Source organism: Oncorhynchus gorbuscha, unplaced genomic scaffold, assembly GCF_021184085.1.
Source record: "Oncorhynchus gorbuscha isolate QuinsamMale2020 ecotype Even-year unplaced genomic scaffold, OgorEven_v1.0 Un_scaffold_866, whole genome shotgun sequence".
Classification (NCBI taxonomy): domain Eukaryota; kingdom Metazoa; phylum Chordata; class Actinopteri; order Salmoniformes; family Salmonidae; genus Oncorhynchus; species Oncorhynchus gorbuscha.
In genome coordinates this window covers 188,814-248,813 of record NW_025745850.1, presented here as the reverse complement: position 1 = coordinate 248,813, position 60,000 = coordinate 188,814, and the positions used below count along the sequence as shown (strand labels likewise).

The 60,000-nt window shown below is 47.2% G+C and overlaps 2 protein-coding genes and 2 pseudogenes across 2 annotated transcripts; 1 reads left to right on the top strand and 3 right to left on the bottom strand.

Moving 5' to 3' along the window:
• The window catches only part of LOC124020612, a 44,245-nt pseudogene extending 40,601 nt beyond the window's left edge, over positions 1-3,644 (bottom strand).
• Positions 3,645-7,596: 3,952 nt separating this feature from the next.
• Positions 7,597-9,066, bottom strand: LOC124020617 (putative uncharacterized protein ENSP00000383309). Its single transcript, XM_046335852.1, has 3 exons — positions 8,955-9,066; positions 8,542-8,647; positions 7,597-8,454 (listed from the first exon to the last, which is right to left on the bottom strand). The coding sequence occupies exon 3, from the start codon at positions 8,422-8,424 to the stop codon at positions 7,597-7,599; it is 828 nt and encodes a 275-aa protein (XP_046191808.1). The 5' UTR covers positions 8,425-8,454; positions 8,542-8,647; positions 8,955-9,066.
• Positions 9,067-13,062: 3,996 nt separating this feature from the next.
• Positions 13,063-31,084, top strand: LOC124020619 (annotated as a pseudogene).
• Positions 31,085-39,370: 8,286 nt separating this feature from the next.
• On the bottom strand, positions 39,371-57,409 carry LOC124020615 (propionyl-CoA carboxylase alpha chain, mitochondrial-like). Its single transcript, XM_046335851.1, has 9 exons — positions 57,300-57,409; positions 57,120-57,195; positions 56,151-56,364; positions 54,630-54,655; positions 54,555-54,598; positions 52,286-52,438; positions 45,321-45,461; positions 41,706-41,783; positions 39,371-40,010 (listed from the first exon to the last, which is right to left on the bottom strand). Exons 1-9 carry the CDS (start codon positions 57,387-57,389, stop codon positions 39,942-39,944), a joined length of 891 nt encoding a protein of 296 aa, XP_046191807.1. The 5' UTR covers positions 57,390-57,409; the 3' UTR covers positions 39,371-39,941.
• Between the last annotated feature and the right edge of the window lie 2,591 nt (positions 57,410-60,000).

Below are 60,000 nucleotides of genomic sequence, written 5' to 3'. Positions count from 1 at the left end.
GTGTGTGTGGTGTTGGCTGTGTGTGTGGTGTTGGTGGCTGTGTGTGGTGTTGGTGGCTGTGTGTGTGTGTGTGTGGTGTTGGCTGTGTGTGTGTGTGGTGTTGGCTGTGTGTGTGTGTGGTGTTGGCTGTGTGTGTGTGTGGTGTTGGCTGTGTGTGTGTGTGGTGTTGGCTGTGTGTGTGTGTGTGTGGTGTTGGCTGTGTGTGTGTGTGTGTGTGTGGTGTTGGCTGTGTGTGTGTGTGTGTTGGCTGTGTGTGTGTGTGGTGTTGGCTGTGTGTGTGTGGTGTTGGCTGTGTGTGTGTGGTGTTGGCTGTGTGTGTGTGTGGTGTTGGCTGTGTGTGTGTGGTGTTGGCTGTGTGTGTGTGGTGTTGGCTGTGTGTGTGTGGTGTTGGCTGTGTGTGTGTGGTGTTGGCTGTGTGTGTGTGGTGTTGGCTGTGTGTGGTGTGTGTGTGTGTGGTGTTGGCTGTGTGTGTGGTGTGTGTGTGTGTGTGTGGTGTGTGTGTGTGTGGGGTGTGTGTGTGTGTGTGTGTGTGTGTGTGTGTGTGTGTGTGTGTGTGTGTGTGTGTGTGTGTGTGTGTGTGTGTGTGTGTGTGTGTGTGTGTGTGTGTGTGTGTGTGTGTGTGTGTGTGTGTGTGTGTGTGTGGTGTTGGTTGTGAGTGTGGTGGGTGTGTGTGTGTGTGTGTGTGGTGTTGGTTGTGAGTGTGGTGTGTGTGTGTGGTGTTGGTTGTGAGTGTGGTGTGTGTGTGTGGTGTTGGTTGTGAGTGTGGTGTGTGTGTGTGTGGTGTTGGCTGTGTGTGTGGTGTGGTGTTGGTTGTGTGGGTGTGGTGTGTGTATGTGTAACTCACAGCAGCTGAGACTATCTGAGCAGAGATGCCTTTCAAGATGCTGTGTCGGAGCACAGAGCCATGGACTGTAGTGCTGAGCTCCACTGTCTTCCTCTTCCTACACGCACACACCACACACACACACAACCAACACCACACCCACACAACCAAGACCACACCACACACACACAACCAACACACCACACACACACAACCAACACACCACACACACACAACACACACACACACACCACATGGATTGACTGTGAAGTTAGAATCTCAGTTGTGACGACAAATGTCAGTTAACTGTACCTGTAATGCATAATGTAACCTGCTGAATACAGCCCATCACAGAAGGGTCTCAAAACCTGCCCATTAGGAGGTCAAGGGTTAAGGTTACATTTAGTGTTAGAGAAAATAGGATGTTGGATTTTGGGAATCAATTCTTTGGTCCCCACAAGGATAGTGATACAAAACTGTGTGTGTGTGCGTGCGTGCGTGCGTGCACACATTTTACCATACCTGCAAGTACCAGAAGTCCTCACTAGAATAGCAAACCAACTAAAATTCAGAGAAGTGAGGACATTTTGCCAGTCCTAACTTGTAAAAAGGCTATTTTAGGCTTAGAGGTTAGGTATAAGGTTAGGATTAGAATTAAGGGTTAGGCTTAGGGAAACATCATTTTCAATGGGAATCAATTGATGGTCCCCATAAAGCCCTCACAATTATAGTAAGACATAGCTGTGTGTGTGTGTGTGTGTGTGTGTGTGTGTGTGTGTGTGTGTGTGTGTGTGTGTGTGTGTGTGTGTGTGTGTGTGTGTGTGTGTGTGTGTGTGTGTGTGTGTGTGTGTGTGTGTTACCGTTTGAGGTGTGTGCGGTCACCGCTGTCGGAGCTGGCCAGTGAGGAGGTCTCACAGGAGTGGCGTCAATGTTCTCTGTGTTCAGCAGACACGTGTCCTCCAGGATGAAGGGCTCCTCCTCATCCTCAGGCTAAAACAGGAGACGGAAGTATGACAACTGTTAGCCCAGATATGATGTAGGGCTGGCTACCCCAGATATGATGTAGGACTGGCTACCCCAGATATGATGTAGGACTGGCTACCCCAGATATGATGTAGGACTGGCTACCCCAGATATGATGTAGGACTGGCTACCCCAGATATGATGTAGGGCTGGCTACCCCAGATATGATGTAGGGCTGGCTACCCCAGATATGATGTAGGGCAGGCTACCCCAGATATGATGTAGGGCTGGCTACCCCAGATATGATGTAGGGCAGGCTACCCCAGATATGATGTAGGGCTGGCTACCCCAGATATGATGTAGGACTGGCTACCCCAGATATGATGTAGGGCTGGCTACCCCAGATATGATGTAGGACTGGCTACCCCAGATATGATGTAGGACTGGCTACCCCAGATATGATGTAGGACTGGCTACCCCAGATATGATGTAGGGCTGGCTACCCCAGATATGATGTAGGACTGGCTACCCCAGATATGATGTAGGGCAGGCTACCCCAGATATGATGTAGGACTGGCTACCCCAGATATGATGTAGGGCTGGCTACCCCAGATATGATGTAGGGCTGGCTACCCCAGATATGATGTAGGACTGGCTACCCCAGATATGATGTAGGGCAGGCTACCCCAGATATGATGTAGGACTGGCTACCCCAGATATGATGTAGGGCAGGCTACCCCAGATATGATGTAGGACTGGCTACCCCAGATATGATGTAGGACTGGCTACCCCAGATATGATGTAGGACTGGCTACCCCAGATATGATGTAGGACTGGCTACCCCAGATATGATGTAGGACTGGCTACCCCAGATATGATGTAGGACTGGCTACCCCAGATATGATGTAGGACTGGCTACCCCAGATATGATGTAGGGCAGGCTACCCCAGATATGATGTAGGACTGGCTACCCCAGATATGATGTAGGGCAGGCTACCCCAGATATGATGTAGGACTGGCTACCCCAGATATGATGTAGGGCAGGCTACCCCAGATATGATGTAGGACTGGCTACCCCAGATATGATGTAGGGCAGGCTACCCCAGATATGATGTAGGACTGGCTACCCCAATGTGTTGACTTCCTTACACAACATTGTTCTGTAAGAAGTCGGGGAGCTAGAAGCTGTCAGATTCCTGCAGCATTTGAAATGGAATATGTGTAGTTACTGAAAGATGAAAGCCAGTTACCTCATTCAGGATGCTCTCCAATGTAGGCGGGGTGTCAACTTGGGGAATGTCAAACTCTTTATCGTCGATCTGGGGAGAATAGATAAGGTATGCAATATGTGTTCAGCACAATGAAGTCTATCGAGCTCCGTGGTCGCTCTAGTCAGACATCTCATTATATTACTATTCTAACTAATTCTATGGTTCTAGCGATCTTTAATCGGATATTAAACGTATAGCAGAGACATGGCTGTGCTAAGCCAAAGAAAAGACAACAAAGTAGCCCGCTACCAAGCTACATATTTGACAACCAGCACAATAAGACTAATTCTAGCTACAACTTTAATTGCACAAACAAACTCTCATATTTAGCACATCTATCCCCCCCAAAATGCTCGGTTTAGCTATCTATCAAGAAGATATAAGCGCGACAGTCGCACTCACCGTATCTATTTCCATTAAATTGAGCTGGGATGACGCAGAAACCAAACTGCGTGTATCTGGTGATTCTGACATTGTCAGAGGCTAAATATATTAATATAGATACACAACGAAACAATAGCTACATTATTTGCAAGTTAGCGGTATCACATCTCTCCGATTCCACTCTTCCTTGTTGTACCGGAAGAATGGTGTGTCACGTGATAAGTCACGGCTCGAGGGGGTGTATTCAGTGTTCGGAACGTTTGGCAAGGTTCGACAACATTTTGTCTTGAGCGAATAATACCAACAAAAAGTGTGAATTTTGTATAATAGTTCACCATTTTTTTAGAGTGAAATGAATTACTTCAGTATTGCCAGCTAGCTTCCCATCTCTATTTCCCAGATATGTTTCACTCTCTCTGGCATTCCAGGAGTCCTCGGCCCGTATTCATAATCTCAAATCTAGGATCAGGTGAAAACTGATCCTCGATCAGCACTCCCGAATCTGAAACCATTTAGGAATATGGGCTCTTTGGATGATGTTAATGTGCGGTGGAGGGTTGGAGATTCTGTTAAATGCAATTGCAACTTTTAACCAGCAGGGGGAGTCCGAAACACAGCCTACATAGGCCAACTAACGACAACATGGTGTTGAAATTATCAAGAGTAGCTAAATGCTGCCTCGTTGTGTCTTATTTCAGTAATACAGGCGAAAGTGATGAGTGTGACCAATCTTTTGAGTGTGATCACAAATAAAAGTCTGTGGTTTGAGATTTTCTTTGATAAAAAACATCTTATCATCTTCAAATGTTCTAGAAGTAGTGCGCAAAATAATGACATTCTCATTGTTGTTGACAGAGTTGGGGAGTAACTGATTACAAAAAACTGCAACTGTCATCAGTTCCGTAACCAGCTAAAATATTGTAATGAGATTACAGATACTTTAGATACAGCTTTCTGATTTCTCAAGGTCATTCAAATCAGCATCGAAAAAAAGGAGCAAGTTTAAGTTTATTCCACCTGAGTGAGTCTGATGACAAGTCAGAGACCACTATGACACACCACATAATGACCACCATTCAGAGACCACTATGACACACCACATGATGACCACCATTCAGAGACCACTATGACACACCACATGATGACCACCATTCAGAGACCACTATGACACACCACATGATGACCACCATTCAGAGACCACCACCACATGATGACCACCATTCAGAGACCACTATGACACACCACATGATGACCACCATTCAGAGACCACTATGATGACACACCAAATGATGACCACCAATCAGAGACCACTATGATGACACACCAAATGATGACCACCAATCAAGAGACCACTATGATGACACACCAAATGATGACCACCAATCAGAGACCACTCTGATGACACACCAAATGATGACCACCAATCAGAGACCACTCTGATGACACACCAAATGATGACCACCAATCAGAGACCACTATGATGCACACCAAAAGATGACCACCAATCAGAGACCAATATGATGACACACCAAATGATGACCACCAATCAGAGACCACTATGATGCACAACAAATTATGACCACCAATCAGAGACCACTATGATGACACACCAAATGATGACCACCAATCAGAGACCACTATGATGACACACCAAATGATGACCACCAATCAGAGACCACTATGATGACACACCAAATGATGACCACCAATCAGAGACCACTCTGATGACACACCAAATGATGACCACCAATCAGAGACCACTATGATGACACACCAAATACGTTTGATGAATCTTTATAAATCTTCTTCTAATGGGGAAATGAATCCAAAAGTATCTGAAAGTAATCAGATTACACGACTGAGTTTTGGTAATCCAAAAGTTACATTACTAATTACAGTGTTGGACAGGTGACTAGTAACTGTAATAGATTACATTTAGAAAGTAACCTACACAACCCTGGTTGTTGATGCCGGTGTCTGACGACCGAATGCTCAGCCTAAATCAATATCAAATCAAATCAAATTTATTTATATAGCCCTTCGTACATCAGCTGATATCTCAAAGTGCTGTACAGAAACCCAGCCTAAAACCCCAAACAGCAAACAATGCAGGTGTAAAAGCACGGTGGCTAGGAAAAACTCCCTAGAAAGGCCAAAACCTAGGAAGAAACCTAGAGAGGAACCGGGCTATGTGGGGTGGCCAGTCCTCTTCTGGCTGTGCCGGGTAGAGATTATAACAGAACATGACCAAGATGTTCAAATGTTCATAAATGACCAGCATGGTCAAATAATAATAAGGCAGAACAGTTGAAACTGGAGCAGCAGCACAGTCAGGTGGACTGGGGACAGCAAGGAGCCATCATGTCAGGTAGTCCTGGGGCACGGTCCTAGGGCTCAGGTCCTCCGAGAGAGAGAAAGAAAGAGAGAATTAGAGAGAGCATATGTGGGGTGGCCAGTCCTCTTCTGGCTGTGCCGGGTGGAGATTATAACAGAACGTGGCCAAGATGTTCAAATGTTCATAAATGACCAGCATGGTTGAATAATAGTAAGGCAGAACAGTTGAAACTGGAGCAGGAGCATGGCCAGGTGGACTGGGGACAGCAAGGAGTCCTCATGTCAGGTAGTCCTGGGACATGGTCCTAGGGCCCAGGCCAGTTGAAACTGGAGCAGCAGCATGGCCAGGTGGACTGGGGACAGCAAGGAGTCATCATGTCAGGTAGTCCTGGGGCATGGTTCTAGGGCTCAGGTCCTCCGAGAAGAGAGAAAGAAAGAGAGAAGGAGAGAATTAGAGAACGCACACTTAGATTTACACAGGACACCGAATAGGACAGGAGAAGTACTCCAGATAAACAAACTGACCCTAGCCCCCGACACATAAACTACTGCAGCATAAATACTGGAGGCTGAGACAGGAGGGGTCAGGAGACACTGTGGCCCCATCCGAGGACACCCCCGGACAGGGCCAAACAGGAAGGATATAACCCCACCCACTTTGCCAAAGCACAGCCCCCACACCACTAGAGGGAAATCTTCAACCACCAACTTACCATCCTGAGACAAGGCCAGTATAGCCCACAAAGATCTCCGACACGGTACAACCCAAGGGGGGGGGGAACCCAGACAGGCCGACCACAACAGTGAATCAACCCACCCAGGTGACGCACCCCCCCCAGGGACGGCACGAGAGAGCCCCAGTAAGCCAGTGACTCAGCCCCTGTAATAGGGTTAGAGGCAGAGAATCCCAGTGGAAAGAGGGGAACCGGCCAGGCAGAGACAGCAAGGGCGGTTCGTTGCTCCAGAGCCTTTCCGTTCACCTTCCCACTCCTGGGCCAGACTACACTCAATCATATGACCCACTGAAGAGATGAGTCTTCAGTAAAGACTTAAAGGTTGAGACCGAGTTTGTGTCTCTGACATGGGTAGGCAGACCGTTCCATAAAAATGGAGCTCTATAGGAGAAAGCCCTGCCTCCAGCTGTTTGCTTAGAAATTCTAGGGACAATTAGGAGGCCTGCGTCTTGTGACCGTAGCGTACGTATAGGTATGTACGGCAGGACCAAATCAGAGAGGTAGGTAGGAGCAAGCCCATGTAATGCTTTGTAGGTTAGCAGTAAAACCTTGAAATCAGCCCTTGCTTTGACAGGAAGCCAGTGTAGAGAGGCTAGCACTGGAGTAATAGGATCAAATTTTTTGGTTCTAGTCAGGATTCTAGCAGCCGTATTTAGCACTAACTGAAGTTTATTTAGTGCTTTATCCGGGTAGCCGGAAAATAGGGCATTGCAGTAGTCTAACCTAGAAAGTTGTGCATTGATCCTGAGTGTGCGGAGACTCCTTTTCATTTAAATGTGTCTTTTGCACAAATCAATGACAGGCCCCTGCAAAAAAATGTTGTGTTTGACTCTAAATGTCGACAACAACTACATTTAAGCCTAACCTTACGCGTTTCCAAAACACTGATTTCCCGAAAATCGTTTTGGTAAGGAAAGCAAAAATCCAAGTAAGCGTTTCATTGGACAGTGTATACCATGTGTATCCTTGCACAGATGACTAATACAACTTGACATTGAAAGGCTTTACTTGAAACATCTAATGAGGCTGTCACAGAGGTCCGTCAGACACATAGGTACAAAGGAAGATTTGGTCTGGTAGCCCGGAGCTATACTGGTACATCTCTGTTCCTCACAATCCTGGATGCAGGTTGGATTTTATGCTTTACTTTCACAGATCCAGCTTTAAACTTCTTGTTCTTGCTGCTTTTCTCAGTCTTTTGCACATCGGGCACAGACTCAGGACTCCAAACGGACTCTATGGGATGCTTTGGATCCATCACAGACCTCGAGGTGTATATCTGTCTGGACAGGCTCTGTTTCGGTAAACTGGGTATCTGTGTCTGCATAGACCTCTGTCTGGACAGGCTCTGTTTCGGTAAACTGGGTATCTGTGTCTGCATAGACCTCTGTCTGGACAGGCTCTGTTTCGGTAAACTGGGTGTCTGTGGCTGCATAGACCTCTGTCTGGACAGGCTCTGTTTTGATAAACTGGGTGTCTGTGGCTGCATAGACCTCTGTCTGGACAGGCTCTGTTTTGATAAACTGGGTGTCTGTGGCTGCATAGACCTCTGTCTGGACAGGCTCTGTTTCGATAAACTGGGTATCTGTGTCTGCATAGACCTCTGTCTGGACAGGCTCTGTTTCGATAAACTGGGTGCCTGTGTCTGCATAGACTTCTGTCTGGACAGTTCTGGTGGCGAGAGCAGCACGCTGATCTTGCTGGACCCCAGAATCGGCTGTTCGAAGCACCAGCCACAGCACCAGCTGAATATGACAGCTAGAGTCAGGGTGATGACGATGGTGCAGAAGATGAATACGACGAGGAAGCCACCAATGCTCCACATGTCGTGGAAGCCCTCATCGGACAGCTTGGAGAAGAGCCTCTCATAGAGGTAGGTCCAGTCCTTGGAGATGTTTCTTGCCATGGCTGCCATCTTGGCTCTGGCTCCAGTGTCTTCATTCACCTGTACGGTCATTGAGGTCAATGTCAATTCTCTAATAACCATAGCAATGTGGAAGATACCATTCTGTAAAACATAAATGACACTTACCTCTTGATCACCAGCTGTTACTCTGATAGAGAAGAACACAGTTCTATACTATGTGTGAAGCTTCTGGACTACTACATCATTGACGTCCATTTCAGATCCACTTTATCTGTATTTATTCAGAAATAAGAAGAATATATTGTTGCACGGACAGGTAATCTCTGAATGAACAGTAATTCTTTATCATTTCCATCCAGAAAACGAATAATAGCTTCCATCATAACGAAGCAAAGTGCCACTGTTAGTACCAATGAACAAACTGGACAGAGGACCTCAGCTAGCTAGCCAGCTAGCTTTAGCTAGCTTGTTAGCTACTACTGTCAAGTTGCAATAATTGAGCCATGACGAAGTGTGTTAACTTAGAGGCAACTTTCATTATCATAAAATTCCTTCGTGAGAGCGTTACTTCAACTTACCAAAAGTGTTAGTAGGACGTTGGCAAACTATATGGCTTTTATTTGAACCGGAGGATCAGCGGTCACATCGGAAATTATTGGTAGCCATGGTAACGTCGTCATCAACGTTCGCCACGTGCTTAAACTAAATTGCTCCAAGCCAAGCGCCTAGGAATTCTATGTAGAAAGCATGTATCTTCTTCCTAATGTTAGCTAGCCTACTTTATAACTAACTATTCGTTGAGTTACTTTTAAATTTGCATGAGGAAATTCGAGATGGTATATACCTACAGGCTTGTGGTAGAAATGTTGGGGTGAGCAAGTGAAATAGTTTTTTTTTTTTGAAAAGTTATCCAATATTTAATTGCTCTAGCCTAAGCTCATATTCAGTTGCCCCAAGAAAAAGGAATACAGGAAAAGTTAGTACTGTAACTATGGTTACTACATAAACAATTATAATGCTTTTCACAAGTAAAGAGGCCTGATCACTGTATCATTCATGTGCTCTTTTTATACCAACCCTGGTCATTAGGCTCTGGCTGCAAGCTAGTGTTTCATGCTAGACGCTGTGATACCAGCAACACTAATTGGCAGAGATGGAATTCCTCAGGGGCCTGATTCATCTCCTAGTTCCCAGCACGGAGAGGGGCTTATTTAGGGGTCACACACGCACAGAGGCAGGCACACAGACACGCACGCACTCACACACACACACATACACACAGTCAAAATGCTACTGTACTACTGTTGTCTTATACTGCATCAATTTCCTTCATATAGGGCTAAGTACAGTATAGTTTGGGTAATCTAAGTACAGTACAGTACAGTACAGTACAGTACAGTAGAGTACAGTACAGTACAGTACAGTATAGTTTGGGTAATCTAAGTACAGTACAGTACAGTACAGTACAGTAGAGTACAGTACAGTACAGTATAGTACAGTATAGTATAGTTTGGGTAATCTAGGATATTGTGCCTGCCAGCCTGTCACTTCTCTAGACTTAACCCCCACTGTAAGACAATACATCAGACAGAAAACAGTAGTCCCTCTAGCAGTGTAAGCTTTACTGAGAGGATGTACCGTGTGTGTGTGTGTGTGTGTGTGTGTGTGTGTGTGTGTGTGTGTGTGTGTGTGTGTGTGTGTGTGTGTGTGTGTGTGTGTGTGTGTGTGTGTGTGTGTGTGTGTGTGTGTGTGTGTGTGTGTGTGTGTGTGTGTGTGTGTGTGTGTGTGTGTGTGTGTGTGTGTGTGTGTGTGTGTGTGTGTGTGTGTTTTAGCAGAGGATCTGCAGGAAATATGGGATAATCCCCTTTTTAAGATAACTTTCCTTGAGAATAATGTGTTTCTTTCTCTAAAGCCCCAATTGTTACCACAGAATCCTCAGAAATATATACATAAACCACGCATCAGTGGGGGAGAGAGATTCAGCATTCAGCACCACAGACAGCTCAGAGAGAGAAAAGGAGATGGCACATTAGTCTGACATTGATTAAAATTACATTGTTTACAAACAATGGAGTTAAACAAGCTTATATTTTGGGTTCTGATGGGGTACGACAGTTGAACTAAGCTCAATTAAAAGTTACATTCTTCAAGAAACAATGGGTGTATAATATGTCATTAATTTAGAAGTCTAAAGTACCAATCACAGATTTCCCCTTTAAAATACCTTGTTTTTATTATCAGAAAGATAGAGATACTGACAGGCTACATTACAGTAGGTGAGGGACACTCATATTCCATCACAGAGCAGGAAGTCACACTGACAGTAGCCTACACCCCGAGGTCAGATTGTGTGATGTAACAATGACTTGTGTCACATGACAGATAGGATGACCCTCACACCTCACTGGGCACTGCAAGCAGTGTCAAACATACAGTATTGATAAAGAATCATAATTGTTCTGCATTGACAAGAGAGAAAGAGAGCATGTGAGAGAGAATGAGAGATGAGAGAGAGAGAGAGAGAGAGAGAGAGAGAGAGAGAGAGAGAGAGAGAGAGAGAGAGAGAGAGAGAGAGAGAGAGAGAGAGAGAGAGAGAGAGAGAGAGAGAGAGAGAGAGCATGCAGAGCAGAATTAGGCCGATACCCACTAATTATCAAAATCCAGAAAAGAGCCGTTAAATTCTACAACCACCTAAAAGGAAGCGATTCACAAACCTTCCATAACAAAGCCATCACCTACAGAGAGATGAACCTGGAGAAGAGTCCCCTAAGCAAGCTGGTCCTGGGGCTCTGTTCACAAACACAAACACACCCTACAGAGCCCCAGGACAACAGCACAATTAGACCCAACCAAATCATGAGAAAACAAAAAGATAATTACTTAACACATTGGAAAGAATTAACAAAAAAACAGAGCAAACTAGAATGCTATTTGGCCCTACACAGAGAGTACACAGCGGCAGAATACCTGACCACTGTGACTGACCCAAAATTAAGGAAAGCTTTGACTATGTACAGACTCAGTGAGCATAGCCTTGCTATTGAGAAAGGCCGCCGTAGGCAGACATGGCTCTCAAGAGAAGACAGGCTATGTGCTCACTGCCCACAAAATGAGGTGGAAACTGAGCTGCACTTCCTAACCTCCTGCCCAATGTATGACCATATTAGAGAGACATATTTCCCCCAGATTACACAGATCCACAAAGAATTCGAAAACAAATCCAATTTTGAAAAACTCCCATATCTTTTGGGTGAAATTCCACAGTGTGACATCACAGCAGCAAGATTTGTGACCTGTTGCCACGATAAAAGGGCAACCAGTGAAGAACAAACACCATTATAAATACAACCCATATTTATGCTTATTAATTTTATCTTGTGTCCTTTAACTATTTGTACATTGTATATATATATATATATATATAATATGACATTTGTAATGTCTTTACTGTTTTTAAACTTCTGTATGTGTAATGTTTACTGTTAATATTTGTTGTTTTTCACTTTATATATTCACTTTGTATGTTGTCTACCTCACTTGCTTTGGCAATGTTAACACATGTTTCCCATGCCAATAAAGCCCTTGAATTGAATTGAATTGAATTGAGAGAGAGAGCATGTGAGAGAGAATGAGAGAGATGAGAGAACACGGGCGATTAAGAGAAGTTTCTTGAACAGTGTAAATAGTTTGGGGTTAATGCTAGTGGTGGTGGGAAGTCCTACAATAGTGTGACATATTTCCCTGGGCCTGGGGGAAACTGCAGCAGCTAGTGGGCCACTCCTCTGATTGCATCCCAAATGGCACCTTTTCCTTATATAGCTCATAGGGCTCTGGTCAAAAGTAGTGCACTATGTAGGGAATAGGGTGTCATTTGGGCCACGGCTCACTTGTCTCTTCGGACACATGTTGAAGAGAAAGGAGATGGAGAGAATTCAACTCTACTGGTGTGTGTGTGTGTGTGTGTGTGTGTGTGTGTGTGTGTGTGTGTGTGTGTGTGTGTGTGTGTGTGTGTGTGTGTGTGTGTGTGTGTGTGTGTGTGTGTGTGTGTGTGTGTGTGTGTGTGTGTGTGTGTGTGTGTGTGTGTGTGTGTGTGTGTGTGTGTGTGCTGTCGCTTACTGCCAGGGTTCAGCAGGTTCAGGGAAGGCTGTAGTGTGGCACTAAGCACACTAGGCAGACCAGAATATATAAATGCCTAGTGTATAGGAGATAGTCTGCTGTGCATTATTCAACAGCCACAGCCCATATAGCATGATAAGGCACCTCCAATTGAGACCTATACATACATATTTTGTATTTGTTTAAGCAACTTGTTTGCTAAATGTGAACAGCCTACCTTCCCCAATAGATTTTTTTTTAGATATACCATTTTCGTTGTTGGACATAAAAGACTGTAAAATCACCAGAAAATAATTTCAAATATTTTTTTATTTTATTTATGAAATCTGTTCCCAAGTCTTCTCACACGCAAATAATGGGATGTGTGATCTTATCCCAATGTAATCATGGTTTGACATTATTCTGTTTTTGTCAAATACTATATCTGTTTGGGATTCTTGTTTAATCTATTATTTAATCTCATTCATCCCAAATGTTATCTTGTTGCTATCCGAGATGAGACGAGCCAGCCCATGCTCGCCCCCTTTCTTGCATCACGCTGGTGTTCCAGACGGGCCCGCGCCTGGGAGCTGTCCCATCCTTAATGGTGCTGAACCCGCCGCGAGAAAAGAACCATCGATTCGAATGGATTTCAAAAGCACAGAGACAAGGGCCACATCAACCACTTCTCTCCGGTTTCGCTGCTCCTGTCGACCCAAAGGCATGACAACAACCGTTTTGGGGTGAATTAAAGCACGGTTATGTCGTTAAAATATGTGGATTACCCGCTTGTAAAGAGGATGCTCCGTGTGAGAGAAAATGACGGTAGGAGGCTAGGCTCTGTGGAAGCGAAGCCCAGGGCATGTTCGTGACATCCCTAAATGATCTTGTAGGCTTTTGTTGTGGGAATAGCCTCAACCTCATCAGACAGACCGTTGAATTGACAGACAACGAACGCAAACTACCGTGGAAACTACATTAGACCGAGGACATAACCTTTAAAGCATCCATCAGGATCGAGTATAGAGAAAGGACGATTTAAACAGGGCTCGACTGGTCAACGGGGTGGAGGGTGGCGGTTATATCAAGGACCACTGGCCACATAGCGACTGTTATCACAACATGTAATGGGACATTGTTGGTAGAAGGGCCGTAAAGAAACAAAGCTGTTGGATTAATGGAACCAGATAGGCTACAACACAGGATTGATAAAGGACAACGGGAGAGTAGGCTTGATAATAAGAATGAAAAGATCGCAATAGTATAGTCTTGTTCCCAAGATCCGGTTTGTGATGCCATTGGAATGAAATGGGAAGATGCTCAGCTATGTGCCTGCCCGTTTTCTCTAAGGTATATGAGACGTGTAAAGTCTATTTGTTTGATATGTAGTCAGGGTTTTCCTGTAACCCGAGCAATTACTTTAGTTACAGGCATAAGCGAGCTCCAAGGCTAGTGCACGAGAGGGTTATCTGACAAGGCTGAGAAATGATGTGTGGTGGTGGTGGTGGTGGTGCGCGCGCACCAACTCATTCGATTTATTCCGTCTGATTCGAGTTTAGAATTCAGAACCAAATTGAAAATAGCTGTTGAGAGAAAGAATGTCATTCAACCCAACTGGAAAATACACAACAGAGGAGACTCCTCTTTCTGATCATCCCCAACGAAATAACAGTAAGCTTTTCCTTTTCTCTTCATGTGCTCTGCACGTTTCTGAATAGAAATCTACATCTGTATCCTCCTATAGAAACAGACACATGTTGTTGTCTCTCGGGGTGGTTGTATGGTGCTGGGGATTGTTGAGCCGGAGACCGATGCTGCTCCGCCGCCAGGGCATGTCCAAAGGCCGCTGTTGCGTTTTGTTCAGTGACCTGAAGGTTTTCTTACTCAGACCGCCGGTCCCGGCTCCGCCACCGGTGATCATCCCCATGAACGGACAATACACGGACAGCAATGGGTCCGGCATCGGCATTGATGTTGCCATCGACAACAGCAACTCTGCAGCGAGTGCACCTTCACCAGAGGCGGAAGGTTATGCTACCCCTGGCCCACCGACAGGAGAGCCTCCTTCTGCCGGGACAAACGAGCCCAAAGCGACAGAGGAATGTCAGCATGCTACGGGACAGACTGGACCCCTGGACTATGGCAGCTCCGAGGAGGACTGCTCCAAAGAGAAGTGTGAGGAGAGATTCTCCCAGAACAGTCACACAGACAGTGGTGTTAGGACTCCCCAGTGCAGGATATGTTTCCAGGGTCCAGAACAGGTGAGTGGCCTTACAGGTAGACAATAGACTGTAGACATATAGGTAGACCTTTGGTCAGACATTGACTGTATATGACTAATTGTTGCTAACAAGGATGTTTTTCAAAGTGTTTCAAAAACAATGGAGCAGAAGGGCTGAAAAATTATCTCTCTCTCTTTCTTTCTCCTTCCCTCTCAACACTGTGCATGTTGTGGATCCCAAGCACCCAGGAGCAATTATATGCTTGAGAACAGAAATAATGATTTTCTAACTTACTCACTTCCCATGGCTATGTAAAAGGTAGGAGTACTAGAATTCACAGAGCAAGCCCTGTCTTAGAAGAGATAGGAACAGAACATAACAGAGGAAGCCCTGTCTTAGAAGAGATAGGAACAGAACATAACAGAGGAAGCCCTGTCTTAGAAGAGATAGGAACAGAACATAACAGAGGAAGCACTGTCTTAGAAGACATAGGAACAGAACATAACAGAGGAAGCCCTGTCTTAGAAGAGATAGGAACAGAACATAACAGAGGAAGCCCTGTCTTAGAAGAGATAGGAACAGAACATGACAGAGGAAGCCCTGTCTTAGAAGACATAGGAACAGAACATAACAGAGGAAGCCCTGTCTTAGAAGAGATAGGAACAGAACATGACAGAGGAAGCCCTGTCTTAGACAGAAGAGATAGGAACAGAACATGACAGAGGAAGCCCTGTCTTAGACAGAAGAGATAGGGACAGAACATGACAGAGGAAGCCCTGTCTTAGACAGAAGAGATAGGGACAGAACATGACAGAGGAAGCCCTGTCTTAGACAGAAGAGATAGGGACAGAACATGACAGATGAAGCCCTGTCTTAGACAGAAGAGATAGGGACAGAACATGACAGAGGAAGCCCTGTCTTAGACAGAAGAGATAGGGACAGAACATGACAGAGGAAGCCCTGTCTTAGACAGAAGAGATAGGGACAGAACATGACAGAGGAAGCCCTGTCTTAGACAGAAGAGATAGGGACAGAACATGACAGAGGAAGCCCTGTCTTTGACAGAAGAGATAGGGACAGAACATGACAGAGGAAGCCCTGTCTTAGACAGAAGAGATAGGGACATAACATGACAGAGGAAGCCCTGTCTTAGAAGAGATGGGAACAGAACATGACAGAGGAAGCCCTGTCTTAGAAGAGATAGGAACAGAACATGACAGAGGAAGCCCTGTCTTAGAAGAGATAGGAACAGAACATGACAGAGGAAGCCCTGTCGTAGAAGAGATAGGAACAGAACATGACAGAGGAAGCCCTGTCGTAGAAGAGATGGGAACAGAACATGACAGAGGAAGCCCTGTCTTAGAAGAGATAGGAACAGAACATGACAGAGGAAGCCCTGTCGTAGAAGAGATAGGAACAGAACATGACAGAGGAAGCCCTGTCTTAGAAGAGATAGGAACAGAACATGACAGAGGAAGCCCTGTCTTAGAAGAGATAGGAACAGAACATGACAGAGGAAGCCCTGTCTTAGAAGAGATAGGAACAGAACATGACAGAGGAAGCCCTGTCTTAGAAGAGATGGGAACAGAACATGACAGAGGAAGCCCTGTCTTAGACAGAAGAGATAGGAACAGAACATAACAGAGGAAGCCCTGACTTAGACAGAAGAGATAGGGACAGAACATGACAGAGGACGCTCTGTCTTAGACAGAAGAGATAGGGACAGAACATGACAGAGGAAGCCCTGTCTTAGACAGAAGAGATAGGGACAGAACATGACAGAGGAAGCCCTGTCTTAGACAGAAGAGATAGGGACATAACATGACAGAGGAAGCCCTGTCTTAGACAGAAGAGATAGGGACAGAACATGACAGAGGAAGATCTGGGGAAGTAGTGGATTCAAGTAACACAGGGTACATCTCAATAGTCTAAAGGGGATTCCTCTCCTAAAATCTCCAGTTCCAGGTGTTTGCTTTCCACCTGTCCTGGTCTATGATATCATCAGATGGAGCCAAGGAGAGGGAAAGGAAAGGACACCACTTTAGAATATTGAGATCCGGCCAGGGAGTGTAGCTAGGGCTACATTGCCTTGGATTACCTGACTCAGAAGAACTCCCATTTGCAAAGTATCCGGCCCACACAGACAATTCAGTGTGAAGGTGGGTTGATGATTGAATAGGTGCTGGTGCATCAGGGCCAACATGGTGAATGTACTGCACGTACCGTTCACATCCTGATCCTCTCACCTCTAAGGAAGTCAATGGGGTTGCTCCTCCTCCTCCTGCTGCTCCTCCTAATCCTCCTCCTCCTGCTCCTCCTCCTAATCCTCCTCCTCCCGCTCCTCCTCCTCCTAATCCTCCTCCCGCTCCTCCCGCTCCTCCTCCTCCTCCTCCCCCCTCCTCCTCCCTCCTCCTCCCCCCCCCTCCTCCCTCCTCCTCCTCCTCCTTCTCCTGCTCCTCCTCCCCCTCCTCCTCCTCCTGCTCCTCCTGCTCCTCCTCCCCCTCCTCCTCCTCCTGCTAATCCTGCTCCTCCTCCCAATCCTCCTCCTTCTCCTGCTCCCCCCCTCCTCCTCCTTCTCCTCCTCCTCCTCCTCCTCCTCCTGCTCCTGCTCCTCCTCCTCCTCCTCCTCCTCCTCCTCCTCCTCCTCCTCCTCCAATTTGTGGCCTTGTCCTGTGCATCAACTAGCCCAGGGGTATTCAACCCAGGGTCCGTGGTTTTGCAGGGGGTCCGTGAAAATATCTATATATTTTTTAAAGGGATTTACATTTTTAGCTCCCCTGCTCAGACTTTGCATGCATCAACCAATGGCTGGGTGCCACGTCATCGACAGTGCTGTAGGGCACGTGTTGCTGTAACATCTGATGCGATTAGCTGATAGTTAAATATCTATCCAGGCGTTGTTAGAGCCGGCATGCGTCAGCAACGCCTGGGCAGAGCAGCGTGGCCATAAGCTTTGAAAAAGCACCACGGATGCCGCTGGCTGCTGGTAAGCTTTCTTGACAGATTTTGGCCAACACATGGCTCACCTTTGTTTAACCAGCGAAACAGCTGCTATTAGCTATTCATGTTTGGAGTGACCTGCCTAGCTAATAGGTAGAGTTCCACTTCCTCTTCCTGTTATAATGTGGGAGGTCAAAATCATATAAAACCATCTACCAAACCTATTAATTTCAAAATGTTGATGACTGAACCTTGTCATTCACCTGATGATAAGACAAGTCGTGAACATATATCTTTTTTGCTAACATATGATGGAGGTCCCTGGTTCACCGGTTTGTCTGGGCGGAGGTCCCTGGTTCACCGGTTTGTCTGGGTGGGGGTCCATGGTTCACCGGTTTGTCTGGGTGGGGGTCCATGGTTCACCGGTTTGTCTGGGTGGAGGTTCCTGGTTCACCGGTTTGCTTGGGCGGGGGTCCCTGGTTCACCAGTTTGTTTGGGTGGAGGTCCATGGTTCACCGGTTTGTCTGGGCGGAGGTCCCTGGTTCACCAGTTTGTTTGGGTGGAGGTCCATGGTTCACCGGTTTGTCTGGGCGGAGGTCCCTGGTTCACCGGTTTGTCTGGGTGGAGGTCCCTGGTTCACCAGTTTGTTTGGGTGGAGGTCCATGGTTCACCGGTTTGTCTGGGCGGAGGTCCCTGGTTCACCGGTTTGCCTGGGCGGAGGTCCCTGGTTCACCGGTTTGTCTGGGCGGAGGTCCCTGGTTCACCGGTTTGTCTGGGTGGAGGTCCATGGTTCACCGGTTTGTCTGGGCGGAGGTCCCTGGTTCACCGGTTTGTCTGGGTGGAGGTCCCTGGTTCACCGGTTTGTCTGGGCGGAGGTCCCTGGTTCACCGGTTTGTCTGGGTGGAGGTCCATGGTTCACCGGTTTGTCTGGGTGGAGGTCCATGGTTCACCGGTTTGTCTGGGTGGAGGTCCATGGTTCACCGGTTTGTTTGGGCGGAGGTCCATGGTTCACCGGTTTGTCTGGGCGGAGGTCCCTGGTTCACCGGTTTGCCTGGGCGGAGGTCCCTGGTTCACCGGTTTGTCTGGGCGGAGGTCCCTGGTTCACCGGTTTGTCTGGGTGGAGGTCCATGGTTCACCGGTTTGTCTGGGCGGAGGTCCCTGGTTCACGGTTTGTCTGGGTGGAGGTCCCTGGTTCACCGGTTTGTCTGGGCGGAGGTCCCTGGTTCACCGGTTTGTCTGGGTGGAGGTCCATGGTTCACCGGTTTGTCTGGGTGGAGGTCCATGGTTCACCGGTTTGTCTGGGTGGAGGTCCATGGTTCACCGGTTTGTCTGGGTGGAGGTCCATGGTTCACCGGTTTGTCTGGGTGGAGGTCCATGGTTCACCGGTTTGCCTGGGTGGAGGTCCCTGGTTCACCGGTTTGCCTGGGTGGAGGTCCATGGTTCACCGGTTTGCCTGGGTGGAGGTCCCTGGTTCACCGGTTTGCCTGGGTGGAGGTCCCTGGTTCACCGGTTTGCCTGGGTGGAGGTCCATGGTTCACCGGTTTGCTTGGGTGGAGGTCCCTGGTTCACCGGTTTGCTTGGGTGGAGGTCCCTGGGTCGCCGGTTTGCTTGGGTGGAGGTCCCTGGGTCGCCGGTTTGCTTGGGTGGAGGTCCCTGGGTCGCCGGTTTGCTTGGGTGGAGGTCCCTGGGTCGCCGGTTTGCCTGGGCGGAGGTCCATGGTTCACCGGTTTGCTTGGGTGGAGGTCCCTGGGTCGCCGGTTTGCCTGGGCGGAGGTCCATGGTTCACCGGTTTGCTTGGACGGGGGTTCCTGGGTCGCCGGTTTGCCTGGGCGGGGGTCCATGGTTCACCGGTTTGCCCGGGCGGAGGTTCCTGGGTCGCCGGTTCGCCTGGGCGGGGGTCCATGGTTCACCGGTTTGCTTGGGTGGAGGTCCCTGGGTCGCCGGTTTACCTGGGCGGGGGTCCATGGTTCACCCCGGTTTGTCTGGGCGGGGTGCCTGGGTTGCCGGTTTGCCTGAGCGGGGGTCCATGGTTCACCTGTTTGTCTGGGCGGGGGTTCCTGGGTTGCCGGTTTGCTTGGGTGGAGGTCACTGGGTCGCCGGTTTGCCTGGGCGGGGGTCCATGGTTCACCGGTTTGTCTGGGTGGGGGTGCCTGGGTTGCCGGTTTGCCTGAGCGGGGGTCCATGGTTCACCGGTTTGCTTGGGTGGAGGTCCCTGGTTCGCCGGTTTGCTTGGGTGGAGGTCCCTGGTTCACCGGTTTGCCTGGGCGGGGGTCCATGGTTCACCGGTTTGCTTGGGTGGAGGTCCCTGGGTCGCCGGTTTGCCTGGGTGGAGGTCCATGGTTCACCGGTTTGCCCGGGCGGAGGTTCCTGGGTCGCCGGTTCGCCTGGGCGGGGGTCCATGGTTCACCGGTTTGCTTGGGTGGAGGTCCCTGGGTCGCCGGTTTGCCTGGGCGGGGGTCCATGGTTCACCGGTTTGTCTGGGCGGGGGTGCCTGGGTTGCCGGTTTGCCTGAGCGGGGGTCCATGGTTCACCTGTTTGTCTGGGCGGGGGTTCCTGGGTTGCCGGTTTGCCTGGGCGGGGGGTCTCTAGGTCGCCAGTTTGCCTGGGTGGGGGTCCCTGGTTCACCGGTTTGCTTGGGCGGGGGTTCCTGGGTCGCCGGTTTGTCTGGGCGGGGGTTCCTGGGTCACCGGTTTGCCTGGGTGGGGGGTCTCTGGGTCGCCAGTTTGCCTGGGCGGGGGTCCTTGCGTAACAAAGAGTTGAAGACCCCTGAATTTGCCCCATCTTCACCCAGTCTTTCACTGATGAAGACATATCCTCATGGTCTGTCTCTGTGTTGACATTTAGGGAGACACTAGTCTAGTGTCTGATGATGCCCGTTGGAGAACATTAGAGAGCATCTCTCTCCCTCTGCTCCAAATTACATCACATTATAGAACACTACTGCCTGGAGTGGTAGTTGCAGTAAGCCTGTCTCTGGGTGGCAGGCTGCTGAAAGCTGTTTGGCGCTGAGGATAAATGAATATGTGTCCCAAATGGCACCCTAGTTGCTATCTAATGCACTACTTTAGACCAGGGCCCATAAGGTGGCCCCTAGGGTGCCATTTGAGCTGCCTCCTCAGTATAAAGAGTGTGTTAAAGCTTTGGCTCAGTCTGGGAGCAGGAGGAGGAAATAAAACACATTCAGGAGAACCAGTGATGCTGTCGGTCAATCTGAAAGGTCTCCTATTCATTCATACTCTCTCCTCCCTCCTCTCTCTCTCATCCCTCCTCTCTCTCTCATCCCTCCTCTCTCTCATCCCTCCTCTCTCTCCTCCCCCCTCTCTCCTCCCTCCTCTCTCTCTCTCCTCCTCCCCCTCTCTCTCTCCCTCCCCCCTCTCTCTCCTCCCCTCCCCCTCTCTCTCCTCCTCCCCCTCTCCTCCCCACCCTCTCCCCCCTTTCTCCCTCTCCCCCTCTCTCCCTCTCTCCCCCTCTCTCCCCCTCTCTCTCCTCCCCACCCTCTCCCTCCTCCCCCTCTCTCCTCTCTCTCTCCTCCCTCCTCTCTCCTCCCTCCTCTCTCCCTCTCTCTCCTCCCCCTCTCTAGCTCCTCCCCTCTCTCTCTCTCTCCCCCTCTCTCTCTCTCCCCTCTATCTCTCCCCCTCTCTCTCCTCCCCCCTCTCTAGCTCCTCCCCTCTCTCTCTCTCCCCCTCTCTCTCTCTCCCCACTCTCCTCCCCCTCTCTAGCTCCTCCCCTCTCTCTCTCTCTCTCTCTCTCTCTCTCTCTCTCTCTCTCTCTCTCTCTCTCTCCTCCTCCCCCCCCTCTCTCTCTCCTCCTCACCCTCTCTCTCTCTCCTCCTCACCCTCTCTCTCTCCTCCCCCCTCCCCCCCTCTCTCCTCCTCCGCCTCTCTCCTCCTCCCCCTCTCTCTCTCTCCTCCTCACCCTCTCTCTCTCTCCTCCTCACCCTCTCTCTCTCCTCCCCCCTCCCCCCTCTCTCCTCCTCCGCCTCTCTCTGTCCTCCCCACCCTCTCCCCCCTCTCTCCCTCTCCCCCCTCTCTCCCTCTCTCCCCCTCTCTCCCCCTCTCTCTCCTCCCCACCCTCTCCCTCCTCTCTCTCCTCCCTCTCTCTCCTCCCCACCCTCTCCCTCTCTCTCCCCCTCTCTCTCTCCCTCTCTCTCCTCCTCCTCCCCCCTCTCTCACTCAGCCTAGTCTAATATGTTATTGAATGTAAACCCTATTTCAGACACTTGTTGAACCTACTCTGCTAGTCTGACTCCTGTCACAGACAGTACAGGACAGTTGGTTCCCCGGGCGGTTTAGGTTGAATTAGGTTGGATAACCAACGTACCAGTTCAGACCTCTTTTCAACTCACGTTGTTGTAGCCTAACTACCAGACAGCAGGCTGCACTGGGTACACATACATTTATCTGCCAGCCAGGATCAGCTTTTCTATGTCTTTATTGTGTGGTATCCACCTGTTTGTATTACATAGATAGTGTGAAATTGAGTCTAGATAATTGCCTGTCTTTCTCTGAAGAAAGGAACAGGAGAGATGTCATTATAGATGTTTGGCTTTAGAAAAGTGCTCTTCTGGGTGTTTGTGTTAACAACTGAAACATGAAAGCGAGAGAATGACATTCTTGAAAGGCTGTTTCCGCCCTCTCTGTGTCTCTCTGTGTGTCTCTCTGTGTGTCTCTCTGTGTCTCGCTCTGTGTCTCTGTGTGTCTCTCTGTGTGTCTCTCTGTGTGTCTCTCTGTGTGTCGCTCTGTGTCTCTCTGTGTCTCGCTCTGTGTCTCTCTGTGTCTCGCTCTGTGTCTCTCTGTGTGTCTCGCTCTGTGTCTCTCTGTGTCTCTCTGTGTGTCTCTCTGTGTCTCTCTGTGTGTCTCTGTGTGTCTCTCTGTGTGTCTCTCTGTGTCTCTCTGTGTCTCGCTCTGTGTCTCGCTCTGTGTCTCTCTGTGTGTCTCTCTGTGTCTCTCTGTGTCTCTCTGTGTGTCTCTGTGTGTCTCTCTGTGTGTCTCTCTGTGTGTCTCTCTGTGTCTCTCTGTGTCTCTCTGTGTCTCTCTGTGTGTCTCTCTGTGTCTGTCTTTGTCTCTCTGTGTGTCTCTCTCTGTGTCTCGCTCTGTGTCTCTCTCTGTGTGTCTCTCTGTGTGTCTCTCTCTCTGTGTCTCTGTGTCTCTCTCTCTCTGTGTCTCGCTCTGTGTCTCTCTCTGTGTCTCTCTCTGTGTCTCTCCCTGTGTCTCTCCCTGTGTCTCTCTCCCTGTGTCTCTCTCCCTGTGTCTCTCTCCCTGTGTCTCTCTCTCCCTGTGTCTCTCTCTCTGTGTCTCTCTCTCCCTGTGTCTCTCTCCCTGTGTCTCTCTCTCCCTGTGTCTCTCTCCCTGTGTCTCCATGTGTCTCCCTGTGTCTCTCTCTCTCTGTGTCTCGCTCTGTGTCTCTCTCTGTGTCTCCCTGTGTCTCCCTGTGTCTCTCTCTCTGTGTCTCTCTCTCCCTGTGTCTCTCTCCCTGTGTCTCTCTCCCTGTGTGTCTCTCCCTGTGGCCTGGTCATGATAACCATGGTAACTGTGAGATGTCTGGAACCAGAGAGGATGTGGCCTGGTCATGATAACCATGGTAACTGTGAGATGTCTGGAACCAGAGAGGATGTGGCCTGGTCATGATAACCATGGTAACTGTGAGATGTCTGGAACCAGAGAGGATGTGGCCTGGTCATGATAACCATGGTAACTGTGAGATGTCTGGAACCAGAGAGGATGTGGCCTGGTCATGATAACCATGGTAACTGTGAGATGTCTGGAACCAGAGAGGATGTGGCCTGGTCATGATAACCATGGTAACTGTGAGATGTCTGGAACCAGAGAGGATGTGGCCTGGTCATGATAACCATGGTAACTGTGAGATGTCTGGAACCAGAGAGGATGTGGCCTGGTCATGATAACCATGGTAACTGTGAGATGTCTGGAACCAGAGAGGATGTGGCCTGGTCATGATAACCATGGTAACTGTGAGATGTCTGGAACCAGAGAGGATGTGGCCTGGTCATGATAACCATGGTAACTGTGAGATGTCTGGAACCAGAGAGGATGTGGCCTGGTCATGATAACCATGGTAACTGTGAGATGTCTGGAACCAGAGAGGATGTGGCCTGGTCATGATAACCATGGTAACTGTGAAATGTCTGGAACCAGAGAGGATGTGGCCTGGTCATGATAACCATGGTAACTGTGAGATGTCTGGAACCAGAGAGGATGTGGCCTGGTCATGATAACCATGGTAACTGTGAGATGTCTGGAACCAGAGAGGATGTGGCCTGGTCATGATAACCATGGTAACTGTGAGATGTCTGGAACCAGAGAGGATGTGGCCTGGTCATGATAACCATGGTAACTGTGAGATGTCTGGAACCAGAGAGGATGTGGCCTGGTCATGATAACCATGGTAACTGTGAGATGTCTGGAACCAGAGAGGATGTGGCCTGGTCATGATAACCATGGTAACTGTGAGATGTCTGGAACCAGAGAGGATGTGGCCTGGTCATGATAACCATGGTAACTGTGAGATGTCTGGAACCAGAGAGGATGTGGCCTGGTCATGATAACCATGGTAACTGTGAGATGTCTGGAACCAGAGAGGATGTGGCCTGGTCATGATAACCATGGTAACTGTGAGATGTCTGGAACCAGAGAGGATGTGGCCTGGTCATGATAACCATGGTAACTGTGAGATGTCTGGAACCAGAGAGGATGTGGCCTGGTCATGATAACCATGGTAACTGTGAGATGTCTGGAACCAGAGAGGATGTGGCCTGGTCATGATAACCATGGTAACTGTGAGATGTCTGGAACCAGAGAGGATGTGGCCTGGTCATGATAACCATGGTAACTGTGAGATGTCTGGAACCAGAGAGGATGTGGCCTAGTCATGATAACCATGGTAACTGTGAGATGTCTGGAACCAGAGAGGATGTGGCCTGGTCATGATAACCATGGTAACTGTGAGATGTCTGGAACCAGAGAGGATGTGGCCTGGTCATGATAACCATGGTAACTGTGAGATGTCTGGAACCAGAGAGGATGTGGCCTGGTCATGATAACCATGGTAACTGTGAGATGTCTGGAACCAGAGAGGATGTGGCCTGGTCATGATAACCATGGTAACTGTGAGATGTCTGGAACCAGAGAGGATGTGGCCTGGTCATGATAACCATGGTAACTGTGAGATGTCTGGAACCAGAGAGGATGTGGCCTGGTCATGATAACCATGGTAACTGTGAGATGTCTGGAACCAGAGAGGATGTGGCCTGGTCATGATAACCATGGTAGCTGTGAGATGTCTGGAACCAGAGGATGTGGCCTGGTCATGATAACCATGGTAACTGTGAGATGTCTGGAACCAGAGAGGATGTGGCCTGGTCATGATAACCATGGTAACTGTGAGATGTCTGGAACCAGATGGAGGATGTGGAACCTGGTCATGATAACCATGGTAACTGTGAGATGTCTGGAACCAGAGAGGATGTGGCCTGGTCATGATAACCATGGTAACTGTGAGATGTCTGGAACCAGAGAGGATGTGGCCTGGTCATGATAACCATGGTAACTGTGAGATGTCTGGAACCAGAGAGGATGTGGCCTGGTCATGATAACCATGGTAACTGTGAGATGTCTGGAACCAGAGAGGATGTGGCCTGGTCATGATAACCATGGTAACTGTGAGATGTCTGGAACCAGGAGGATGTGGCCTGGTCATGATAACCATGGTAACTGTGAGATGTCTGGAACCAGAGAGGATGTGGCCTGGTCATGATAACCATGGTAACTGTGAGATGTCTGGAACCAGAGAGGATGTGGCCTGGTCATGATAACCATGGTAACTGTGAGATGTCTGGAACCAGAGAGGATGTGGCCTGGTCATGATAACCATGGTAACTGTGAGATGTCTGGAACCAGAGAGGATGTGGCCTGGTCATGATAACCATGGTAACTGTGAGATGTCTGGAACCAGAGAGGATGTGGCCTGGTCATGATAACCATGGTAACTGTGAGATGTCTGGAACCAGAGAGGTTGTGGCCTGGTCATGATAACCATGGTAACTGTGAGATGTCTGGAACCAGAGAGGATGTGGCCTGGTCATGATAACCATGGTAACTGTGAGATGTCTGGAACCAGAGAGGATGTGGCCTGGTCATGATAACCATGGTAACTGTGAGATGTCTGGAACCAGAGAGGATGTGGCCTGGTCATGATAACCATGGTAACTGTGAGATGTCTGGAACCAGAGAGGATGTGGCCTGGTCATGATAACCATGGTAACTGTGAGATGTCTGGAACCAGAGAGGATGTGGCCTGGTCATGATAACCATGGTAGCTGTGAGATGTCTGGAACCAGAGAGGATGTGGCCTGGTCATGATAACCATGGTAGCTGTGAGATGTCTGGAACCAGAGAGGATGTGGCCTGGTCATGATAACCATGGTAGCTGTGAGATGTCTGGAACCAGAGAGGATGTGGCCTGGTCATGATAACCATGGTAGCTGTGAGATGTCTGGAACCAGAGAGGATGTGGCCTGGTCATGATAACCATGGTAACTGTGAGATGTCTGGAACCAGCGAGGATGTGGCCTGGTCATGATAACCATGGTAACTGTGAGATGTCTGGAACCAGAGAGGATGTGGCCTGGTCATGATAACCATGGTAACTGTGAGATGTCTGGAACCAGAGAGGATGTGGCCTGGTCATGATAACCATGGTAACTGTGAAATGTCTGGAACCAGAGAGGATGTGGCCTGGTCATGATAACCATGGTAACTGTGAGATGTCTGGAACCAGAGAGGATGTGGCCTGGTCATGATAACCATGGTAACTGTGAGATGTCTGGAACCAGAGAGGTTGTGGCCTGGTCATGATAACCATGGTAACTGTGAAATGTCTGGAACCAGAGAGGATGTGGCCTGGTCATGATAACCATGGTAACTGTGAGATGTTTGGAACCAGAGAGGATGTGGCCTGGTCATGATAACCATGGTAACTGTGAGATGTCTGGAACCAGAGAGGATGTGGCCTGGTCATGATAACCATGGTAACTGTGAGATGTCTGGAACCAGAGAGGATGTGGCCTGGTCATGATAACCATGGTAACTGTGAGATGTCTGGAACCAGAGAGGATGTGGCCTGGTCATGATAACCATGGTAACTGTGAGATATCTGGAACCAGAGAGGATGTGGCCTGGTCATGATAACCATGGTAACTGTGAGATGTCTGGAACCAGGGAGGATGTGGCCTGGTCATGATAACCATGGTAACTGTGAGATGTCTGGAACCAGAGAGGATGTGGCCTGGTCATGATAACCATGGTAACTGTGAGATGTCTGGAACCAGGGAGGATGTGGCCTGGTCATGATAACCATGGTAACTGTGAGATGTCTGGAACCAGAGAGGATGTGGCCTGGTCATGATAACCATGGTAACTGTGAGATGTCTGGAACCAGAGAGGATGTGGCCTGGTCATGATAACCATGGTAACTGTGAGATGTCTGGAACCAGAGAGGATGTGGCCTGGTCATGATAACCATGGTAACTGTGAGATGTTTGGAACCAGAGAGGATGTGGCCTGGTCATGATAACCATGGTAACTGTGAGATGTCTGGAACCAGAGAGGATGTGGCCTGGTCATGGTAACCATGGTAACTGTGAGATGTCTGGAACCAGAGAGGATGTGGCCTGGTCATGATAACCATGGTAACTGTGAGATGTCTGGAACCAGAGAGGATGTGGCCTGGTCATGATAACCATGGTAACTGTGAGATGTCTGGAACCAGAGAGGATGTGGCCTGGTCATGATAACCATGGTAACTGTGAGATGTCTGGAACCAGGGAGGATGTGGCCTGGTCATGATAACCATGGTAACTGTGAGATGTCTGGAACCAGAGAGGATGTGGCCTGGTCATGATAACCATGGTAACTGTGAGATGTCTGGAACCAGAGAGGATATGGCCTGGTCATGATAACCATGGTAACTGTGAGATGTCTGGAACCAGAGAGGATATGGCCTGGTCATGATAACCATGGTAGCTGTGAGATGTCTGGAACCAGAGAGGATGTGGCCTGGTCATGATAACCATGGTAACTGTGAGATGTCTGGAACCAGAGAGGATGTGGCCTGGTCATGATAACCATGGTAGCTGTGAGATGTCTGGAACCAGAATAAATATATTATATTGGTAATGCTGATGATAAAAATACGCTTTTTAATGAGTGTCACACACTAACGTGTCATCTCACTCTCTCTCACTTTCTCTCACTGAGCTGATAAATCTCTATCACTCTCTCTGAGAGGATTATAAATGACAAGTTCACGGTAGAACACACTGATGTGAGAATCACACTCGCTCACACACACGCACTACACACACAAACTTTCACACATAACAAGATACGAGCGTTAAGGATTCATCTCTGCGGAGGTCTCTGTTCAAACAGATTACATGAGCTTTGGGAGGTAAGGAAGCAGAAACCTCAGCCCTGTCTATCTGTCTGGAGGAAACACGCTGTAGAATCCACACTGTGACAGATACAGAGTCAGTGGGGACATGTAGGTACAGAACTGAAGGGCACGTTACTGGTAACTCTAGAGACAAGGCTCCAGATCGACCATTCTCCAGAGCTGTGGGTGCACAGGACATGTAGGTACAGAACTGAAGGGCACGTTACTGGTAACTCTAGAGACAAGGCTCCAGATCGACCATTCTCCAGAGCTGTGGGTGCACAGGACATGTAGGTACAGAACTGAAGGGCACGTTACTGGTAACTCTAGAGACAAGGCTCCAGATCGACCATTCTCCAGAGCTGTGGGTGCACAGGACATGTAGGTACAGAACTGAAGGGCACATTACTGGTAACTCTAGAGACAAGGCTCCAGATCGACCATTCTCCAGAGCTGTGGGTGCACAGGACATGTAGGTACAGAACTGAAGGGCACGTTACTGGTAACTCTAGAGACAAGGCTCCAGATCGACCATTCTCCAGATCTGTGGGTGCACAGGACATGTAGGTACAGAACTGAAGGGCACGTTACTGGTAACTCTAGAGACAAGGCTCCATCCAGATCGACCGTTCTCCAGAGCTGTGGGTGCATAGGACATGGCTCCTCATTCCCTACATTGTGCACTACTCCTGCTCTGGCTAAAAGTGATGCATTATATAGAGAATATGGTGCCAGATTAACCCTGTGGCAGCACCAATTATGTATATAAACCCTGGACTGCTGATGCTATGTATTGGCCAATGAGAGGCTTTGAAGCCATGTGTCGGCCATATTGGTGCTCCCAGTAGGAACAGTCCATAAGAATGAATGGAATTCTACAGTATTTCAATTAAATGTTCAAGGACAAAATGACATGTATAAAAATATTTTTTGTTTTAGTGTGGACAGTAACATTAGTAATGTAACAAATATATACTTTAAGGAAAATGTTTTTATATATATGTTTATCTCACATAATATCATTTAAAAGTCTGCATTAAGGCTGTGATAGAATAAATATAGCTAAAAGTAATGGAGACATTAATACATGCATTTCTTTAGCTTACAAAATATTTTTGACACCGGTGTCGGAGTGTCGAGATGGAGGGGCGATGGCTTCAATACAGCGCCCCCTATCAGTCATCCAGCGTATATGTAAATCATCGGTCAGCATCCTGGCCGACACTCAGCTGGCTCACTGTAAGACAAAACCAATAGCAGCATTTTCCTTTGTGTCCCACAGGGGGAGCTGCTGAGCCCGTGTCGCTGCAGTGGGTCTGTCCGCTGCACCCATGAGCCCTGCCTCATCAAGTGGATCAGTGAGAGGGGCTCCTGGAGCTGTGAGCTCTGCTACTACAAGTACCACGTGGTAGCCATCAGCACCAATAACCCGCTCCAGGTAGGGACAGCTGTGAGCTCTGCTACTACAAGTACCACGTGGTAGCCATCAGCACCAATAACCCGCTCCAGGTAGGGACAGCTGTGATGGGACTCGCCTGCTCTTAGACTTGAGTCAGGGGGAGGGTTTTAGAGGATGAAGAGGAGAGCTCTAATTGGGTGTATATCACACAGCACTGCAGAGCGAGAGGGTTAATACTAGTGTATAGTGTGTATGAATAGTGTGGGATGATGATGTACTCTCTCTTCCTCCCTCTCTCTCCCCTTCCCTCCTTCTTTCCCCGTCCCTCCTCCTCCCTCTCTCTCTCTCTTCCTCTCTCCCCCTCCCTCTCTCTGTCCCCCCTCCCTCCTTCTCTCCCCCTCCCTCTCCCTCTCCCTCCTCTCCTCCTCTCTCGCCCTCCCCCCAGTGGCAGGCCATCTCTCTGACAGTGATAGAGAAGGTCCAGATAGCAGCGGCCGTGCTGGGCAGCCTGTTCCTCATGTCCTCCATCTCCTGGCTGGTGTGGTCGTCCCTCAGCCCCTCGGCCAAGTGGCAGCGCCAGGACCTGCTCTTCCAGATCTGCTACGCCATGTACGGATTCATGGACCTCGTCTGCATCGGTGAGGCCGGCACACAGAGGAACTCCTCCTCCTCCTCCTCTTCTTCTTCCTTGGTTGATTTATTGGGGGGAAAAGATAGACAACCCAGGGGATTCTACTTGTTTGCAACGTGGTCCCCTATGGAATACACCTCCCTCCTCCTTCATTCCCTCTTCTCCAATCAGGACACTTGAGGTGGGACATATATGACTCCCCAGACAGAGCTCTGGAGGACTCACTGTGTGATTAACCAACACTACCAACATGTTGGATTCAGGATGTATTCATGTGTAACTGACACCCTCCCCTCTTCTTCTCTCTCGTTAAAGCGCTGATCGTCCATGAAGGCCCCTCAGTGTTCAGGATCTTTAACCGCTGGCAGGCAGTGAACCAGCAGTGGAAGGTGCTGAACTACGACAAGATCAAAGACACTGAGGACCACCAGAGATCCAGGCTGGCCCAGGCACCTGGCCCTGCCCAACCCCAGGACGAGTGCTCCTACCGGGGCAGAGCCGGGGGATGACATGGTCTCCCCCTCCACCTCCTCCCTCATGGCCGCGGTGGCCGCCTCCGCGCCTGGCTACACCGGGGCCACAGCCGCAACCGCCAGCCTGACGACGGTGACGACGCAGGACTCAATGTCGGAGCAGGGGCCACCATCCCTGCCAGACCACCACTGTGCGTACAACATCCTCCACCTGCTCACCCAGCACCTCTGGACAACGCAGCAGGAGCCCCACCCCACTCAAGTCCATCCCCAGCCTCCGCAGCCCAGCAACAGCAGCCGGGAGCTGGTCATGAGAGTCACTACGGTCTGAGGCTTCAACTGAGGCCTAACTTTGTTATGTTACAACAACCAACATAAGAGAGAGAGGGGTGTGTGGCCTCTTTTTGGGAGTTTGAATGGAGGATTGGGAGACGTTGCTGCTGCTTCACAGAGACTTACATGAAGTTACTCAATGCTGCCTGGGACAGAAAGATGAAGGAGCGAGGGGGAGAGTGTGGGTAAGGGAGAGAGTGTGGGTGAGGGAGAGAGTGTGGGTGAGGGAGAGAGTGTGGGTGAGGGGTAGAGTGTGGGTGAGAGGTAGAGTGTGGGTGAGGGGTAGAGTGTGGGTGAGGGGAGAGTGTGGGTGAGGGGAGAGTGTGGGTGAGGGGGAGTGTGGGTGAGGGGGAGTGTGGGTGGGGGGAGAGTGTGGGTGAGGGGAGTGTGGGTGAGGGGTAGAGTGTGGGTGAGGGGTAGAGTGTGGGTGAGGGTAGAGTGTGGGTGAGGGGTAGAGTGTGGGTGAGTGGGGAGTGTGGGTGAGGGAGAGAGTGTGGGTGAGGGTTAGAGTGTGGGTGAGGGTTAGAGTGTGGTTGAAGGTTAGAGTGTGGGTGAGGGGTAGAGTGTGGGTGAGGGGGAGTGTGAGTGAGGATGGACAGGGGGTGAGGATGGACAGGGGGTGAGGATGGAGAGGGCAAGAGAGAGGGAGAGATCTGCCAGTTTCCTGTGTTTTGACAGCCTTGATGTAATAAAACGAGATTTCCAGATCTGTGTGTGGTGGTCTGATGTAGCAGGAAGGATGTGTGAGGCAGAGCCATTTCTCTCATATATATATATATATATATATATATATATATATATATATATATATAAATAACTCTGCTTACAGGGAGCTGTGATAGTAGATCACATCAGATCAGTGTCGTCTATGTAGCCTGGAGCAACACTCCTGTCAGGAAGCTGCAGTCCTCACAGTCAGGATAAATAGACCTTTCTCATTACTATGATGACAGACAGGAGCACAGTTCAGAACAGTGACAGTCCATAACACTAATACCTTCTTACATTAGCTGTTCACAATGACAATTCAGTCTGAATCACAAATGGCACCCTATTCCCGACATAGTGCACTACTTTAGACCAGAACCTGATGGGCCCTGGTCAAAACTAGTGGACTGCACAGGGAATAGGTTGCTATTTGGGATGCAGACAAGTTTCAATACAAAACAAGCCGTGAAGAGCTTGAATAGTACGCCACTGACCCGAGGTTAGTTTGGAGTGGCCTACAGTATGTGGTAACGCATTAACAGTTGAATTATTCATATTGGAATAGGATTCCTTCCTGTCAACTCTGAGACATGGCAGAGGCATAACAGACAGCTTTACATCTTCCCAGAGTCATTTATTAACAGCTTTACATCTTCCCAGAGTCATTTATTAACAGCTTTACATCTTCCCAGAGTCATTTATTAACAGCTTTACATCTTCCCAGAGTCATTTATTAACAGCTTTACATCTTCCCAGAGTCATTTATTAACAGCTTTACATCTTCCCAGAGTCATTTATTAACAGCTTTACATCTTCCCAGAGTCATTTATTAACAGCTTTACATCTTCCCAGAGTCATTTATTAACAGCTTTACATCTTCCCAGAGTCATTTATTAACAGCTTTACATCTTCCCAGAGTCAATTATAAACAGCTTTACATCTTCCCAGAGTCATTTATAAACAGCTTTACATCTTCCCAGAGTCAATTATAAACAGCTTTACATCTTCCCAGAGTCATTTATTAACAGCTTTACATCTTCCCAGAGTCATTTATTAACAGCTTTACGTCTTCCCAGAGTCATTTATTAACAGCTTTACATCTTCCCAGAGTCATTTATTAACAGCTTTACATCTTCCCAGAGTCATTTATAAACAGCTTTACATCTTCCCAGAGTCATTTATAAACAGCTTTACATCTTCCCAGAGTCAATTATAAACAGCTTTACATCTTCCCAGAGTCATTTATTAACAGCTTTACATCTTCCCAGAATCATTTATTAACAGCTTTACGTCTTCCCAGAGTCATTTATAAACAGCTTTACATCTTCCCAGAATCATTTATTAACAGCTTTACGTCTTCCCAGAGTCATTTATAAACAGCTTTACGTCTTCCCAGAGTCATTTATAAACAGCTTTACGTCTTCCCAGAGTCATTTATAAACAGCTTTACGTCTTCCCAGAGTCATTTATAAACAGCTTTAAGTCTTCCCAGAGTCATTTATAAACAGCTTTACATCTTCCCAGAGTCATTTATAAACAGCTTCACATCTTCCCAGAGTCATTTATTAACAGCTTTACATCTTCCCAGAGTCATTTATTAACAGCTTTACATCTTCCCAGAGTGATTTATTAACAGCTTTACATCTTCCCAGAGTGATTTATTAACAGCTTTACATCTTCCCAGAGTGATTTATTAACAGCTTTACATCTTTGATTTATTAACAGCTTTACATCTTCCCAGAGTCATTTATTAACAGCTTTACGTCTTTAGTCATTTATAAACAGCTTTACGTCTTCCCAGAGTCATTTATCTTTACGTCTTCCCAGAGTCATTTATAAACAGCTTTACGTCTTCCCAGAGTCATTTATAAACAGCTTTAAGTCTTCCCAGAGTCATTTATAAACAGCTTTACATCTTCCCAGAGTCATTTATAAACAATCTTCCCAGAGTCATTTATTACATCTTCCCAGAGTCATTTATTAACAGCTTTACATCTTCCCAGAGTGATTTATTAACAGCTTTACATCTTCCCAGAGTGATTTATTAACAGCTTTACATCTTCCCAGAGTGATTTATTAACAGCTTTACATCTTCCCAGAGTGATTTATTAACAGCTTTACATCTTCCCAGAGTCATTTATTAACAGCTTTACATCTTCCCAGAGTCATTTATAAACAGCTTTACATCTTCCCAGAGTCATTTATTAACAGCTTTACATATTCCCAGAGTCATTTATAAACAGCTTTACATCTTCCCAGAGTCATTTATAAACAGCTTTACATCTTCCCAGAGTCATTTAATTATAAACAGCTTTACATCTTCCCAGAGTCATTTATAAAGAGCTTTACATCTTCCCAGAGTCATTTATAAACAGCTTTACGTCTTCCCAGAGTCATTTATAAACAGCTTTACATCTTCCCAGAGTCATTTATAAACAGCTTTACATCTTCCCAGAGTCATTTAAACAGCTTTACATCTTCCCAGAGTCATTTATAAACAGCTTTACATCAGCAAGTAGCCTGAGTGAAAACTGAAGAGTAGCAAGTAGCCTGAGTGTTGTTGGAGTGAAAACTGAAGAGCAGCAGAGGGTGTTGTTGGAGTGAAAACTGAAGAGCAGCAGAGGGTGTTGTTGGAGTGAAAACTGAAGAGCAGCAGAGGGTGTTGTTGGAGTGAAAACTGAAGAGCAGCAGAGGGTGTTGTTGGAGTGAAAACTGAAGAGCAGCAGAGGGTGTTGTTAGGGTGTAAACTGAAGAGCAGCGGAGGGTGTTGTTAGGGTGTAAACTGAAGAGCAGCAGAGGGTGTTGTTAGGGTGTAAACTGAAGAGCAGCGGAGGGTGTTGTTAGGGTGTAAACTGAAGAGCAGCAGGTGGTGTTGTTGGAGTGAAAACTGAAGAGCAGCAGAGGGTGTTGTTGGGGTGTAAACTGAAGAGCAGCAGAGGGTGTTGTTAGGGTGTAAACTGAAGAGTAGCAGAGGGTGTTAGGGTGTAAACTGAAGAGTAGCAGAGGGTGTTGTTAGGGTGTAAACTGAAGAGCAGCAGAGGGTGTTGTTGGAGTGAAAACTGAAGAGCAGCAGAGGGTGTTGTTTGGATGTAAACTGAAGAGCAGCAGAGGGTGTTGTTGGAGTGAAAACTGAAGAGCAGCAGGTGGTGTTGTTGGAGTGAAAACTGAAGAGCAGCAGGTGGTGTTGTTGGAGTGAAAACTGAAGAGCAGCAGAGGGTGTTGTTTGAATGGAACATAACGAGTGAAGAGACTGATTTTCAGATGCTTCATGATGTTTTGGTTCTGAGTGAAGTACCTCAAATCAAAACAGTGTGCATCTGGTAACCATGACGATGACCCCCCAGCACCTACCTGACCCCTGAGTTAAGCCAACCAGTGCTCTGTGAAAAGGACACCACATGCCTTCAGTCACTGAATACATTGTTCCATGGGGACATATTTTGTTTATGATTAGTATAAATATGTTAAAGAAAACTGTTGATATGTAAAACAATGAATTTTATTCTGTGGTTCAGCTTGGGTACATCTGAGTCAGACCGTGTCGTTCAACATCGTTCCAATCATCTCTCTTTAATTACAAAATGAGCTCCGAACAACAAGTAGAAACAGATCATGATTTAGAGGTGTAGGTCTACATTCCTTAAAGCCTGGCGTCTCATTCAGAGCTCTGCTGTACTGCGAGTCCTGATCTTTGAACTTCGACACCAAGCAGCCAATCTACTCCTTATATGGTGGACTATTTTGGGCCAGGGCCGTCTCAAGCTGTTCTGCCTTCAACAGGAGGTCATCAGTAGCCTGAGTCCCAGATCTGTTTAGTCAACTACACATGATGCCTATAGGAGTTGGCTTTACAGCACAAAACAGATCTGGGACTCAGGCTATCAGGAATCAGATAGAATACACATTCTACACTCTAAAGACATCAAGTCTCTACAGGCGATATATAATAGGTAGGCTTTCCTCTAGAGGAACCCCTGGGTAATAATGATGTCACAGTGTGTGGGGAGAGATCGATATGTCCAGCCCCTCTACCAGTCCCCACAGTACGTCCAACCCCTCTACCAGTCCCTACAGTACGTCCAACCCCTCTACCAGTCCCCACAGTACGTCCAACCCCTCTACCAGTCCCCACAGTACGTCCAGTCCCTCTACCAGTCCCCACAGTACGTCCAGTCCCTCTACCAGTCCCCACAGTACGTCCAACCCCTCTACCAGTCCCCACAGTACGTCCAGCCCCTCTACCAGTCCCCACAGTACGTCCAGCCCCTCTACCAGTCCCCACAGTACGTCCAGCCCCTCTACCAGTCCCCACAGTATGTCCAACCCCTCTACCAGTCCCTATAGTATGTCCAACCCCTCTACCAGTCCCTACAGTACGTCCAACCCCTCTACCAGTCCCCACAGTATGTCCAACCCCTCTACCAGTCCCTATAGTATGTCCAACCCCTCTACCAGTCCCTACAGTACGTCCAACCCCTCTACCAGTCCCCACAGTACGTCCAGCCCCTCTACCAGTCCCTACAGTACGGCCAACCCCTCTACCAGTCCCTACAGTACGTCCAGCCCCTCTACCAGTCCCCACAGTACGTCCAACCCCTCTACCAGTCCCTACAGTATGTCCAACCCCTCTACCAGTCCCTACAGTACGTCCAACCCCTCTACCAGTCCCTACAGTACGTCCAACCCCTCTACCAGTCCCAACAGTATTTAAAGAGTAACTTTCAAGACAGAAAACAGGATGTTTTAGGCTTAGTTATAGTGAAACACATCAATCCTGGTCTTCATTTTGACAGTTTGTTGCAAAAGTGATATATTCAGGTCTTTTAGTTTTAAATTTAGCTCCTTGTCCCTAGTGGTTCAACTCTATCATTGACATGGTGATGTAGAGGCGCCCCTACGTCATCAAAGGGAGGGGTTCAGTATGAAATCCACTCCCTTCTAGATGCAGGTTGTGGAGTGGACCAATATATTTAGCATGATGCTTCCTTGAATACTGACGCTACACAACATACAAAAGGCAGTGAAGGCACATACCCGCACATGACCAAATTCAACGTTTTAGCTTACAGTTTCATACACATCAACCTGGTATAGCAAGAAAACATACAAATGATACGTATGTACAGTTGAAGTCGGATGTTTACATACAATTAGGTTGGAGTCATTAAAACTCGTTTTTCAACCACTCCACAAATGTCTTGTTAACAAACTATAGTTTTGGCAAGTAGGTTAGGACATCAGCATTGTGCATGACACAAGTAATTTTTCCAACAATTGTTTACAGACAGATTATTTCACTTATAATTCACTGTATTACAATGCCAGTGGGTCAGAAGTTTACATACACTAAGTTGACTGTGCCTTTAAACAGCTTGGAAAATTCCAGAAAATGATGTCATGGCATTAGAAGCTTCTGAAAGGCTAATTGACATTATTTGAGTCAATTGGAGGTGTACCTGTGGATGTATTTCAAGGCCTACCTTCAAACTCAGTGCCTCTTTGCTTGACATAATGGGAAAATCAAAAGAAATCAGCCAAGACCTCGGGGAAAAAAATGTATACCTCCACAAGTCTGGTTCATCCTTGGGAGCAATTTCCAAATGCCTGAAAGTACCACATTCATCTGTACAAACAATAGTATGCAAGTATAAACACCATGGGACCAAACAGCCATCATACCGCTCAGGAAGGAGACACGTTCTGTCTCCTAGAGATGAACGAACTTTAGTGCCGAAAAGTGCAAATCAATCCCAGAACAACAGCAAAGGACCTTGTGAAGATGCTGGAGGAAAAGTATCTATATCCACAGTAAAACAAGTCCTATATCGACATAACCTGAAAGGCCGCTCAGCAAGGAAGAAGCCACTGCTCCAACACCAACATAAAAAAGACAGACTAAGGTTTGCAACTGCACATGGGGACAAAGATCGTACTTTCTGGAGAAATGTCCTCTGGTCTGATGAAACAAAAATAGAACTGTTTGGACATAATGAGAATCGTTATGTTTGGAGGAAAAAGGGGAGGCTTGCAAGCCGAAGAACATTATCCCAACCATGAAGCACGGGGTGGCAGCGTCATGTTGTGGGGGTGCTTTGATGCAGGAGGGCCAGGTGCACTTCACAAAATACATGGCATCATGAGGGAGGAAAGTTATGTGGATATATTGAAGCAACATTTCCAGCATCAGTCAGGAAGTTAAAGCTTGGTCGCAAATGGGTCTTCCAAATGGACAATGACCCCAAGCATGCTTTCAAAGTTGTGGGAAAATTGCTTAAGGACAACAAAGTCAAGGTATTGGAGTGGCCATCACAAAGCCCTGACCTCAATCCTATAGAATATTTGTGGGCTGAACTGAAAAAGTGTGTGCGAGCAAGGAGGCCTACAAACCTGACTCAGTTACACCAGCTCTGTCAGGAGGAATGGGCCAAAATTCACCCAACTTGTGGAAGGCTACCTGACGAGTTTGACCCAAGTTAAACAATTTAAAGGCAATGCTACCAAATACTAATTGATATTATGTAAACTTCTGACCCACTGAGAATGTGATGAAATAAATAAAAGCTGAAATAGATCATTCTCTCTACTATTATTCTGACATTTCACATTCTTAAAATAAAGTGGTGATCCTAACTGACCTAAAACAGGGAATTTTTACTAGGATTAAATGTCAAGAATTGTGAAAAACTGAGTTATAATGTATTTGGCTAAGGTGTGTGTAAACTTCCGACTTCAACTGTATTCGTAGCTACATCCATTGTAACAAGAAATAGATGACAGTGGTCATGTTAACTTCTCTGATTGGTGGAGCACTCTGCTACAGTTGGCTCATAGTTCAATGGTTGTGAGTTCTAATCCCAACTGGGGAAGATAGATTTTTTTCTTAAAATCCTTTATTTCCTATATTCATCCCGTGACCACACACACACACACACACTTCTAATTCTGAAAAGTGAAAGCATACCTGTGAGAGGGGTCGTCCTGGTAGTAGTTGTAGGTTTTCATACAGTACCCAAGACCAGTCTGTGTTCATTTTTATTTTTAAAAAATGTAATCCCTTTTTCTTCCCAATTTCATGGTGTCCAATTGTTGTAGTAGCTACTATCTTGTCCCATCGCTACAACTCCCGTACGGGCTCAGGAGAGACGAAGTTTGAAAGTCATGCGTCCTCCGATATGCTAACTACATTTACCCGCCCCCAAAATGAATATTTATGAGCAAGTCCCCCAGTGAGAGAGTGTTGGGATCAGGTACAACTACATTTACCCGCCCTCAAAATGAATATTTATGAGCAAGTCCCCCCCAGTGAGAGAGTTGGGATCAGGTACAACTACATTTACCCGCCCTCAAAATGAATATTTATGAGCAAGTCCCCCAGTGAGAGAGTGTTGGTATCAGGTACAACTACATTTACCCACCCCAAAATGAATATTTATGAGCAAGTCCCCCAGTGAGAGAGTGTTGGGACCAGGTACAACTACATTTACCCGCCCCCAAAATGAATATTTATGAGCAAGTCCCCCCCAGTGAGAGAGTGTTGGGACCAGGTACAACTACATTTACCCGCCCTCAAAATGAATATTTATGAGCAAGTCCCGCCCAGTGAGAGAGTGTTGGGACCAGGTACAACTACATTTACCCACCCCCAAAATGAATATTTATGAGCAAGTCCCGCCCCATCCACAACTTCTCACCTGAATGCATTTTTTTTTTACAATGTCAAGGGATTGGACAAAGGCTGAAATTGGGATTGAGACATATCCTTTAAAAAGGCAAACGTAACTCCACCTAAGAGAGTAGCGTTTTTACTATAACCAGGTTTCTAAACTGATACAAGTGTCTCATTACATTGAAATGAGAGGTGCTAGCCTGGTCCCGGACGTCCTGGCAAAATGGCACAAACAGATCTGAGACCAGGCTAGTGAGGAAGTACATTACACATGATTAGTGACATGTAGCTAAGTGATATATACAGTATTCATCATATTTAAAAAGGACAATCCTCTTTTCAGAGGCTGAAGGCACTAAAACAGGTGCACAGCGTCCATCTTGTTTTTCAGTTTTTTCAGTCAAATTCCTAGAACAAGTGAATCCCAGAAGCCAATACTGGAGAGTGTAGCCTACTAGTACCACAGGAAGACCAAAACATCAGAAGAACAAAACAACAAGGACAGACTGGGGAACGGTCCATCTAGTCTACTAGTATCCTGTTCATTCCTTCGTCCCAGAATTCCTTCAACCGGACTTCGAAGCCAATCCCTGGTCGAGCGAAGTCAGAGGTGGGAGGGCAGAGGTTAGAGGTCGTAGGTTAGATCCTACTCCAGTTGGACCAGAAGGTCTCCCTCTCCAACCGTCTCTCCTGCTTTACAGTGGACACTCTTCACCTGGGAGGGAACAACATAGAGGTCTGTTGTCATAGAAACGAGCCATCTGACTGTGGTGATGTGCAGAGGAAAGTAATTCAGTGTGTGGTAATGTGTTGTAGTGTAGGTTAGTGTAATGGGGGGGTGGTAATGTGTTGTAGTGTAGGTTAGTGTAATGGGGGGTGGTAATGTAGTAGTGTAGGTTAGTGTAATGGGGGGTGGTAATGTAGTAGTGTAGGTTAGTGTTATGGGGGGTGGTAATGTAGTAGTGAGTGTAGGTTAGTGTTATGGGGGGTGGTAATGTAGTAGTGAGTGTAGGTTAGTGTAATGGGGGGGTGGTAATGTGTTGTAGTGTAGGTTAGTGTAATGGGGGGGTGTGGTAATGTGTTGTAGTGTAGGTTAGTGTAATGGGGTTGTGGTAATGTGTTGTAGTGTAGGTTAGTGTAATGGGGGGGTGGTAATGTGTTGTAGTGTAGGTTAGTGTAATGGGGGGGTGGTAATGTGTTGTAGTGTAGGTTAGTGTAATGGGGGGTGGTAATGTGTTGTAGTGTAGGTTAGTGTAATGGGGGGTGGTAATGTAGTAGTGTAGGTTAGTGTAATGGGGGGTGGTAATGTAGTAGTGTAGGTTAGTGTTATGGGGGTTGTGGTAATGTGTTGTAGTGAGTGTAGGTTAGTGTTATGGGGGTGTGGTAATGTGTTGTAGTGAGTGTAGGTTAGTGTTATGGGGGTGTGGTAATGTAGTAGTGAGTGTAGGTTAGTGTAATGGGGGGTGGTAATGTAGTAGTGAGTGTAGGTTAGTGTAATGGGGGTGTGGTAATGTAGTAGTGAGTGTAGGTTAGTGTAATGGGGGGGGGTGGTAATGTAGTAGTGAGTGTAGGTTAGTGTAATGGGGGTGTGGTAATGTAGTAGTGAGTGTAGGTTAGTGTAATGGGGGGTGGTAATGTAGTAGTGAGTGTAGGTTAGTGTAATGGGGGGTGTGGTAATGTAGTAGTGAGTGTAGGTTAGTGTAATGGGGGGGTGGTAATGTAGTAGTGAGTGTAGGTTAGTGTAATGGGGGTGTGGTAATGTAGTAGTGTAGGTTAGTGTAATGGGGGGGTGGTAATGTAGTAGTGAGTGTAGGTTAGTGTAATGGGGGTGTGGTAATGTAGTAGTGTAGGTTAGTGTAATGGGGGTGTGGTAATGTGTTGTAGGTTAGTGTAATGGGGGGTGGTAATGTAGTAGTGTAGGTTAGTGTAATGGGGGTGGTAATGTAGTAGTGTAGGTTAGTGTAATGGGGGTGGTAATGTAGTAGTGTAGGTTAGTGTAATGGGGGGTGGTAATGTGTTGTAGTGTCGGTTAGTATAATGGGGGGTGGTAATGTAGTAGTGTAGGTTAGTGTAATGGGGGTGTGGTAATGTGTTGTAGTGTAGGTTAGTGTAATGGGGGGTGGTAATGTAGTAGTGTAGGTTAGTGTAATAGGGGGGTGATAATGTGTTGTAGTGTAGGTTAGTGTAATGGGGGGGGGTGTGGTAATGTGCTGTAGTGTAGGTTAGTGTAATGGGGGGTGGTAATGTGTTGTAGTGTAGGTTAGTGTAATGGGGGGGTGGTAATGTAGTAGTGTAGGTTAGTGTAATAGGGGGGTGATAATGTGTTGTAGTGTAGGTTAGTGTAATGGGGGGGGGTGTGGTAATGTGCTGTAGTGTAGGTTAGTGTAGTGGGGGGGTCCATTGGCCTTACCTTGGCAGCTTTAGCAGCAATCAAGCTGTTCTGCATCTTCATGGCCTCGATCACACAGATCTCCTGGCCTTCAGCCACCTGGGGAACAACAACAATACATCATTACTACATACAATGATGCATGACTCACGACAGACAGACAGACAGACAGACAGAGAGACATATGCATTAACAGGCGCCAGACACCACATGCAATATTGATAAACCAGCATTCCATCTCCATCATTGAGTGCTGATTTACAAGGTTAAATCATTGATGGATGAGGAGGCGAAACTAATATCCAGCAACATGTAACAACTAATATCCAGCAACATGTAACAACTAATATCCAGCAACAACATGTAACAACTAATATCCAGCAACAACATGTAACAACTAATATCCAGCAACAACATGTAACAACTAATATCCAGCAACAACATGTAACAACTAATATCCAGCAACAACATGTAACAACTAATATCCAGCAACAACATGTAACAACTAATATCCAGGAGCAACAACATGTAACAACTAATATCCAGGAGCAACAACATGTAACAACTAATATCCAGCAACAACATGTAACAACTAATATCCAGCAACAACATGTAACAACTAATATCCAGTAACAACTAATATCCAGCAACAACATGTAACAACTAATATCCAGCAACAACATGTAACAACTAATATCCAGCAGCAACAACATGTAACAACTAATATCCAGCAACAACATGTATGTAACAACTAATATCCAGCAGCAACATGTATGTAACAACTAATATCCAGCAGCAACAACATGTAACAACTAATATCCAGCAGCAACAACATGTAACAACTAATATCCAGCAGCAACAACATGTAACAACTAATATCCAGCAACAACATGTATGTAACAACTAATATCCAGCAACAACATGTATGTAACAACTAATATCCAGCAGCAGCATGTATGTAACAACTAATATCCAGCAACATGTATGTAACAACTAATATCCAGCAGCAACATGTATGTAACAAATAATATCCAGCAGCAACATATATGTAACAACTAATATCCAGCAGCAACAACATGTAACAACTAATATCCAGCAGCAACAACATGTAACAACTAATATCCAGCAACAACATGTATGTAACAACTAATATCCAGCAACAACATGTATGTAACAACTAATATCCAGCAACAACATGTATGTAACAACTAATATCCAGCAGCAGCATGTATGTAACAACTAATATCCAGCAGCAACAACATGTAACAACTAATATCCAGCAGCAACATGTAACAACTAATATCCAGCAACAACATGTAACAACTAATATCCAGCAACAACATGTAACAACTAATATCCAGCAACAACATGTAACAACTAATATCCAGCAACAACATGTAACAACTAATATCCAGCAGCAACAACATGTAACAACTAATATCCAGCAGCAACAACATGTAACAACTAATATCCAGCAGCAACAACATGTAACAACTAATATCCAGCAACAACTAATATCCAGCAACAACATGTATGTAACAACTAATATACAGCAGCAACATGTATGTAACAACTAATATCCAGCAGCAACAACATGTAACAACTAATATCCAGCAGCAACAACATGTAACAACTAATATCCAGCAGCAACAACATGTAACAACTAATATCCAGCAACAACATGTATGTAACAACTAATATCCAGCAACAACATGTATGTAACAACTAATATCCAGCAGCAGCATGTATGTAACAACTAATATTCAGCAACATGTATGTAACAACTAATATCCAGCAGCAACATGTATGTAACAAATAATATCCAGCAACAACATGTATGTAACATGTAACAACTAATATCCAGCAACATGTATGTAACAACTAATATCCAGCAGCAACATGTATGTAACATGTAACAACTAATATCCAGCAACAACATGTATGTAACATGTAACAACTAATATCCAGCAACAACATGTATGTAACAACTAATATCCAGCAGCAACATGTATGTAACATGTAACAACTAATATCCAGCAGCAACATGTATGTAACATGTAACAACTAATATCCAGCAACAACATGTATGTAACAACTAATATCCAGCAGCAACATGTATGTAACAACTAATATCCAGCAGCAACATGTATGTAACATGTAACAACTAATATCCAGCAACAACATGTATGTAACATGTAACAACTAATATCCAGCAACAACATGTATGTAACATGTAACAACTAATATCCAGCAACAACATGTATGTAACATGTAACAACTAATATCCAGCAACAACATGTATGTAACATGTAACAACTAATATCCAGCAACAACATGTATGTAACATGTAACAACTAATATCCAGCAACAACATGTATGTAACATGTAACAACTAATATCCAGCAACAACATGTATGTAACATGTAACAACTAATATCCAGCAACAACATGTATGTAACATGTAACAACTAATATCCAGCAACAACATGTATGTAACATGTAACAACTCATATCCAGCAACAACATGTATGTAACATGTAACAACTAATATCCAGCAACATGTATGTGTTTAACATGAAACATGTCCTTACCACATCATCTCCAGGCTTGACAGACAAAGCCACCACAGATCCAGGCATGATGCTACCACTCTGTTTAGGATGCTCTACGTACCAGGCATGATGCTACCACCCTGTTCAGGATGCTCTGTTTAGGATGCTCTACGTACCAGGCATGATGCTACCACTCTGTTCAGGATGCTCTACGTACCAGGCATGATGCTACCACTCTGTTCAGGATGCTCTACGTACCAGGCATGATGCTACCACTCTGTTCAGGATGCTCTACGTACCAGGCATGATGCTACCACTCTGTTCAGGATGCTCTACGTACCAGGCATGATGCTACCACTCTGTTCAGGATGCTCTACGTACCAGGCATGATGCTACCACTCTGTTCAGGATGCTCTACGTACCAGGCATGATGCTACCACTCTGTTCAGGATGCTCTACGTACCAGGCATGATGCTACCACTCTGTGCAGGATGCTCTACGTACCAGGCATGATGCTACCACTCTGTTCAGGATGCTCTACGTACCAGGCATGATGCTACCACTCTGTTCAGGATGCTCTACGTACCAGGCATGATGCTACCACTCTGTTCAGGATGCTCTACGTACCAGGCATGATGCTACCACTCTGTTCAGGATGCTCTACGTACCAGGCATGATGCTACCACTCTGTTCAGGATGCTCTACGTACCAGGCATGATGCTACCACTCTGTTCAGGATGCTCTACGTACCAGGCATGATGCTACCACTCTGTTCAGGATGCTCTACGTACCAGGCATGATGCTACCACTCTGTTCAGGATGCTCTACGTACCAGGCATGATGCTACCACTCTGTTCAGGATGCTCTACGTACCAGGCATGATGCTACCACTCTGTTCAGGATGCTCTACGTACCAGGCATGATGCTACCACTCTGTTCAGGATGCTCTACGTACCAGGCATGATGCTACCACTCTGTCCAGGATGCTCTACGTACCAGGCATGATGCTACCACTCTGTCCAGGATGCTCTATGTACCAGTGTCTCGGATCAATGTGGATTCTATGTAACATGTACGTTCTTACCACGTCTCCAGGTTTGACAGACACGGCGACCACGGAGCCAGGCATGGGAGAACGCAGGATGCTGCTGGTGTCTTCTGGAACCTTCTCAGGCATGTGAGCGCTCAGCGTGGATACCAGCTGACTGACAACCCGCACCTTAAACTGAACACACAAGAGACAGAGGTCGGGGGTCAATTCACAGTTATCAATTCATTACATATACAAGTCCACAAAGTAGGCCCATGTTGTAAAACTAATGAAAGACAAATAAAGATGAACAACACTCCACATTCATTATTCTGAAACTCCTATTGTGTTGATGCTGTTCTCCTTGGGTCCACCGGGTGGCAGCACCCAACATCATTCGTGTCGGTCTATATCCCTGTCCCTGGCTTAGTGAATCAATACTACTGCTTCTACTGCATTACTGCTACTACTGCATTACAGCCAGTGGGTTCATTCATCAGGCTATTTCATGCCAATCCTTTAATTAGCTCATTAGGCTAATTTATGTCTTACACATAGCTAGCACTGAGTGGCTGGTTTCTCCCTCGTTAAGAGTTGAAACTTCACAAAGCAGCAGGCCTAATAAATATAACAGCCAACGGTAGCTTGGCTCCGAGCAACAAGGTGAGACCGGAGAGTGAGATGAGGAGGGAGAGGTACAAGACATAATTGCTGGTATCTGTTGTGTTGTGCGATTCAATGAGCAGCTGGATACAGAAGTTTGATAACAGCTTGATAACAAAATACCTTCCTAACTCAGTCCTTTTATACAGAACACAAAATATAAACAACATGTAAAGTGTTGGTCCCATGTTTCATTCGCTGAAATAAAAGATCCCAGAACTGTTGCCAGAGAGTTCATTTCTCTACCATAAGCCGCCTCCACCGTCATTTTAGAGAATTTGGCAGTATATTCTACATTTTTTACTTTGGAGTAATTTAGCAGATGGTCTTTATCAGAACGAGTTACAGTGAGTGCATTCATTTCCATATTCCCCGTGGGAATTGAACCCAGAACCCTGGCGTCGCAAGCGTCATGCTCTATCAAATGAGCCACACGGGACACAGCAGTACGTCCAACCTGCCTCACAACCGCAGACCACGTGTAACCACACCAGCCCAGGACCTCCACATCCGGCTTCTTCACCTACGGGATCATCTGAGACCAGCCACCCGGACAGCTGATGAAAATGTGGGTTTTGCACAACCTAAGAATTTCTGCTCAAACTGTCAGAAACCGTCTCAGGGAAGCTCATCTGTGTTCTCACCATCCTCACCAGGGTCTTGGCCTGACTGCAGTTTGGCGTCGCCACCGACTTCAGTGGGTAAAACGCTCACCTTCGATGACCACTGGCATGCTGGATGAATCCCGGTTTCAATTGTACCGGGCAGACAGGGTGTATGGCGTCGTGTGGGTGAGCAGTTTGCTGAACATTGTGAACAGAGTGCACCATAGTGGCGGTGGGTTAGGGTACGGGCAGGTTTAAGCTACGGACAAAGAACACAATTGCATTTTATTGATGGCAATTTGATTGATACTGTCAGGAAGTCCTGAGGCCCATTGTCCTGCCATTCACCCGCCACCATCACCTCATGTTTCAGCATGATAATGCACAGCCCCACGTCACTCCATGTCGCAAGGATCCGTACACAATTCCTGGAAGCTGAAAATGTCCCAGCATTATCCTGGTTTATCACTGGTCTAGGCTAGGTGGAGCATTATCCTGGCTTAACACTGGTCTAGGCTAGCTGGGGCATTGTCCTGGCTTAACACTGGTCTAGGCTAGGGAGAGCATTATCCTGGTTTAACACTGGTCTAGGCTAGGGAGAGCATTATCCTGGTTTATCACTGGTCTAGGCTAGGTGGAGCATTATCCTGGCTTAACACTGGTCTAGGCTAGGTGGAGCATTATCCTGGCTTAACACTGGTCTAGGCTAGGGAGAGCATTATCCTGGTTTAACACTGGTCTAGGCTAGGTGGAGCATTATCCTGGTTTAACACTGGTCTAGGCTAGGTGGAGCATTATCCTGGCTTAACACTGGTCTAGGCTAGGTGGGGCATTATCCTGGCTTCACACTGGTCTAGGCTAGGGGGGGGGGGCATTGTCACACTACTAGTAGCCGGTCCCAGTCACACCGCTAGTAGCTTGGTCCCAGTCACACCGCTAGTAGCTTGGTCCCAGTCACACTACTAGTAGCTTGGTCCCAGTCACACCACTAGTAGCTTGGTCCCAGTCACACTACTAGTAGCTTGGTCCCAGTCACACCACTAGTAGCTTGGTCCCAGTCACACCGCTAGTAGCTTGGTCCCAGTCACACCGCTAGTAGCTTGGTCCCAGTCACACCGCTAGTAGCTTGGTCCCAGTCACACCGCTAGTAGCTTGGTCCCAGTCACACCGCTAGTAGCTTGGTCCCAGTCACACCGCTAGTAGCTTGGTCCCAGTCACACCGCTAGTAGCTTGGTCCCAGTCACACCACTAGTAGCTTGGTCCCAGTCACACTACTAGTAGCTTGGTCCCAGTCACACTACTAGTAGCTTGGTCCCAGTCACCAGTCCCAGTCACTACTAGTAGCTTGGTCCCAGTCACACCACTAGTAGCTTGGTCCCAGTCACACTACTAGTAGCTTGGTCCCAGTCACACCGCTAGTAGCTTGGTCCCAGTCACACCGCTAGTAGCTTGGTCCCAGTCACACCGCTAGTAGCTTGGTCCCAGTCACACCGCTAGTAGCTTGGTCCCAGTCACACCGCTAGTAGCTTGGTCCCAGTCACACCGCTAGTAGCTTGGTCCCAGTCACACCGCTAGTAGCTTGGTCCCAGTCACACCGCTAGTAGCTTGGTCCCAGTCACACCGCTAGTAGCTTGGTCCCAGTCACACCGCTAGTAGCTTGGTCCCAGTCACACCGCTAGTAGCCGGTCCCAGTCACACCGCTAGTAGCTTGGTCCCAGTCACACCACTAGTAGCTTGGTCCCAGTCACACTACTAGTAGCTTGGTCCCAGTCACACTACTAGTAGCTTGGTCCCAGTCACACTACTAGTAGCTTGGTCCCAGTCACACCACTAGTAGCTTGGTCCCAGTCACACCACTAGTAGCTTGGTCCCAGTCACACTACTAGTAGCTTGGTCCCAGTCACACTGCTAGTAGCTTGGTCCCAGTCACACCGCTAGTAGCTTGGTCCCAGTCACACCGCTAGTAGCTTGGTCCCAGTCACACCGCTAGTAGCTTGGTCCCAGTCACACCACTAGTAGCTTGGTCCCAGTCACACTACTAGTAGCTTGGTCCCAGTCACTACTAGTAGCTTGGTCCCAGTCACACCACTAGTAGCTTGGTCCCAGTCACACTACTAGTAGCTTGGTCCCAGTCACACTGCTAGTAGCTTGGTCCCAGTCACACCGCTAGTAGCTTGGTCCCAGTCACACCGCTAGTAGCTTGGTCCCAGTCACACCGCTAGTAGCTTGGTCCCAGTCACACCGCTAGTAGCTTGGTCCCAGTCACACCGCTAGTAGCTTGGTCCCAGTCACACCGCTAGTAGCTTGGTCCCAGTCACACCGCTAGTAGCTTGGTCCCAGTCACAGCCGGTCCCCGCTAGTAGCTTGGTCCCAGTCACACCACTAGTAGCTTGGTCCCAGTCACACTACTAGTAGCTTGGTCCCAGTCACACTACTAGTAGCTTGGTCCCAGTCACACTACTAGTAGCTTGGTCCCAGTCACACTACTAGTAGCTTGGTCCCAGTCACACCACTAGTAGCTTGGTCCCAGTCACACTACTAGTAGCTTGGTCCCAGTCACACTACTAGTAGCTTGGTCCCAGTCACACCGCTAGTAGCTTGGTCCCAGTCACACCGCTAGTAGCTTGGTCCCAGTCACACCGCTAGTAGCTTGGTCCCAGTCACACCGCTAGTAGCTTGGTCCCAGTCACACCGCTAGTAGCCGGTCCCAGTCACACCGCTAGTAGCTTGGTCCCAGTCACACCACTAGTAGCTTGGTCCCAGTCACACTACTAGTAGCTTGGTCCCAGTCACACTACTAGTAGCTTGGTCCCAGTCACACTACTAGTAGCTTGGTCCCAGTCACACTACTAGTAGCTTGGTCCCAGTCACACTACCTACTAGTAGCTTGGTCCCAGTCACACTACTAGTAGCTTGGTCCCAGTCACACTACTAGTAGCTTGGTCCCAGTCACACTACTAGTAGCTTGGTCCCAGTCACACTACCAGTAGCTGGTCCCAGTCACACTACCAGTAGCTGGTCCCAGTCACACTACCAGTAGCTGGTCCCAGTCACACTACCAGTAGCTGGTCCCAGTCACACTACTAGTAGCTGGTCCCAGTCACTGACCTGTATATGAAGGTCACAGTACAATAACATTAGGAAGCCACCCACCATGTTAATGACCTCATGCATCCTTGTCTGTTTACCTTCCTCACCCCTGGAACCCTGCCCTCATAAGACTGTATTTAGTGGACACACACACACACACACACACACACACACACACACACACACACACACACACACACACACACACACACACACACACACACACACACACACACACACACACACGACAGGTCATCCTCTTCACAACACCATCAAAGTGACTAAAATAAACCCTGGCCGGGGTAGCCCCAAACAAACAGCCATTGATTCCCAGGGCGGACAATCCCTTGTTGGAAAACCAGGAGCGGGGAGGGAAACCCAAGCTGGACTCGTAAATCAGGGCTGTAATCCGGAGTGTCAGGAGTGTGGGGAATGGGAGCGTTGGGATGGCCTGGGGAAATGCAGGCTTAGACAGGATTTCTGCCCAGGAAACAACAGTGACTAACAGCCCTCATATTGCCCCCGTTGACTGTCACCCCAGTTCAGATACAGGTCAACCAACCAGGTTAACTAGGTGTTGATCTGTAACCAGCCTGGTAACTAGGTGTTGATCTGTAACCAGCCTGGTAACTAGGTGTTGGTCTGGAACCAGCCTGGTAACTAGGTGTTGGTCTGGAACCAGCCTGGTAACTAGGTGTTGGTCTGGAACCAGCCTGGTAACTAGGTGTTGGTCTGGAACCAGCCTGGTAACTAGGTGTTGGTCTGGAACCAGCCTGGTAACTAGGTGTTGGTCTGGAACCAGCCTGGTAACTAGGTGTTGGTCTGTAACCAGCCTGGTAACTAGGTGTTGGTCTGTAACCAGCCTGGTCTGTCTGGAACCAGCCTGGTAACTAGGTGTTGGTCTGTAACCAGCCTGGTAACTAGGTGTTGGTCTGTAACCAGCCTGGTAACTAGGTGTTGGTCTGTAACCAGCCTGGTAACTAGGGGTTGGTCTGTAACCAGCCTGGTAACTAGGGGTTGGTCTGAAACCAGCCTGGTAACTAGGTGTTGTTCTGAAACCAGCCTGGTAACTAGGTGTTGTTCTGAAACCAGCCTGGTAACTAGGTGTTGTTCTGTAACCAGCCTGGTAACTAGGTGTTGTTCTGTAACCAGCCTGGTAACTAGGTGTTGTTCTGAAACCAGAAGTACTAAAGGTCTATTCAACTCCAGGCCGGGAGGGCAACAGGAGACCTACGGCTGGTTTCTTTTCCAGATGGTTATTGATGTTATTGAACCCTGTACTACTGAGGGACTCCATGGCCCCAGCTAGACTAGAACATACCCAGGAAGAGCTAGACTAGAACATACCCAGGATGAGCTGGACTAGAACATACCCAGGATGAGCTGGACTAGAACATACCCAGGATGAGCTGGACTAGAACATACCCAGGATGAGCTATAGACTGGAACATACCCAGGATGAGGTGGACAAGAACATACCCAGGATGAGCTATAGACTAGAACATACCCAGGATGAGCTGGACTAGAACATACCCAGGATGAGCTGGACTAGAACATACCCAGGATGAGCTGGACTAGAACATACCCAGGATGAGCTGGACTAGAACATACCCAGGATGAGCTGGACTAGAACATACCCAGGATGAGCTGGACTAGAACATACCCAGGATGAGCTATAGACTAGAACATACCCAGGATGAGCTGGACTAGAACATACCCAGGATGAGCTGGACTAGAACATACCCAGGATGAGCTATGGACTAGAACATACCCAGGATGAGCTATAGACTAGAACATACCCAGGATGAGCTATAGACTAGAACATACCCAGGATGAGCTGGACTAGAACATACCCAGGATGAGCTAGACTAGAACATACCCAGGATGAGCTAGACTAGAACATACCCAGGATGAGCTAGACTAGAACATACCCAGGATGAGCTGGACTAGAACATACCCAGGATGAGCTGGACTAGAACATACTAGAACCAGGATGAGGTGGACTAGAACATACCCAGGATGGCTATAGACTAGCAGGATGAGCTAGACTAGAACATACCCAGGATGAGCTAGACTAGAACATACCCAGGAGGAGTGAGAGCTAAGGGATACAGGGGGACACAGTGGTCTTCCATGTCCTCAGGAGAGGAAGCCTGGAAGCAGCTCAGCAGGGGTGTCTCATCCACTCCAACACAAAGACAGAATCCTCCAGCTGACGCAGCAGTGGACAGGACAGAGGTACTTACTGAGCCCCTCATCAACCTCCTCCCAACCCCCCATGCCCGATCAGACCCCCACGGCCCAGCCCCAGGTCCCTAAAGGAGGAAAGGGAAGTGATGTCGCCCCGTGACAAGTTCCTGTGGAGCCTGCGTTCAAAGCCCCCCCCAGGGTGTGAGCAGCACAGAGCTGTTTATAGCCGGCTCCTTTCAAAGCCTCTGATACATAACGGATGGTTTTCTCTTCCTGACATTCTGTGTAGTGTGGGGGTCTCGGGGGGGTATTGGGGGTCTGGGACTAGGCTGGATGGGGATGTGTAGGCGGGACTTGGTTCGACAGATAAGAGGAACGTCACTAAATGTGTGTACATAGACAAAAAACATACACACGACCACTAAGACACAAGATTCATACATTCACCAGAGTGAAGGAGAGGTGACTCACCTGTGTGCCCAGGTACTGTAGAGTGATGTCTCCTCCTGCGTCTCTAGACAGACACTGTAGAACCCTGGGGGTTCTGTTGATGGTGACAGGCAGCAGGGCTGAGGCCAGGTTCCACTCTCCACTAACCTCCACCTTAACTCCATCCACCTCCACCTGCCAGGGGGGTCAGAGGGTCATTTCATTACTACACTCTACTTATTATTCTGATACAAGACATTTTGCTTCCCATGTGGAGAGACTGCAGCTTGATATGCTGGAAGAGACAGTCTGCCGCCTGACAGCAGGAGGAGCAGCTATGTTGAACCACTTGGGAAAATAACAGCATCAGATAGTACTGTTGGGCAGAGGAGACCCCCAGTATCCACTACTAGAGGACCAGGGAGAGACCCAGTATCCACTACTAGAGGACCAGGGAAAGACCCAGTATCCACTACTAGAGGACCAGGGAGAGACCCAGTATCCACTACTAGAGGACCAGGGAAAGACCCAGTATCCACTACTAGAGGACCAGGGAGAGACCCAGTATCCACTACTAGAGGACCAGGGAGAGACCCAGTATCCACTACTAGAGGACCAGGGAAAGACCCAGTATCCACTACTAGAGGACCAGGGAGAGACCCAGTATCCACTACTAGAGGACCAGGGAGAGACCCAGTATCCACTACTAGAGGACCAGGGAGACACCCAGTATCCACTACTAGAGGACCAGGGAGAGACCCAGTATCCACTACTAGAGGACCAGGGAAAGACCCAGTATCCACTACTAGAGGACCAGGGTCCTGTCCTCCAGTGGATCCACTGGTCCTCTAGAGGACCAGGGAAAGTAGTGGATACCAGTATCCACTACTAGAGGATACTGGGGGAAAGACCCAGTAGTCCACTACTAGAGGACCTGGTCTCTGGTAGTGGATACCAGGGTCTTCTCCCTGGTCTCTTTTTTTTTTTTTACTAGAGGACCAGGGAGAGACCCAGTATCCACTACTAGAGGACAGGACCAGGGAGAGACCCAGTATCCACTACTAGAGGACAAGGGAAAGACCCAGTATCCACTACTAGAGGACAAGGGAAAGACCCAGTATCCACTACTAGAGGACAAGGGAAAGACCCAGTATCCACTACTAGAGGACCAGGGAAAGACCCAGTATCCACTACTAGAGGACCAGGGAGAGACCCAGTATCCACTACTAGAGGAGAGGACCAGGGAAAGGACACAGTACCCAGCACCAGTCGTTCCTCTCCTGGGGGGTACTGGCCCCTAGTTTGATGTGTGGTTCAGTGGTTCTGGGAGACCAGGAGAGGCTGATTAGGAACATATGTCATCCTGGTTCAAGGAAAACAACCCACCAGACCAGGGACTGCAGGTGTCTAAACACCCAGCCACCGAGTGATGTCTGTCGGACAGGACAACCCCTCCTCCCCCTCACCACCTGGACCTCAGCTCCATTCAAGCCCCTCACAGGAGAAGAGCCAACTGCTTTCATTCACTCTACCAAACCACAGGGATATAGAGTGGGGTCCCAAATGATTGACACCATGATAAATGATCAGCAAAATGACTGTAGAAAACATATAACTCAAATACTGAGCTAAATTGTTTCCTCAAATAAATGGGAAAAGTATGTTATTTTATACTAATACAATAGTTTTTTTTTAAATTAACAAGTATTTTTTTAATCTCTAAAAAGGTAGGAGTCAAGATGATTGACACCTCTGTTTTCAATGCTTCACCTTGCGAGGATAACAGTAACGAGGAGAACACATTAGGAGGGATCTTGGACCGTTCCTCCATACAGAATCCTTCCAGATCGTTGATATCCTTCGTCTGGGCAACTGCCCTCTTCAATTCAAACCACAGGTTTTCAACAGGTTTGGAGGAACGGTATTGAAGTGTATTAAATACAGGGATGGCAATAATGTTGATCCCTACCTTTGAGTAAAAACTAAAATAACTGGTTAAACAAAATGTCTTTCTTTGAGTCATTATATTAGTATAATATAATATCCCCTTTTTGTTGCATAAAATAGATCTCAGTATTTAAATAATTTACCTTATACAGTTTTTTGCTCATCTTTATCAAGGGTGTCAATAATTTCAGACCCCTGTGTGTGTGTGTGTGTGTGTGTGTGTGTGTGTGTGTGTGTGTGTGTGTGTGTGTGTGTGTGTGTGTGTGTGTGTGTGTGTGTGTGTGTGTGTGTGTGTGTGTGTGTGTGTGTGTGTGTGTGTGTGTGTGTGTGTGTGTGTGTGTGTGTGTGTGTGTGTGTGACTCACAGTGAACGTGGATCCAGAGCGTGACACAGCGACCGTGTGGCTTCCTTCTCCAACTCTACACACAGCTCCCACTGCCTCTGCTCCTGGGGGTTGTGGACACCCTGAAAACACACACACACACACACACCTTTCCCATTAGTATCAGTCTCAGAGAGCTATTCTCTGAGGGTCAGAAGCTGTATAAACAGAGTCAGCTCCTCCACTGACTGACAGCTGCCTCCTCTCTCTCCCTACACCAGAGACCAGTCTGCTGCTCTGTTACAAAGCTGAACCAAGGAGATCACAGCCAGCTGACCTCTCAGCCAACCTTCCTAATACAACTTCTATTAACAGACACTTGAAATGAGCCTGGTCTATATGAGCCTGGTCTAGATGAGCCTGGTCTATATGAGCCTGGTCTATATGAGCCTGGTCTATATGAGCCTGGTCTATATGAGCCTGGTCTATATGAGCCTGGTCTATATGAACATAATCAGCCTGGCTCCAAAACATACAGGTTTAGCTTTTGAACCAGGTTTAGCTTTTGAACCAGAAATTCAAAAGATATAAATGTTTATAAAATGTTGATGGCTAACTATAGTGGTGAGGCTTTACTGATCATGCTCTCTCACTCCACTGTAGAAGGATCTGTCTGGTTTATCCCTGCTCTGAGAGAGAGGAAGGGGGAGGGAGGAGACAGGAGGGGGGAGGGAGGAGAGAGAGTAGGAGAGAGGAGGAGAGAGGAGGAGAGTAGAGGGAGAGAGGAGGAGAGTAGAGGAGAGTAGAGGAGAGAGGAGGAGAGTAGAGGAGAGTAGAGGAGAGGAGGAGAGTAGAGGAGGAGTAGAGGAGGTAGAGGTGAGTGAGGAGAGTGAGTGAGAGTAGAGGAGTGAGTGGTGAGTGAGGTGAGTGAGTGAGTGAGTGAGTGAGTGAGTGAGTGAGTGAGTGAGGGAGTGAGTGAGGGAGTGAGGGAGTGAGGGAGTGAGGGAGTGAGGGAGTGAGGGAGTGAGGGAGTGAGGGAGTGAGGGAGTGAGGGAGGGAGGGAGGAGAGGAGGAGTGAGAGAAGTTAGGGAGGGGGCCTCTACCACTGACTGCAACTACAAAGACCGACCCCCGGCGGTTCATGAACAACGAAAGGAAACGATCCGAAAAAGAAAGAAGAAAATGTGGCCAGATGTTTAGACAGATGGCAGGGCTGTCAGAGAGAATCAAGTCTAACAGTTTGACCAGCAGACTGCTACACTACGCTAGGATACAGCTCTGTTAACTGGTGACATATTGCAGGACTGAGACGGTGCTACAAACAATGGAACATGTAAAACACTGGTGTAAACACACAACACAATAATAACCTCTGTAAAAACAGACAATGGACATTCAGACACAGTGAAACAGCACAATAATTAACACATGAGGAACAATGAGAGGTCTAGCTCTTTCTGATGTCAACTAGAACCTCTTGGTGTTTTTACCTCCTCTCCGTTTGATTTAACCAGGTAAGTCATTGAGAACACATCTTTTACAGTATCAACCTGACCAAGATGGTGCGTTATCGGTGTGCTGTTCCACCCCCAATTCTTACAAGAAGTTCTCACAGTTATTTGAATTGGTTTAATTTACCTAAGATTACCCAGGAACCTCTGGGAGCGGAGCTGTGCGGAGACGTAGAGAGCGGCTGCGGTGGCGACGAGCTCCCTGCGACCCTCGGAGGTCAGCTGGTGACCTTTGAACCCCTCTGGGTATTCCTCTGGCAGGAAGTTAGTGGTGATGTCACCAGAGATGAAGCGAGGGTGGGTGATGATCTCTCTGAGCAGGGGGATGTTGTGGGTCACACCTGGACAGTCACACACACAGGAACAACAGACAGAGACAGGTAGAGATCAGACCCCTGGACAGTCACACACACAGGAACAACAGACAGATCAGACCCCTGGACAGTCACACACACAAGAACAACAGACAGATCAGACCCTGGACAGTCACACACAGGAACAACAGACAGATCAGACCCCTGGACAGTCACACACACAGGAACAACAGACAGATCAGACCCCTGGACAGTCACACACACAGGAACAACAGACAGAGACAGGTAGAGATCAGACCACTGGAGAGTCACACACACAGGAACAACAGACAGAGACAGGTAGAGATCAGACCCCTGGACAGTCACACAGACAGGAACAACAGACAGAGAGAGGTAGAGATGAGACCCCTGGACAGTCACACAGACAGGAACAACAGACAGAGACCGGTAGAGATCAGAACCTCTACATGTGTCAGCTATACACAGGAAAATGTCAGAGTCTTGAGGAACTGAAGATGTTTCACACACAGGAACAACAGACAAGACAGGTGAGTGAGTGACAGTCACACAGACAGGAACAACAGACAGTGAGTGAGTGAAGTCTACATGTGTGTAGTGGTGGTGAGTGAGTGGTGAAGTGGTGAGTGGTGAGTGGTGGTGAGTGGTGGTGAGTGAGTGAGTGGTGAGTGGTGGTGAGTGAGTGAGTGAGTGAGTGGTGGTGAGTGTGGTGAGTGAGTGTGAGTGTGTGAGTGTGAGAGAGTGTGAGAGTGTGTGTGTCTTACCTCTGATGACGTAGTTATCCAGAGCCGCCTCCATCCTCTGCAGGGCTTCAGCGCGCGTGTCGCCATAGGTCACCAGCTACGGCGAGCACAGAGGGACATTCACATTACAGATTAGTAAAACATAAGGGCAAAGGGCAATGTGATTGTGTTTGGCAGTTTGAGGAACACACAGTAGCTGACCTTGGAGATCATTGGGTCATAGTAGATACTGATGTCACTTCCTTCTTGGATGCCACTGTCCACACGCACCTGATAGAGAGGAGACAACATGTCAATATGACTACATGTCAATATGACTACATGTCAGCATGACTACATGACAATATGACTACATGACAGCATGAATCAAATTAAATTTTATTTGTCACATACACATGGTTAGCAGATGTTAATGCATGTCGAAATGCTTGTGCTTCTAGTTCCGACAATGCAGTGATAACCAACGAGTAATCTAGCTAACAATTCCAAAACTACTGTCTTATACACAGTGTAAGGGGATGTGAACATGTACATAAGGATATATGAATGAGTGATGGTACAGAGCAGCATACAGTAGATGGTATCGAGTACAGTATATACATATGAGATGAGTGTGTAGACAAAGTAAACAAAGTGGCATAGTTCAAGTGGCTATGATACATGTTACATAAGGATGCAGTCGATGATGACTACAGTCTATATGACTACATATGAGATGAATAAATATATAACTACATGTTTAAAGTGGTATGACTACATATGACTATTATTAAAATGGCTAGTTGGGTCAGTGTCAATGACAGTGTGACTACATGTCAATATGACTGTTTAACAGTCATGCCTCATGTTTTTCAGTCTATGTCCCACTTTGATGCACCTGTATGACCTCGCCTTCTGATGATAGCGGGGTGAACAGGCAGTGGTTCGGTGGTTGATGTCCTGATGATCTTTATGGCCTACCTGTAACAATGACTACATGTCCTGGAGGGCATAGTTTGCCCCCGGTGATACGTTGTGCAGTCCTCACTACCTCTGGAGATACGGTTGAGGGCGGAGCAGTTGCCACCAGGCGGTGATACAGCCCGCCAGGATGACGATGTGCATCTGTATATGACTACATCTTCAGCCTCCTGATGAATGACTACACGCTGTGTGGACCAATTCAGTTTGTCTGTGATGTGTATGCCGAGGAACTTGACTACACCCTCTCCATGTTCCATCGATGTGATAGGGGGTGTCCCCTGCTGTTTCAATCCACAATGACTGACGTTGGATGTGAGGTTATTTTCCTGACACACATCCGTAGGGACTACATCCTCCCTGTATGACTACATGTGGTAATCTAGCCTACCACTGTTGTGTGACTACATGATTGAGTTGGAGGCGTGCGTGTGAACAGGGAGTACAGGAAGGGCTCAGAACGCACCCTTGTCATATGACTACTTAGGGATCAGACAATATGACTACATGTCAATAAGACTACATGTCAGCATGACTACATGTCAATAAGACTACATGTCAATAAGACTACATGTCAATAAGACTACATGTCAATAAGACTACATAAGACTACATGTCAATAAGACTACATGTCAATAAGACTACATGTCAATGACTACATGTCAATGACTATGTCAATGACTACATGTCAGCATGACTACATGTCAATATGACTACATGTCAGCATGACTACATGTCAGCATGACTACATGTCAGCATGACTACATGTCAGCATGACTACATGTCAACATGACTACATGTCAACATGACTCAACATGTCAGCATGACTACATGTCTCTATGACTACATGTATGACTACATGTCTCTATGACTACATGTCTCTATGACTACACATGTCAATAAGACTACATGTCTCTATGACTACATGTCTCTATGACTACATGTCTCTATGACTACATGTCTCTAAGACTACATGCCAATAAGACTACATGCCAGCATGACTACATGTCAGCATGACTACATGTCAATAAGACTACATGTCAGCATGACTACATGTCAGCATGACTACATGTCAATAAGACTACATGTCAGCATGACTACATGTCAGCATGACTACATGTCAATAAGACTACATGTCAGCATGACTACATGTCAATAAGACTACATGTCAATAAGACTACATGTCAATATGACTACATGTCAATAAGACGTGTCTCAGCAATAAGACTATATGTCAATATGACTACATGTCAATAAGACTACATGTCAATATGACAACATGTCAATATGACTACATGTCAATATGACTACATGTCAATATGACTACATGTCAATATGACTACATCAATATGACTACATCAGTAGACTACATGTCAGTAATAAGACTGACTACATGTCAGTATGACTACATGTCAATATGACTACATGTCAGCATGACAACATGTCAATATGACTACATGTCAATATGACTACATGTCAATATGACTACATGACAATATGACTACATGTCAATATGACTACATGTCAATATGACTACATGTCAATATGACTACATGTCAATATGACTACATGTCAGTATGACTACATGTCAGTATGACTACATGTCAATGTGACTACATGTCAATGTGACTACATGTCAGCGTGACTACATGTCAGCGTGACTACATGTCAGCGTGACTACATGTCAGCGTGACTACATGTCAATATGACTACATGTCAATGTGACTACATGTCAATGTGACTACATGTCAATATGACTACATGTCAATATGACTACATGTCAATATGACTACATGTCAATATGACTACATGACTACATGTCAGTATGACTACATGTCAGTATGACTACATGTCAGTATGACTACATGTCAATATGACAATGTGACTACATGTCAATGTGACTACATGTCAGTATGACTACATGTCAGTATGACTACATGTC

Coding starts and splice junctions, on each gene's coding strand:
- LOC124020617 (XM_046335852.1), bottom strand. CDS start 8,424: ATGGCAGCCATGGCAAGAAACATCTCCAAGGACTGGACCTACCTCTAT.
- LOC124020615 (XM_046335851.1), bottom strand. CDS start 57,389: ATGTTGTCTCCTCTCTATCAGGTGCGTGTGGACAGTGGCATCCAAGAA. Junction 52,439..54,554: donor GCTCTGGATCCACGTTCACT/GTGAGTCACACA, acceptor CCCCCCTGGCAG/GTGGAGGTGGATGGAGTTAA. Junction 41,784..45,320: donor CTGTCAAACCTGGAGACGTG/GTAAGAACGTAC, acceptor GTTGTTCCCCAG/GTGGCTGAAGGCCAGGAGAT.